General features: G+C 43.0%; 1 protein-coding gene across 1 annotated transcript; it reads left to right on the top strand.

The window, feature by feature from the left end:
- Positions 1-23,852: 23,852 nt before the first annotated feature.
- Rgmb (repulsive guidance molecule BMP co-receptor b) lies at positions 23,853-46,235 on the top strand. The gene is made up of 3 exons (XM_045132486.1): positions 23,853-24,018; positions 29,766-30,274; positions 42,940-46,235. Exons 1-3 carry the CDS (start codon positions 23,868-23,870, stop codon positions 43,606-43,608), a joined length of 1,329 nt encoding a protein of 442 aa, XP_044988421.1. The 5' UTR covers positions 23,853-23,867; the 3' UTR covers positions 43,609-46,235.
- The last annotated feature ends 25,854 nt before the right edge of the window (positions 46,236-72,089 follow it).

Genomic DNA, 72,089 nt, shown 5'->3' with positions numbered 1-72,089 from the left:
TCCCCAGTCCCAGAATGCATAATTGGGATAGATATACTTAGGAGTTGGCAGAACCCCCACATTGGTTCTTTGACTTGTGAAGTGAGGGCATTTTTGGTTGCAAAGGCCAAATGGGAGCCACTGAGGCTCTCACCACCAGGGAAAATAGTGAATCAAAAACAGTATCGCATCCCTGGGGGGATTTCACAAATTAGTGCCACTATAAGGGACAAGAAGGATGCAGGGGTGGTGGTTCCCACATCTACCTTTAGCTCTCCTATTTGGCCTGTTCAGAAGACAGATGGATCCTGGAGAGTGACAGTGGATTATCGGAAACTTAATCAGGTGGTGACTCCAATTGCAGCTGCTGTACCAGAAGTGGTTTCTTTACTCGAGCAGATTAACATATCTCCTGATACCTATTATGCAGCTATTGATCTTGCAAATGCTTTCCATTCCTGTCCATAAGGACTACCAGAAACAATTTGCCTTCAGCTGATAAGGTCAACAGTACACCTTTACTGTTTTACCTCAAGATTATATTAACTCTCCAGCCCTGTGTCATAGCTTTGTTTGCAGGGATCATGATCGCCTGTCCCTTCCACAGAGTGTCAAGTTGGTCCATTATATTGATGACATAATGCTGATTGGATCAAATGAGCAGGAGGTGGCAACCACTCTGGAGTTTCTGGTACAGCATATGTGCATCATGGGATAGGAAATAAATTCATTCAAAATTCAAGGACTCCACCTCAGTTAAATTTCTAGTTCAGTGGTGTGGGACATGAAGGGATATTCCTTCTAAAGTGAAGGATAAGTTGTTGCACCTGGCCCCTTCTACCACTAAGAAAGAAGCACAACATCTAGTGGGCCTGTTTGGATTTTGGAGACAGCACTTTCCACATTTGGGTGTCTTACTCTGTCCCAGATATCAAATGACTTGGAAAGCTACTAGTTTTCAGTGGGTCCCAATACAAGAGAAGGCTCTTCAATAGGTACAGGCTGCTGTGCAGGCTGCTATGCCCCTTGGGCCATATGATCCAGCAGATCCGATAGTACTTGAGGTGTCAGTGGCAGATAGGGATGTTGTCTGGAGCCTTTGGCAGGCCCCCATAGGAGAATCACAGCAGAGGCCCTTGGGATTTTGGAGCAAGGCCCTGCCATCATCTGCAGACAATTATTCTCCATTTGAGAGACAGCTATTGGCCTGCTATTGGGCCTTAGTGGAAACTGAATGTTTAACAATGGACCATCAAGTTACCATGCAACCTGAGCTGCCCATTATGAGCTGGATGTTTTCTGACCTACTGGCCATAAACTCGAATGTGCACAGCAGCAGTCCATCATTAAGTGGAAGTGGTATATATGTGATCAGGCTCAAGCAGGCCCTAAAGGTAAGTTATGTGAGGAAGTTGTCCAAATGCCTATGGTTGCTACTCCTGTTACAATGCCTTCTGTTCTCAAGCATACACCTATGGCATCACAGGTGTGCCTTATGATCAATTGACTAAGGAGGAGAGGACAAGGGCATGGTTTACAGATGGCTCAGCACATTAAGTGGGCACCTCCCAGAAGTGTACAGCTGCAGTATTACAGCCTCTTTCTGGGACAACCCTGAAGGACTGTGGTGAAGGGAAGTCTTCACAGTGGGCCGAACTTAGGTCAGTGCACATGGTTGTGCATTTTTCTTGGAAAGGAAAATGGCCAGATGTGCGGTTATACACTGACTTATGGACTGTGGCCAATGGTTGGGCTTGAAGGTTCAGGACTTGGAAGGAGCACAAATGGAAGATTGGTGAGAAGAGCATTGGAGGAAAGTGTATGTGGATAGAAATCTCTGATTGGGCAAAGGATATAAAGATACTGTGTTCCATGTTAATGCTCATCAGAAGGTGATCTCATCAAAGGTTGACTTTAATAATCAAGTAGATAAGCTGACTCGTTCTGTGGATAGTGGTCAAGGTCTTTCCTCAGCCAACCCTGTCATTGCCCAATGGGCCCATGAACAAAGTGGCCATGGTGGCAGAGATGCAGGCTAGGCATGGGCCCAACAACATGGATTTCCACTAAGGCTGACTTGGCTATAGCTACTGCTGAGTGCCAAATTTGCCAGCAGTATAGACCAACTCTGAGCCCCCGATATGGCAGTATTCCTCAGGGTGACCAGCCAGCAATCCAGTGGCAGGTTGACTACACTGGACCACTTCCAACATGGAAAGGGCAGTGTTTTGTCCTTACTGAAATAGACACTTATTCTGGATATGCACTTGCCTTTCCTGCACATAGTGCTTCTGCCAAAACTACCATCCATGGGCTTACAGAATGCTTTATCCACCATCATGGCATTCCACACAGCATTGTTTCTGACCAAGGAACTCACTTCACTGCCAAGGAAGTACAGCAGTGGGCTCATGATCATGGAATTCACTGATCTTACCATGTGCCCGACTATCCTGAAGCAGCTGGCTTGATAGAATGGTGGAATGGCCTTTTAAAGAAACAGCTACAGCACCAACTAGGTGGCAATAGTTGGAGGGGTGGAGGAGGGTCCTCCAGCATGCTGTATATGCTCTGAATCAGTGTCCTATATATGGTACTGTTTCTCCTATATCCCGGATTCATGGGTCCAGGAATCAAGGGGTGGAAATGGGAATGGTCCCACTTACCATGACCCCAAGTGACCCATTAGCTAAATTTTTGCTACCTGTTCCTGCAACCTTACACTGTGCTGGCCTTTGAGGTTTGATTCCAGAGGGGGTAGTGCTTTTGCCAGGAGTCATGAAGAACATTCCATTAAACTGGAAGCTGAGACTTACCCCTGGGCACTTTTGGCTCCTAATGCCCTTGAGTGAACAGGTTGGGAAAGGAGTTACAGTGTTAGCAGGGGTGATTGATCCAGATTACCAGGGGGAAATTAGATTGCTCCTCCACAATGGAGGCAAGGAAAAGTATGTGTAGAGTGCAGGAGATCCTTTAGGATATCTCTTAGTGTTACCATGCCCTGTTATCAAAGTCAATGGATGACTGCAACAACTCAATAGAGGTAGTATGATAAATGGCCTAGATCCTTCAGGAATGAAGGTATGGGTCACCCCTCCAGGGAAAGAACCAAGACCTGCTGAGGTGTTTGCTGAAGGTGGAAGAAATACAGAATGGGTGGTAGAAAAAGGCAGTCACAAATACCAGCTAAGGCCATGTGACCAGTTACAGAAATGAGAACTGTTCTGTCCTACCTTGATACAGAGTGTTTGTACATATCTACACCAATGTTAAGATTATATCACTAGCTAACTGTTGTTGAATTTATATTTGACTTATTATAAAGCATGCCTCAAGGAACCTTGCTTTGTGTTGGTGGAGAGATTTTGAGGATCCAGTTGTACATGGGATAGTTATACCATGTTAGGCAGAATTCTGAGCTTGTTACTGTTTTCATTTGGAAATTAAGTATGATGTAAGGAGATATGGTTTGATGTCAAGTTGACAAGGAGTAGACATGTGATAGTTAAGGTGATGTCAACTTGATCTGTTTAGTAATCCACAGAAATCCCTTTCGGGTGGGTCTCTGAGGTTGCTTCCAAGAAGGATCAACTAAAGGAGAAAGTCCTCCCCCCAGAGTGAGCCCTTTTCCCAGAGCAGGTGGTCCCTCTCAGAAGGGGACTTCATATAAGGAAACTCTCAGTGAAAAGAGACCCCTCCTTCTTTCCACTTGGCTGCCAGAGCTGCTTGCTGCCTTCCAGAGTGGATTGAAGACCAGCATCAACAGAAGACCCATGTGGATCGAAACCCAGCAGCTCCTCCGATAGCCTCCAGGCCTTCCAGCGCCATCTGCTGTGCTGGATCGGGACTGCTGAGGCATCTGGCCAGGTGGACTGAGCAGCTATCTGGTTCCTTTATTCTTGGACCTGTAACTGCTATTGGACCACTGTAAACTAATCCAATAAACTCCCTTTTTAAAATAATTCATTCTATTAGTTCTGTTATCTAGAGAACCTTGACTAATACAGATCCTAAAGACTCTACCTACCAACTATTAAAGTTGATAAATACAGCAATGTAACAGGATACAAAATAAACACACAGAAACCAGTAGTCTTCCTATATGATAAGTACAAACAGGCTGAGGATTAAATCAGAGAATCATTCCCATTCACAGTTGCATCAAAAAATAAATAAATAAATAAAGTACCTTGGAATAAACCTAACCAAGGAAGTGAACAATCTCTACAATGAAAACTTTAAAACACTCAAATGAGAAATTGAAGAAGACACTAGGAAATGGAAAGACATCCCTTGTTCTTGGATTGAAAGAATCAATGTCATGAAAATGGCAATCGCACCAAAAGAAATTTAGACATTTAATGCAATCCACATCAAAATTCCAATGCCATTCTTATGGAAATAGAAAAAACAATCAAATATATATATATATTAGATATGCAGCTATACAACTCACAAAGGTCTAATTTCTAGAATCTGCAAAGAACTCAAAAATCTCAACTATAAAAAGTCAACCCACTCACCAAATGGGGCAGAGAACTGAACAAGAAGTTCTCAGAGGAAGAAATACAAATGGCAAACACACACTTAAGAAAATGTTCAACAATGCAAATTAAAACAACCAGGAGATTCCACCTTACCTCAGTAAGGATAGTAAGCATTAAAAAATCAAATTAAATAAATACTGGTGAGGATTCAGAGAAACCAGAACTTTTATTCACTGTTGGTGGGAAATGTAAGATGGTACAACCACTATGGAAAGCAATATGGATACTCCTAAAAAGGTTGACTATAGAGTTACCAACAGACCCAGTTATTCCCTTACTGGACACTTACCCTAAAAGCTCCACACCTCAGTTCAAAGAGATTTGTTCAACTATGGTTATAGTTGCTAAGAACTGGAATCAACCCACATGTCCATCATTAGATGAATGGATAACCAAGATGTGGCATATTATACACAGCAGTAAGGAAAAATCACACAATGAAATTTGAAGGAAAATGGTCGAACTTGGGTCATCATTCTCAGCAAAGTCACCCAATCACAGAAAGACAACAGTTGCATAGGCTCACTTATCTGTTGCTCCTAACCTGAATCTGCCTGAGAGGCTGACATACCTTATGGGCAACTCAAGGACTGGACAATAGGAAGGGTATGGTGGGAGGGGAGGAAAGGGTGAAGAAGGGAGGGGCCCACAAAACTGGACCCAAATGGAAATGGTACCATAAGATGCTATATCCTGAAAGACAGACTAAAAGTTTAAATCTTCAGGTTCTTAGAGGGAACACCTTAATCAAAGGGCCTTGGAGAGGGTATGAAGAGGGTGAAGACTAACCTTAATCTTCTCCTGTTTCTCTCTCTCTCTCTCTTTCTCTCTCTCTCTCTCTCTCCCTCTCTCTCTCTCTCCCTCCCCCTTTTCTTTCTTTCTCTTTTATATTACCTATATTTTTCTTCCTTCTTTTCCCTTGGTGCTGGCCTGGGACTCCCAGTACCAGGATGCAGTTAACATCCACAATGAGCTGTTGACCAGAGAGTCCTACAGAGTTTATAAAAATAAGATAGATTTCTGTCAGAACACTTGATTACCCACCAAAGGTTAATGGTAAGACCCTACTACCAAAGATACCATATGCTGCTGGTATGGAACATGGAGAGACCTGGCTGGAATCTGGAAGAGAATCAGTCCCCACACAGTTAGTTTGTGTAGTGCTAGACATGAGCTACTGGGGAAAAATGGCCAACATCTCTCCAAGCAACTAGTATTCTAAGCTACCCAGTAGCAAACAACCTGACGTGATGTTCACCTAAGTGCAATAGTGGCACACAGCCATGGTGGGTAACCAACTGCTCTTGAATTGGCTAATGGATCCACTCAGTGGAACAGAACCAATAGTTGGAACTGGGAAACAAGTCAGAACCATATCCAAAAAAAAAAAGTTCACTCTTCAATATCAAGCTCCCACCAATCTTGGGCTACAAGAGGGCCTACACCTATTAAATTCTCTATAAAATAATCATGGTTATCCCATTTATCTGGTGCTGACTTCATTTTCCACTGGAGAATCTGCTTCTCTTTTTCAGATGGATGCAGATCCTGAGGAGAGTTTCAACCCATTGCACCTCACCAGGGCCCCAGCTGAAACCATAGAGTAATTGGGGAAATGAGCAAGAGGGCTGCTTTCTTAGTGAACCCAGTACCAGCACAAAGGTAAAGTAGATAGACACAGAGAACATTCAACTCCTACCAAACCAGATATCTAGTGACACAGAGGCTCCCAAGACCTCATCACTGAAGTAGACCTAAAGCAAACCTGCATGACTCATGGAAATTCACAGAAGAGGGAGTGGAAAGGTTGTTAGAACCACAAGTTGAGACATTATGCACAGAGACATTGCCTCTTCCCCATAATGTATGGCTACCACCACAATGCATGACCCACAATCCCCAAGGAGGAGCATCCCTGTGGAAGGCGGAGGACAGGGAGGAGGCTAACAATGGTACCAACATGGCTGCTTACACATTGAGTATGTGCATAACTAATAAAGAAAAGAAATAGGCTATGGAACTAAACAGAGAGTTCTCAAAAGAAGAAATACAAATGGCATATAAACATCTAAAAAGAAAATATTATATATCCTTAGACATCAGGAAAATGCAGATTAAAACTACATTGAGACTCCATCTCACTCCTGTCAAAATGGCTACCATCATGAAAACAAATGACCATAAATGCTGGTGATGATGCAGAAAAAGAGGAACCCTTCTACACTGTTGGTTGGAATACAATCTGGTCCAGCCATTGTGGAAATCAGTGTGCAGGTTACTGAGACAGATAAAAATAGATTTCCCATAATGATCATTTAATGAGATCCAGTAGTTTGTATGCAAATCTTTTTATTGACAGCTTCATAATTATGGACAATAAACCATTATAATTCCCCCACCCCTATTTTCCCACTCACAAATCCACCCTCCATCCCCCTTTCAATATGTCTCTCTTTTATTTTAATGCCATCATCTTTTCCTCCTATTATGAAGCTCTTGTAAAGGTATTACAAGAGTAATTATAAGGTATTACAGGCATTACAAGGTTATAGATATCCAAGCCATTTTGTGTCTGGAAATTGCATTGTAAATAGTCCTACCTTTCCTTTGGCTCTTACATTTTTTCTGCCACCTCTTGCACAATGGACCTGGAGTCTTAGAAGTTGTGATAGAGATGTTTCAGTGTTGAACACTTCTCTGTCACTTCTTCTCAACACTATGGTGACTTTTGAGTGATCACTGCCATTTGAAAAGAAAAGCTTCTTTAACCAAAAGTGAGAGTAGCATTAGTTGGGTGGGCATAATATATACATTTATCCAGACAATAGCAGTATTTATTCACCTAGGGCTCATGACCTCTCCTGTGGCAGGCTTTTGACTAAGTTTTCAGTACTAGGCAAGTATGCCCTCCTGTTCAGTCTCCAGTCCAATTAGAGAGCAGTTCATTTCCCCTGTAACAGACATGCTACCATTGCACCAGGTGGCACACTTGGCCTGACTGGACAATCTTAAGGCTTGCAATGTCCACTGCTGATTTCCACTGTTGATGACTTCTCTGCCCCATGGGGGTGCATGTAGTGTAGTTTTCCCCAGCTTTCTATCATCTGGTCTATAGGGAGGAGGTTTTCAGATTAGTTCTGGTGTGATTTCTCAGTTACCTGCAGCCCAAGCATGTGGAGTCTTCAGCAATCGTGTTTTATCATCTAATTCTGGTGGGAAAGCAAGAGCCTTGGCAGTGTCCTGTAATGTTTTGAGGCCATCATAGACCTCCCTGGCCAACAACTCCCTGGAAGATATCCCATCCTTAGTACTGAATTTTTTTCTAGTAACAATCTATGGCTTCTGGGTGTGCCATTATCCCAAGAAGTAGGTTTCCATATGGCTTATTCACAACATATTAACTTTGATTAAACCTCCTCCCTCCCTTCCTTTACTCAATCCCTTCCCCTGTCCTCACTTAGGCCATTTCATCCCCAGTAATCTGTTGTTCTACTTACATATATACAATATTCTCCCCTTAAGTCCTTCCCTCTCCTTCCTCCCCTAATAGACCCTTCCTAGCTCACTGGCCTCTGCTATTGACTTTTACTTTCACTCACATGCAAATCTAAACATTTGTAGCTAGAATCTACATATGAGGGAGAATGTGCAACATTTGGCTTTCTGGGCCTGGGTTACTTCATTTAGTATAATCCTTTCCAGATCAACCCATTTCCCTGCATATTTCATAATTCCATTTTTTCTTTACCACTGAATAGAACTCCATTGTATAAATATGGTTTGATTTTTGACATAAGGTCTCACTATGTAACTCAGATTAGCATCAAATTTGTGGTCCTCCTATCTCTGCCTCCCCAGTGCTGGACTCACAGCTGTATGTTACTGCAAATTAGTTTGCTTATTCTTTTTTGGTGGGGGGTCTCACTGGTCCCAAGGCTGACATAGATAGAAATCACTCTGTATTCCCAGGCTGTCTACAAATTTACAATGATACTCCTACCTCTGCCTTTTGAGGGCTGGGACAAAAGGTGTGAGCCACCACACCCAGTTACCCACCACCAAAATAAATATTCAAAAGAGCCTTGTTTTTGTGGTTCATGGTAGTGTGCCCAGGACTTAGAAGGTTGGCATTCTCATCAGTGGGTGTTAAAAAGAAAAACTTTGCAGGCTGGAGGGATGGTTTAGCAGTTAAGGCACTTGCTTACAAAGCTAAAGGACCCAGGTTCGATTCCCCAGGACCCACATAAGACAGATGCACAAGAGTTGCATGTGTCTGAAGTTTGTTTGCAGTGGTTGGAGGCCCTGGTGAGCCCATTCTCTCTCTGTCTCCTGTCTTTCTCTGCTTGCAAATAAAATAAAATAAAATAAAATAAAATAAAATAAGTAGCTTTCTTAAAAAAGGAAAAAATAAATAAAAACTTGCTTGCTAGGTATGGTGGCACATGCCTTTAATCCCAGCACTTGGTAGGATTGTTGTGAATTCAAGGATAGCCTGAGACTGCATAGTGAATTCCAGGTCAGCCTGCACTAGAGCTACATGAGCTGCTGAGGGAAAATGGCCAACAATGCCATGAGAGAACACTGCTATATGAAAATAACCAACCTGACAAGATATATACACTTTTGCAATAGTGGCACACAGCCTAGTTTGGTAACCAGTGGCTTTTTGTTTGGCTAAAAGATCTGCTCAGTGGAAAGGAACCCATAACTGGAACTAGGAACCAAGTCAGAACCCTATGGAGACCAAGATAATGGACTCCAGGGAGAAGTTCTCACTAGCCTTTGGACAAAAGTGAGGCTACACCCATCAAAATCTATCTAAATTAATAATGCTTATCCCCTTTAACCTACCCTAATCTCACTCTATTGAAGAATCGGTTTTTGTTTCTCAGAAAGCAATGAGAACCAAGGACAACCATAACCAACCAAGAAGACAAAAATAGATAACTGACTCCCTAACAGGAGATGAACTACCCTTCAAACAGCAGCCAGGGCCCAAGTGAACCCACAGAGGAACTGGTGAGATGAGCAAGTGTGCTGCTTCCATGGTAAGCCTAATAACCTGGGCCAAGGTGATGCAGACATATACTGAGGATACTCAAAATGCACCAAAGGGCTAGAGAGATGGCTTAGAGGTTAAGGTGCTTGCCTCTGAAGCCTAAGGGTCCGGGTTCGATTCTCCAGGACCTATGTAAACCAGATGTACAATGTGGCACATGTGTATGGAGTTCATTTGCAGTGGCTGGACCCCTGACATGCCCATTCTCTCTGTCCACCTCTCTCTCTCCAATAAGCAATTTTTTTTTTAATTTACACAAAAGCAGTAGTTGAGAAACTGCTGAGAGCTCAACACTAAACTAGAATTAAAGCACACCCACCAAGGCTCAAGGAAGTTTGCAGAAGATAGGGTGGAAGGAATGTGATAGCCACAGGGCAGGAAGGAATATCCAGAGACATGCCCCCCCCCCCCCCACACACACACACAATGACAGACTGCTGCTCTCACAACTCCTAACCCACAACTCCATGGTGAATACCAGCCATCCCACAAAGGAGGGCCCTCAGGGGAGTGAGGGCAGGGAGAAAAGAAATGAAGGTACCAACATATGATGTGTCCATATAAAGTTTCTCCTCAATAATATAATAAATAAATGAACAAACAAATAAATAAAATTTAAAACAACAAAAACAAACAAACAAACAAAAGCCCTTGCTTGACAGCCTTCGTAATCCATGGCTGTGTTCTAGCATTTCAGAGGTAGAGGCAGAAGAATTGTCACAAGTCTAAGGCAACTTTGGGCTATATAGTGAGTTCTAGACAAGCTTGTCTATAGGGTAAGATCTTTCCTAAAAAAAAAAAAAAAAAAAAAAAAAAAAAAAACGAAAGAAAGAAAGAAAAAAAAAAGCCTAATGAAAGAAAGATGTAAAGGAGTTCTCTTTAAGCAGGACCCCATGTGTCAGGTTCTTTCTTTCATGGGGAGCAAGCTCTAAGGCTGTGGACTGCTTACCAGGAGGCAGAAGGACATGAATCTTCTTGGCCAACCCCACTCCCCACAAGGGGCAAGAGAGAGGGAACGTTGATTATTTCACTTAGATGCCAGCACCAGTCATGCATTCCTCGCATTCTTCACTGATGGACAAGTCCAGCTGGGACAGCTGAGGAGCACATTAACAAGTGAATAGCAAGAGCCCAGATCTCTGAGAATCCCTCAGTACTTCCAAGCAATCTTTTTTTGGGGCAAACACCACTCCTAGTTTCAGCCAGATTTCTTTGTGAACTTCTTTTTTATTTATTGTTTGTCTGTTTGTTTCAAGGCAGGGTCTCACTCTCGCCCAGGCTGACCTGGAACTCACTCCATAGATCCAGGGTGACTTCGAACTCACAACAATCCTCCTACTTCCTTTGTAAACTGCTTTTGAGCTTGGACTATTTTCATCCCTGGGTTCATTTGGAAACGTGAATCTAAATTTACTTCTGGTATAAGTACTACCTGAGACTTCTAAATGGCTTAGACAATTTAAGATGATGAAACATGAGGGATGCCTGGCATGGTGGTGTACACTTTTAATCCCAGCACTCGGGAGGCAGAGGTAGGAGGATCACCATGAGTTCAAGGCCACCTTGAGACTACATAGTGAATTCCAGGTCAGCCTGCCAAAAAAATAAACAAAGAAAGAAAGGTAGATGTGGGATAAAAGAATACTCATAGGGGCTGGAGAGATGGCTTAGCGGTTAAGCGCTTGCCAGTGAAGCCTGTGGACCCCGGTTCGAGGCTCGATTCCCCAGGACCCACGTTAGCCAGATGCACAAGGGGGCGCACGCATCTGGAGTTCATTTGCTGTGGCTAGAAGCCCTGGCGCACCCATTCTCTCCCTCTCTCCCTCTCTCTCTCTCTCTCTCTCTCTCTCTGCCTGCCTTTCTCTCTCTCTCTCAAATAAATAAATAAAAATAAACAAAAAAAGAATACTTGTAGTTTTGTATTTGTAATACTTCAGCATTGATCTATTTGATCATTGATTAAATTTATTATTTATTTATCAAGTTGCCTTAAAATGCATGACCTTCAAATTTTTGGTAGTGTTGGTAAGGTATAGCACTTTTTTCTATTAGGATATACCCAATGCATCCCCCCTCCCATTTTAAATGGGTAGTGTAGAGTGTAAGGATAGAGGTTATAAAATTTTCCATTTGTCTTAGGTCTCATGATAACTTTAATTATTATAATATATTCCATTTTATCTTTTTTTGTTTTTTGTTTTGTTTTTCAAGGTAGAGTATCACTCTATCCTAGGCTGACATGGAATTCACTATGTATTCTCAGGGTGGCCTCGAACTCATGGCAATCCTCCTACCTCAGCCTCCTGAGTGCTGGGACTGAAGGCGTGCACCAACCACATCTGGCTACCTTTTGTCATGTTTTTATATGTTCTTGCCACTGTGATATAGGTGACTTAGGTGATAGAAATTGTGTCTCTACAAGAAGCTACATATTATGCTGATGAGCCTAAATTGTTTCACCAATATATACCATTCCCATTATTTACCTCTCCAAAGCTTTACCAGCTTCTTGAAATTTTTTATAGGAAAAAAAAAGAAGTAAGTGTGTGAATATTTTTTGAAATGATTTTTTTTCTTAAGACTTATAAGACCTAAAAAAATTCTCTGTGTGTGATTCTAATTATAGAGTACAACTATAGTCTATAAATACAATACAATATGGAAACCACCAGCTTCTGATGTCTCATGTTCTACTATGTTACACTGTGCTGATGGCCAAAAGATACATAGAAACAGTTTGTCCATAACAAATGGACAAAAATGCCTTTTCTTAGGCTGGAGAGATAGTTTAGCAGTTAAGGCACTTGCCTGCAAAGCCAAGAGACCCAGGTTTGATTCCCCAGGACCCATGTAAGCCAGATGCATAAGGTGCCACATGTGTCTGGAGTTCGTTTGCAATGGTTGGAGGCCCTGTTATGCCCATTCTCTCCCTATCTGCCTCTCTCTCTCTGAAATAAATAAATAAATATCTTTTATTTCTCAAGTACTTAAGGAAACTATTGTCAATCTTCTTTTTTACATAAATAGTTCATTATGAATATTGACTTTACTAATATTCACTCACTCACCTATTTTATTTTGTACCTCTGTAGGGACACATTAGAATTACGATATTTATCTTGATAATAAGGCTTGTATAATTAATAGAATGTAAAGATTTTTATCATTTTTATTTATTATTCATTCATTGCTTTATTGTTGTGTTGAGATTTGAACCTTGGGCCCCATGCATGCAAGGTACCTGTGCTACTGTTGAGCTATATCCCCAACCCCTCTTTCACTTTTTTTTTTAATTTTTTTTTTTGTTTATTTTATTTATTTATTTATTTATTTATTTATTTATTTGAGAGCGACAGAGAGAGAAAGAAGCAGATAGAGATAGAGAGAGCAAGAATGGGTGTGCCAGGGCCTCCAGCCACTGCAAACGAACTCCAGATGCGTGCGCCCCCTTGTGCATCTGGCTAACGTGGGTCCTGGGGAACCGAGCCTCGAACCGGGGTCCTTAGGCTTCACAGGCAAGCGCTTAACTGCTAAGCCATCTCTCCAGCCCCTCTTTCACTTTTATTTGTTCATTATCTCTGAGTTTTTAGGTTTCATGTGTTTACAATTTACCAGAATTCCTTACCTTAATCATTATATACATTCAACCTAACTATCTCCAGTCTTTATACAAAGGAACAAATTCTCACCACTTTAAATGTAGAAGTAAGCCTTATATTCTTTTTTTTCTCGCTCTGGCCCAGGCTGACCTGGAATTCACTATGTAGTCTCAGGCTGGCCTCAAACTCACGGCAATCCTCCTACCCCTGCCTCCCAAATGCTGGGATTAAAGGCATGCGCCACCACACCCGGCAAAGCCTTATATTCTTTATTCATCATCTTTTCATTCAATTGAGTCATTAATGCTATAAAACAAAAAGAAATTTGATAAAATTCAATAAGGTTTAACAAAGTAAAATACATTTATTATAACCTACTACAACTGGCATTTTCTTTATCTTATCTTCTGTTCCTTACTAATCATATTATCAGCCCTACTACTGGTGCAAGATTTGGGGGTTCAGGAAGGGCTTATGAACTCCCAACTTTTGGGTCCTTGTCTATTTTACCAAAGAATTGAAAAAAAAAACAGACTGAGAAGGATAAATTATGAATTATTGAATCCAGTGAAAACTTATGAATTATGAGATTTATTTAGGGGAAAAATCAGGATCCAGAGAGGAGGCTAGCTGAAAGACTTAGGCCAGAAAGAGCTCTTCTTGTCCAGCTGGTGGAGAGAATTTCCATCATAGAGAAATCTGGTGACAGGGGAGAGTCCATAACACACACACACACACACACACACACACACACACGCACGCACGCACGCACGCACACACAGAGGAGGCAAAATGTAAGAGCCCAGGCCTACAGACTTAGAAGAAGTGCGAGCACACACACACATGTGGGAAGCAAGGTGCAGGATAGAGCTTGGCGTCCACACACACGGAAGACAAAACCTGAGAATCTGGACCAAGGACGTAGAAGAGTCATAGGCACACACCCATGGAAGCAGAGCAGAAGGACACCAGCCCTTCATGAGCACATAGAGGAAAGCTATGGGATTAGGTGGTGAAGGACTTGAGGCTTAAGAAAAGATAACAGCCTGAGAATGCACCAAAGTGGGAACCAGGAGATTTAGATGCCTGGAAAATGAGTAGTCACAAGAGTTAATACACATACGGTAAATCCAGAGTTCAGAGGAAAATCATACATTCAACAAAGTGAAAAAGGCATCTGGAAACAGAATAAATGTGAGGAACGAACAGAAAAGAACCCAGCAAGGTAGCAAGAGTCCTCTCCCTGCCCTCTCCTTCCCCCCCACCCTCACTGCCACCCCAGCCAGGCAGGAGAAGGGAGACATACACCACTATTCGCATAAAGAAACACTGGTCTGTCAGGATGGACTTTGTCTTCAGACCCAGGTACCTCAGTGCAAGACCTGGTTGGTTCCTGGACTCAGGGGCTGACCGAGTGGCTAGCCCACCTAAAAAGCATGCTAGATTGAGGAAGCAGTGGGAGGTGCTCTAGTCCTTGTGCATGAGACTGGACCAGCCAGGAGTACATCTGCCAAGGCACTTTCTCTCTTTGGGCCTCTCTTCTTGACGGACTTGTATAAAAATAAGCTGTTTGTCACTGGAGGGGTGGCTTGGTAGTTAAGGCACTTGCCTGCAAAGCCAAAGGACCCAGGTTTGATTCCCCAAGTCCCATGTAAGCCTGATGCACAAGGTGGCACATGTGTCTGGAGTTTGTTTGCAGTGGCTGAAGGCCCAGGTGCACCCCATCTCTCTCTCTGTCTGCCTTCCTCTTTATTGCAAATGAATAAATGTCTATTTTTAAAAAGCTATTTGATTCTTGCTTCTCCTTCACTGCTACTGCTTGGAGCAGTATAATTTACTAACAATGATTATCAAATGTGAATAAATAAATTGGGGTTGGAAAAATTACTCAACGGTTAAAGGTACCTGTTTGCAAAGCCTGCTGGCCCAAATCTGATTCCCCAGCATTCTCATAAAGCCAGATGCACAAAGTAGCAAGGGGCCCTAGTACACCCATTCTCCAATTCTCTCTCTGCTTCTCCCTGTTTGCAAATAAATCAAAAAATATTTTTAAATAATGAATTATTAGGTTGAGCATCAATTGAAAATGTTTTAAAGAAATTCAACAAAACATACAACTAAGAAAAGCACGAAAGATTAAAAAGTAGATGTATCTTGGTCATGGAGAAGATGCCTATAATTTGCAAAAGGGAAAATGTAGAAACATAAAATAAGCAGCTATGACCATAGCTAGTAGAGAAATGCATGTATGCATTAGTTGAATTGTTAAAATCTCAACATCTGCCAGCTTTAATAGGGCAGTCACAAAATGGTGCATGTACACATTGTTTTAGAAAATTTTTTAACCATCAGTAGAGCTTTGAAAAGCAAATTTCACTGAGAAATGACTGCTTGCCGCTTTCTACTCTCATCTTTGATTTATTTGGGTTGGAGTGGTATAAGGGGGGAAAAGATGAGAATGAACTGGGGGGGGAGGGAAGATTGTATAACATTAAGTAAGGTTTTTAACATTGGGGGGAAAAAGTCAGGCCATTTCGTTAATGATACATTCAAGTTCCAATTAGACATATAACTATTTGACTCTGAATCGGAACTGGGAAAGCCCAAGTTGACACAAATAAAAAGAATACAGTATTGTACACCATGGCGACTGTGGCTAATGACAATGTCATAGTTTTTTTTTTTTTTTCAATTTATTTATTTGAGAGTGACAGACACAGAGAGAAAGACAGATAGAGGGAGAGAGAGAGAATGGGTGCGCCAGGGCTTCCAGCCTCTGCAAACGAACTCCAGACGCGTGCGCCCCCTTGTGCATCTGGCTAACGTGGGACCTGGGGAACCTAGCCTCCAACTGGGGTCCTTAGGCTTCACAGGCAAGCGCTTAACCGCTAAGCCATCTCTCCAGCCCAATGTCATAGTTTTGAAAATCACTAACATCAGATGGCAAGTGATCTGACCAAAAAAAAAAAAAAAAAACAGCTAAGTACATTGGATAATGCACATGTTACCTTACTCATGCCACAATGAATATATTTCAAAACGCTCTGTTGCCATGACAAATATATGCAACTGGGGCTGGAGAGATGGCTCAGAGATTAAGGTGCTTGCCTGCAAAACCTAATGACCTGGGTTCGATTCCCTAGTACTCATGAAAACCTGATGTGCAAAGCGGTGCATGCATCTGGACTTTGTAACAGCTGGATGCCCTGTCACACACACATTCTCATTCTCTCTTCTCTCTCTGCTTGAAAATACATAAATAAAAAATATATGCAGCTGTTATTAACCATTTAAAATTTTAAATGAGGCTGGAGAGATGGCTTAGCAGTTAAGGTGCTTGCTGCAAAACCAAAGGACCCATGTTCAATTTCCTAGGACCCATGTAAGCCAGATGCACAAGGTGGCACATGTCAGGAGTTTGTTTACAACAGCCAGAGGCCTTTGCATGCCCTCTCTCTCTCTCTCTCTCTCGCTCACTCTCGCTCTCAAATAAATAAATTAAATTAAAATGTTACTATCTAAAAAACTTTAAATGAAAGCAACAGAATTGTAAGAGCTTCATTTTTTTCATGACTTGTATTTTAAGAAAATTTTATTTCCTAATGAAAACTCAAACACAAAGAAATGAAGATGAAAACAGTGCTTTGATTTGATCAGTACATATTGCATATATGTACTGAAATATCACACTTAACTCATAAGTATGTATAGTTATTTTTAATATTTAATTATTTAAGAAAGAGGGGGAAAGAGGCAAAGAAAGACAGAGACAATAGGTGCACCAGAGCCTCTAGCCACTGCAAATGAACTCCAGATGCATGTGCCAGCATGTGCATCTGGCTTATGTGGGTTCTGGAGACTTGAACCTGGGTGGGTCCTTAGGCTTCGCAGGCAAGTGCCTTATCCACTAAGCCATCTCTCCAGCTCTGTATCGTTTTATTTATTTTTTGTTGTCTTTTTTTTTTTTTTGATTTTTTGAGGTAGGGTCCCACTCTAGCCCAGGCTGACCTGGAAGTCACTATGTAGTCTCAGGGTGGCCTCGAACTCACGGCGATCCTCCTACCTCTGCCTCCCAAGTACTGGGATTAAAGGTGCGCGCCACCACGCCCAGCTCTGTATCGTGTTTTTTTTTTATTTTAATCAAAGATTTTTGAAATATTAAAGATAAAAATGTCAACTACCCTGATTGGATCACGAAACATTGCATATATACATCAAGTTATAATGTTCAACTCCATAAATTTGAGCAATTAAAGGAAATGGTCTTTAGTGGATAACTTTAAGTGTGTATTGCTAATGAAAGCTAGGCAATTTTGAAATCTTATTCTTAAAATTGGCGAAGATATTTATAGTGTAGCATTAACATTACATAATGTAACTGCATCCTTTTATGTATTAGTTTCACAGAAAATTCTACAAAAAAAAAGGTACAAAATCTACAGGGGAACTCAGGCTCGAGGTTCCAAAGTGCATAGTGAACTGAAACTCCTGGACACTAAGAGACGAAGTAGAAATTACGTGATGATTTGATGAAATCATTTGCATAATGATTGACAAAGCTGGCATCCAGGTTGCTCTGACCAATATTTACTGGAAGTGAGTGGGCAGAAACTGGGACTGTGGCAGCTCATACCTGTGCTTACGAACGGTCCAAAGATAGCTTTGCAGGCGAGTGAAGGGCTGGGGCTGCATTAGAAAAACATCTTCTGGGCTGGCTCTCTGGGCTTGCTTTGAACTCTTTTTCATCATTATTTTATGCCTCAGCTTGTCTTTGTGTTAGTGGAAGGGAAAGGAAAAACACAAGAGACTAGCCTCTCGTTTCTAAATCAAAGCTCTGCTTTGCTGATTGCTGAAGTGGCTTTTCAAAGGCAAAGCAAGTAGGGACATTAAAATTCCTTGTTCCTGCGGACGAAGAGCTGAGGGGTTTTTGAATTTTGTTTTTCTTTTGAATTCTAAGTAGCAAAAACAGCACGTTTCCATGTACCTTGCACTTACCTTGAAAATGTTCTCAGTAATTTTTTTTTTTTTTCAGTCTGATTGGCATTTGGTGAAGTCAAAGACAGATGAAAAATACAAAAAGCCTAACCCGAAGAAGGCACGAAGAGGGGTTTATTGTGACAGAATTTCATTCCCAGGAGAGGCCGGGTCATGAACCTTCTGCCTCCTTTATAATAGTGAACCCAAGGCTCAAAGATGTTAATTCAGTCCCTGGAATCCCGCCCTCTTTACTCGCCCCATGCTGCCTCTAGCGTCGCTGGGAGGAACTTCGCGGAAGGGTTAGGCGAGAAGGGAAAGGCTGGGAAGGTAACCGATAAGACGCTTGACTGCACGTTTGCCTTGACTAGGAGAAGCAGGCAGCAGCTTGCTTGTTCCGGAGCCCGAGCGCGCCGCGAAACTCCAGTCTGTCGTTCTAAGATCAGTGGGGCCCGTAACGTGACCCCAACCCGCACCCCACTTCCACAGTGATGGAAGAGATTTCCCTCCTGGAAGGCTTCCCGGTCACGTTCTCTGTACCACGCTCCTTGACCTGACTTCTGACTTTGTTTCTGTCCTTGCTCTCGTCATTATTCCCATATCTTTATGCTGGGTTTTTGGTTTGTTTTGTTTTTTTTTTTTTAATTTAAAACCAGGAAGTTCAAGTCACACTGCCACCTCTGGGAGGCAGGAACCGAGGACCATTGCCATCAGCTGCCCCGCATGTAGTCAGTCGCTTTAGCCCGTCAAAGGTCGTTTGTGGATAGGGCGGGGGTGCCCTCGGGGGCGCGGAGAGGCTGAGGGAGGAAGAGGGCGCGGAGAGCCGCGCGGGTGCGGGCGCGGGCGCGGGCGCGGGCGCGGGCGCGGGGGGCGGTGCGGGGCGCGGGGCGCCCGACGGCTGCCCGTCACCCGCCCGCAGCGCCGTGACAAAAGCCGCGCCGCGGGCCGGGCGGGCTTGGCTGTGCAGAGGGTGGCGCTGGCGGCGTGAAAGGCGTCTTTGTGCCAGCCCAGGTGTGGGACGAGGAGAAGTGGAAAGCTGAGCTGGGACGTGGACGGCATGGCAGCGGGGAGGGGCGTGCCACACTGCGATTTACTACCTTCAGGGTAGCGCCCTCGGGGCGGCGGGAGGACTGGGGTTGCCGGGGAGTTGGAGAGTTCGGGGCCCCGAGCTCCAGAAAGCAGGATTGCGGGAAGTTGGAGGGGAGCACGGGGGCATCTGGGCGGCAGAGAGAGCCCGCGCGGGCCGGAAGGGTGCCGCCGGGGCCCCAGGCGGGCATCTGGAGCGCGCCCGGGGCGGAGACACCGGCCGCCCCCCGCCCGCCCGCCGTCCACCTGGGGGAGCGGCCGCGGCCTGGCTCCTGCGCCCCGGCAGCCGGGCCGGCCGCGTGGCTTGCGGCTTATTTTCCCAGCTGGCGAGCGTCGCACAGCAGACAAGGGAATGCCTGTGGTGAGTTGTTTATTTTGTTGAAGTTTGCGGTGGGCCGGGAGGACGTGGGGGGCGAGGGGCAGGCAGGGGCCCGGACTGTTTGGTTTAAGTCTCCTTCCACCTGTGTGGTATAAATCTGCCACCCCCCCCCCACACTCCAATCTACCTACCCCTAGGGGGAGGCGGGGGCCAGGGTGACAAAGCCAGCCCTGGGGCTCCGAAAGGCTCCTTTGGCCACTGTCACACGTCTGGGACCACATAGAATTCTCCGCGCCTGAACCCACTAGATGTTAGCTAACGCTACCCACTACGCCCTCCGCCTCCACCCAGGCTCCGAACGGGCAGTCAGCGCCCACGACCCAGGGACAAGTGGTCATTGAAATTCCTCCCGCACAGTCCTTCCTTGCTCCAGGAGGACGGTGGAGCTGAGGTTTTGATGGGAAGGGGGTCCAGGACATGAGAGGCAACTTTTTCTGGAGGTTTCGGGGTGCATCCCCGCTTAGCTGGAGTTTCCTGGATTGGTGGCTTGGTTAGGTCCTGGGGGAGCCCGGAGGAAGCCCTAGGGCGGATGTTAGTCTCGGGCACGGCTGCGTTTGCCTGGAAGAGAAGCCTTAAATACATTAGTGATCTGGTAAAGCTTTTAGGGCCTTCTTGGGAGTGAATGGCTGGCTAATGAGAGGTTAATTTTGTTTCGAAGGAAAGGCTGCGCTGGTTTCCTGAGATAAATGGACAGGAAGCGCATTGCCTGGGCGCGCTGGCCAGCGGCTCCCCAGATGCTTTTTGCACCTGCCGCTCGCAGCCGCGCCGGGGTCCGCGGGGATCGCGGGGCGCGTGGGGTCCGCGCGGGGCGGGGGTAGACCCAAGCTTGCGCGCTCCTGGGGCTCAGCGCTCACACCGAGCTCGGGGACTCTTCTCTCATACCCAGGTCCTGCGTGTTCCGGAGCTCGGGGGCCCCCTGATCCCGCCGAGGCTCTTCCAGGAGCGGAAGGGTTAAGAATGATGTAAGTACGAAGCACGAGCTGCTGCTGGCCACTGGGCTGCTGGACCCGGGGCGACTTCGGCGTCCACCTCCCCCCCCCCCCCCCACACACACACACACCACCACGCTTTGCGAACACAGTGAGCCGGGGAGCTGGAGGGTGTCCCCCTGCTCCAGGATGGGTGGCACAAATCGCCAGCCAGGCGTTCCTGCCTTCTAGGTCCTGGGCAAATCTGTTAAGCAGAGGTCCTCGTGTTAGATTTCTGGAAACGGAGATAAAGTAACTGTGAGAAGTATGTATGAGTTCAGGAAATGAAACCGCATCTTGTTTAGAATCCATTAATGTTCCTGGCATGTGTTTTAACTCTATCCGCTTGCACGTCCGTGTCGTGGTATGCTTTTGTTCTGGGCTCATCTTTCATTCTCGAAAACAAAGAGGAAGGGAGAAATTGCGTGCAAGCGGTAAGACAGGGTGGATTTGTGGGTTCAACTTGTCAGCACCTTCTGATTTTTTTTTCTGATTAAAAAGTAAAACTTTTTATAAGTAATAGATTTTGTTTGTGTCCCTGCTCCCTCCCCAGGTTCTTGGCCTTTTTTGTTGTTGTTTATTTGGTTTTGTTTTTTTTTTAATACTTTGTAGAGTCCAAAATCCTACTTAAACTTACGGCACACACGCTTGAAGAGTAGCTGCGCTGTAAAAAACCGGTCGGCGCGTTCTTGATTTCCAAGCCGATTCCAGATCTTGCTAACAGTCCAGATTCACCCGGGAGGGTGTCAACTGACCTAATGTCTTGAAAATAGCAACAGCCTTGTGGTTTAATTGTGAAAATTAGCATTTTCCTCTAGCGGCTGAACACTCATGTGGCAATAAAAAGTGAATTGTTAGGCTTATAAATCTTGAGCGTGTCAAATTTTACAACAGAAGAGCAATAAAGCACCTTAGAGATGAAGTTTTTTTGCCTTGGAATAAGAGTTCTGTTTCACACCAGGATTGTCAGTGACTCGATGATGCCCTCTACTGACCAAAATACCTAGAGAGCCCTGTACTTAAGGAACCCATGCTGGAGGAGGGAGTCACCAGCAGAAAGACCCAACCGAACTGAATTTATAGATCTTTAAATTTTTTGTTATATGTTTTAAGTAAGGTCAAAAAATGAGGTGGTCTTCTAATAATCTGAACCTCAAGAGAAAATTCTATGTTTTACTGTTAGTCTCTGTTAGCTAAACCCTTAAAAACTCATAAAATTACTTTTTAAAAGACTTTCACTAGCATTGTATGAACTGTATTTCATGAATTATAAGCAATAATTTCAAGATGAGATATTTTTGCTCTAATAGTACTTAGTACACAACACCATGAAAAAAATGCCAGATACTTTTCACCCCTCCCCCCACCAAAAGTCATTTCTCCAGGCAACTCTGAGGCTGTTATTAAGCATATTAAAGATAGACACTAGGCTTGGGTTATATCGTGGGTAGTGAAAGGTGTGTTTACCGCTTGAGTCATCATAGTATGCCATAAGTAATGAAAAATTACAGTAAAAACAGATAGGTGTCCTTCATTAGGGACCTGGTGGTTTGAGCAATTCACAATGTGCCTAATGAGTAAGCTGGTGAGACCGAAGATTTTCCTCTCAATTATCTTGGTCCATTGATTAGCACATTGTAACATGTGGGATATTAACGTGTCTGTGGTTGATACAAAATTCCTAATTAGAGATTCTGAGTAATGTAGCGGGTAGGATTGCAAACTGTAATTTGGATGTGCAGTAAGTGGATTTAGAATGTCAGTCTTGGAACGGTTGTGGAGCAGCAGAGGCTGAGTAAGTTAAGTGTAAGTGGCTTCCAGCCCTGAGGCCATGCTTGAGGAGATACCACTTCACACCTACTGATAACAAATTGGCGCCTACCATCAATTCTGCAACCACTTTCCCTAGTCTCTACTTAGTAGCCCTTTTCCTTGGGGACAACTTCCCCTCTCAATTTTGTAGAAAAACTCAAGTAGAAAACTGACCTGGCATTGGATTAATCTAATAGTATGAAAAATCTGGAAAAAGCCACTGAGCAACAAGAAATCGTGCCATAATCGCAGTGCATAAAAACTCACCACTCTCATTAATGTAATTACACTGTAACCGAACACGTTGAAGTTCGCCCAATCTCAGATCCCAGCTCGCCGCGGAGGCACGGAAAAAGTCAAAGGAACACCATCAGAGCCTCTTGCAGCTGCCAGGGAGTTCCCCCCCCACCCCAACCCTCACCACCTCCCGGGGCTCGCTTGCACCTTCTCAGTCCATCCATCTGCTCGGGACCCAGGGTGTCACTTGAGTATCTAACGCCGGTGCTGGCTTAACCAAGTCTCCAACCCGCTTGTCAATGGGGTCCGAGGAGGTGATTGGCTGAGGGGTGACCTGCTGCACAGCTGGGGGAGGTGGGAGAGCGCCGGGCTCCTCCAAGTGAGGCTGACGCTGGCCTAGGCTGGACTGGGGCAGGATTAAAAGCTAGGAGAGAGCTGACTGTGGACTCATTAATTCAAGGAGGGGTTAAAGGCCAGTCCCTTCGAAACGCGGACAGGGTGAGAGATGCGGTCGTCGGTTCCTATTGGATGCAAGGGAACTGTAACTGGCGGAAGGGGGTGGAGGAGAGAAAGCCGGGAGGAGGCCGGGCCTAAGCGACCCGCGGCCCGAGGGCGGCCAGGAGGGAGGACGCGGAACTGGAGTTACGCCGCGCAGGAGAGAGGCGGGAGGAGACGCGGGGGCGGGAGCCGCGCTTGCAGCCAATGGAGAGGGGAGGAGGGGCGGGGGCCGTCTCTGATTGGCTAGTCCACGGAAGGGCGGGGCGGCAGTGCCGGACTGAGATTGATCGACCTCCCAGGCCGCCGAGCGAGGACGCCGGAGCGGTCGGACTCAGCGTCGCGGGGCCGGTGCCACCCGGTGCATAGCGCCCAGGGCCGCCGAGCCCACGCTGCCCGGCGCCGGGACGCCCGCGCGCTCGGGGTGGGTCGCGGGCCGTGCTCACCGTCTTTTGTGTCTTCTCTCCCGCTCCTCTCCTCCCCGCCCGCCCGTCTTCTCCGGCCGCCGCGATGTCTCCGCGCCCCGTTGCCGCCGCCGCCGACTCCCTCCGCCCGCGGCGCGCCGCTCCGTGCGGCGGTGGCGGCGGCCCGTCTGCGACCCTGGCCTGAAGGAGGAAGAAGAGGAAGCGAGGCGCGTCCCCCGGCCCATGCCGCAGCCACGGGCCCGGACCCGCCACGGCGCCCGCGCCGCCGCCCTCGCCGGAGCCCTCGAGACCCGCTGCATGGACGGGCATGGGCGTGAGAGCAGCACCTTCCTGCGCCGCCGCCGCCTCCGCCGCCGCCGCCGGGGCTGAGCCGAGCCGCCGCCCCGCGCTGTGCCTGCCGCCGCCGCCGCCGCTGCTGCCGCTGCTGCTGCTGCTGGGCCTCGGGCTGCTCCGGGCAGGTAGGGCGCGGGGCCGGGGCGGGGGAGCGGGGCCCGGCCGCGGCTTTGTTCCCCGGGGTGGCCGGGGCGCGGCGGCCTTGGAGGCCTCGGAGCGCGCGGCCCGGACCCGCCGCCGTACGACGCCCGGGGCGGCGGATCCACGTCCCCGCCGCCGCCGCCGCCGCCTACCGGGGTTCGCGGGCAGCGCGCGGGACCCACGTTCCCGAGGCTCGGCCGCTTCCCGCCCGGGTGTGGGCTGCGGGCCGGGCTCGGATCAGGTTTCCACGGGCGGCGTCTCTGCAGCCCCCCCCCCCCCGCACGCACACACACACACACACACACACACACACACGCACGCACACACACACACTCGGAGCGAGGTTTGCCCCCGAGTTTGCAGACCTGGCGGGGAATCTCGGAGTGGCTGGAACTTCTTGGGACGGGGATGGCTTCTGGGTTCCCTCCGCCCGCTGGGCCTGCTGGAGCTGCGCCCCAGGCCCGGGTGGGTGGGTGTTTTCGGTTCGGAGCTCGGTTGACAGTTACGTGCTGCGTGCGGGCCTGAGGAATGTGCTCTCCGCAGGGAAGTAAACCTGAACCTGAGCCCAAGAACCACCCACCAGAGGCCTGTTTTTGCTTTTCAAAAGCGTTTGACTGAAACCCAGGACGCTCTTTACAAATAAGCACCACTTCTTTTTAGAAGTTTGCCTAAACAAAGAACCTACCTTTTGTGCCAAAATTGGGGAATAGTCTTTCAAGCTTCAGAAGCAGAACACTACTGGATAAGTTTTCTTTTCCTGCAAGGCCTTTCTGTGTTTATGAGCAACCCCTACACTCCGATTTGGAGAACCTGAACTTTAATGCCACCCAACTGTGCGCGGAAATTTTTCGCTTACTAAATCATACCAGCCGTGCTAAAAATCAGGGAAGTCTTTCAAGTGAGGGGGGGAAAAAAAGGCATTTAAGGAGACAACTTAATTTACTTTGCGTAACTTTGCATTGTGACGTAGCAGCTGTATTTTAAGTCACTTGAAGCAGACTGAAGTGTTAATAAGTGTAAGAGCAAGCTTTAGAGGAATTTAGGCCTTAAATCAGTAGTTTTAGAACCCTAGAAAACATTTGCATGGAGTTCCATGAAAAAAATTAATGTGCCAATATATACTCAGAAGTATTTTGCTGAAAAATATATATAGGGTGCACTGTGTATATGAGCGGAGGTTGTCAATAGAAAGTTTTAAAAAATGTGTCCATTAGGTCACATTGTAGTTTTCATGAAATGGGAGTTGGCTAGCTAGGTTGCACTGTCTTCCTCTTGGCTGCCCCTGTTTCCCATTGGGTCCTGTGACAGGATTGGATGCACATATTGGTTCATGAAGATTTCTTTGCTGGCCTATGAAAGGCATAAGAAACGGATCTAGTTTTAAAACAGTGAGGTGCTTCTTGTATAAGAATCTTGACAGGGAAGCTTCTCAGTAAAGTCACTATTAGATTCTATCTATTCCGCGTGCTTGTGAGGCTCCAATTCTCTGCTAGCTAACTTGCTGGAGTGGAGTAATGAATGTGGTTACAGAAAAGACAGCTCCTTTTGAGACCTCTCCTCCTGAAGAGAGCAGCTATTGAAGTGCAGGGATTGATTGTTCACAGGACCAGAGAGCCTAGCAAGTGCTCTTTGCAGATGGACTGCCATATGCTTTATGTCTGGGTCCATATCGTATGGCCCAGGACCCCATATGGCTCTACAGTCCGTTCAGTTCAGCAGCAGCAGATCTCTTTTCTTTTTATTATAAACGGGATTGGGCTGCAGATGCACACAGCCCTGGAGTTAAGGAAACTGTCCCGCATGGTTGAGTCCTTTATGTTTGATTCATTACAAAGTGATGAAATGAAATTTTTGGGCCCACAAATTCTTTCCCACTTTCTGCAGGTTGCATGGGAATACAGTCATGCCAATTGTAGGTGCTCTGACCAGAAGAATAGAGACGTCTTTAAGTGCATCTTTGAATTCTGCCCTTGGGAGGTGGTTTTTGTTTATTTACACGTGTGTTTTAAGTTTTATTTTAAGAAAACCTGCAGTTCTTGAATGAAGCTGAAGCAGATTAGTTACATGCTTACTCATACACTTCATGGCCTCCTTGGCTACATCCTTGAGATGGTTTCTGCTCTGCATTGTCTTGGCATTCTGACAGGAGGCTTGCTTTACTGCCCCTAACAGGCAAAGTGTCCGTAGTCATTATAAATTCATGAAGCCTGGATATTTCTGGGTGTATGCTACAAATTAGTCATTATATAGGAGCCTGTGATGGAGCTGAAAATGCTGATCCCAAAGCATTTTTTTCCTCTGGTTAGACCTCCTCCTCACAATCATCTCTATAGCTGACTACTGTTAGGAACCTTATCCAAAGCAAAAGAAGTATTTTGTGTGCAATTTCTGAAGCCTTCAGTACCTGCCTGCCTGCCTGCCCTGAGGAAGGGAAAGGTTGAGTGGGTGTTGAGGAGGAGACACATGCTGCTTTTTCCTTCTGACAGATGCATGTGATGTGCATTTCCATGCTGTTCTTACTTTTGATATTTTATGACTATTTGAAATAATTATAAGTAAACGTATGCTCGAATAGATTTTATAGACCATAAAAAGAACAAATAGGCACTACAAGTTTAGCGGAAAGTTCTGGTGCTGTCCCTTCCAGTGTTGCTGAGTGATCTTGGCCCTGTTTCTGCTTCTGGTTTTATGCTATGAGTCTGATTGAAACTGAAGAGTTGTTGTGGGTTGGTTGTTTCAGCTATCAGTTATTACCGTTAAGAGTCAGGAATTTAAGGGAGAAGTACTACAATAGAAGGAATCCAAGGTTGGAGAAAGTGACTGTGTCCATCCTGATACGAAGTGTGTGCAGCCCCATCAGGGGAAGGCAAGGCCTTTAGTGTACCCCACTGCTTTGGTAAAATGGCTTTGAAGGCCTTTTGAGGTTGTTTTGAGGTGTGAGGTTGTTTAGTTGGTTGTTTTATTGATTTGTTTTTCAGTAAAAATAGTTGAAAATAACCTAATCTGTTTTGGAGGAAAGAATTCTATAAATACTGGAGCTGCTTTGGACAGAACAAGCCTAAGATGGACCAAACATGTGACAATGATTTTGGTTTTTTTTTTTTTTTAATGTGATGTAGTGACTGCTAGAAATCCATACCTCCAAAATATTAAAATGATTTTAATCTCTTATTCAGATGAAAGTGAATGTGAAGGCTAGACTATGGGTCTTTGAAATTTCAGAACGATGACAGATTTGTCACCAGATGTTGTTACTGCCCACATTTTTCTCCCAACTAAAACTAGGAATAAAAATTACTGGCTTCAGTTAAATTTTAAAAGCAATATTAAAACATCTTTCTAAGACATCATTGGGATTAATATCTGATGTCCCAAGTCTTTGTATAATCCTAAAGTTTATTTTATCTACACATTGACATAATTGTATATTTGAGAATAAGCTACTGATTTTAGTCAAGCATGGTGGTAAAATTACTCAGCTGTAATTAACCTGAAATCCCACATTCAGGAGACTGGTGTAGAAGAGTTCCAAGGTTCAGGCCAGCCTGTGAGACCTTGTCTCAAAAAAATTATAGGGCTGGAGAGATGGTTTAGCAGTTAAGGCACTTGCCTGCAAAGCCAAAGGTTCAGTTCCCCAGGACCCATGTAAGCCAAATGCACAAGATGGCACATGTGTCTAAAGTTGTTTGCAGTGGTTAGAGGCCCTGGCACGCCCATTCTCTCGCCATACCTACCTCCTCTATCTGCCTCTGTCTTTCTCAAATAAACTTAAATAATAATAATAATAATTCAGTCACCTTGATTTCCCCTCTCCCATCTAAAATAAAGATTGTAAGGAACCATATGCCTGAAAAGATGGAAAAGTTCATATTATAACAACCTGCTCATTTTTCAGAAAACTAATAAGTTATGAAGAAATTAAGAGACTTCCTCCATAGAGTAAAGACTAATAAGGAATTTTTAGTAACAAATACAGGCTATAGTTCATTTCTATAAAATTTGATATGGATGAAGTATTTCTCTTCAGTAATCTGTTCTCACTTTATGGAACAGAGTATTAAATTGATTGGCATGCATGACTGACCTAATGTTGGCAGTTCCTATGCTGTTTTTCCCCCTCTCTTGTGCTTCGAAAGGTTTTATTAGTTTCTATATGAGAGGCAAGCAGCAAAAAATAATATGGAAATTGATTATTTTTAATATTAGGTAGTCGTGTGTGTTCTCTTGACTTTGTTTTGGTTTTCTTTAAATTTGTTAGGTTTGTGTGACCTGTTGGCTTAAGGGAGAAAGCAAGGTTGATATGAACTCTAGGGGTTTTCTGCTTTGTATCCTCTGGGTGGGATCACTTGTACACGGAGCCCAATTGCTATTGCTACTTTTTAGTGTTTGTTCTTAGGACTTGCTGAATAGCTGGGATCCCAGTGTGACAGACAAATGTTGAAAGAGAAGTGCAGTTTGGTCAAGTGAACCACTTTATTTTTAACAGACCATTTACATTTTGTAGAAACAAGAAATTTTGACAGTTGATATACCTTGTTGATAACGTGCCTCAGAAAAGGTAGAATAATTTAGTGTGGGATTCCTTTTCTTCATAGCCTTACCCTGTAGCATTACAGAAATCAGGTTTTTAAAAAAGGGTGGGCTGGAGCGATGGCTTAGCAGTTAAGGCGTTTGCCTACAAAGCCAAAGGATCCTGGTTCAATTCTCCAGGACCCACATAAGCCAGATGCACAAGGGGGGGGGTCGCATGCATCTGAAGTTCATTTGCAGTGGCTGGAGGCCCTGGTGTGCACACCCCCCTGCCTTTTTTTTCTCTCAAATAAATAAATAAATATTTTTAAATGTGTTAATTAATGGTTCTATAAGTTAGAATTTTACCTTTTCCTCAGGTGTGGAGGCTTTCATCATGATTTGTGCATAGCTTAGGCCTGAGAGTGTTTTCCAAAGCAAATTAGTCATGCAGTTTTTTTGAAAGAAAAACAAAAGCTGGGGAAATGATGGCTCAGTGGTTAGAGGTACTTGCTTGCATAATCCTATAGGTCAGGGTTCAATTCTTCAGCCACCCATGTAAAGTCAGATGAGCATTCACTTACAGTGGCAAGAGACCCTGATTTGTACACATACATGGACACAAGTTAAGTAAATAATTTTTTAAAAAATGAAAATATTATATACTCGGCTTTACTTTGGAGTAGAAGAATCTTTGTCAATGCCTTCTTAAAATATTTATTTTTATTATGAGCAGAGAGAGTATGAGTGTGTCAGGACTTCTTGATGCTATAAATGAACTCCACATGCATTTGCACTTTGTGGATCTGGCTTTTTGTGGGTGCCGGGGAACTGAACCCCAGGTAGGCAGGTTTTGCAAGCAAGTGCATGTAACCATTGAAGCATCTTCCCAGCTCTCAAAAATCTTCAAACAGCTAAGTTGCTAAAATATTTCTGTTACTATTCTTTATAATTTTAACCTCAGAATACTAACTCAGACTCATGTTCACTCATTAAGGCCCATGTTTTGAAATTTTCAGTTAACAACACATACTTTCTTTTTGTCCCAGTGGCATAATTTGAGAGACATGGGAGCACAATACAACTCTATTTCTGAAGGCTTCTTAAAATAGATTGTATATGAGCTGGAACAGGCTGTTCCCAGAGGAGAGTGCCATTTTCTCCTGTAGCTTGGGAAGTGAGCCGCATTTACACAAGTTTGGTCTTATCTTCTTTCCCATAGGTGACTGCCAACAGCCGGCCCAGTGTCGCATCCAGAAATGTACCACAGACTTTGTGTCCCTCACTTCGCACCTGAACTCTGCCATTGACGGCTTTGACTCTGAGTTTTGCAAGGCGCTGCGTGCCTATGCTGGCTGCACCCAGCGAACTTCAAAAGCCTGCCGGGGCAATCTGGTTTACCACTCTGCTGTGTTAGGTATCAGTGACCTCATGAGCCAGAGGAACTGTTCCAAGGATGGACCCACATCCTCCACCAACCCGGAAGTGACCCATGACCCTTGTAACTATCACAGCCATGCAGGAGCCAGAGAACACGGGGAAGGGGAGCAGAACCCTCCCAGTTACCTTTTCTGTGGCTTGTTTGGAGATCCTCACCTTAGAACTTTCAAGGATCACTTCCAGACGTGCAAAGTAGAAGGGGCCTGGCCACTCATAGATAATAATTATCTTTCAGTTCAAGTGACGAATGTGCCCGTGGTCCCCGGATCCAGTGCTACTGCTACAAATAAGGCAAGTGAACTTCTTTTTGTTTCTTCTACTCATAATTTCACCTACTTGATTCTACAGACGGCTTTTGAACTGTCGTGGAAAGAGCTTCGTTTAGAGGAACCATGCCTTCTTGGACCACTGTTAACAGAGTTTGGTAAAGGATTAAATTAAAATTATTTAGTAAGGAATTTTCTCTGGAATGCAAACTCTGGGACTAAATTTAAATAGGCAATGATACGAAGAATAAAAAGTCAACAGTGAAATTGAGTTCTCCAGGGAGAAAAGGCAGGACTGTTTCATGAGAAAAATATCTGCTTTTTTTTTTTTTTTTTTTCAGTGATGTGAGTACATGAGTGTGTGACTATCTAGTACTGAGGCAGCTGATGGGAATAAAGAGAGCTGTGAAGCCTGAGGCTATGACCCATCAGGAAGCATATTTTATTGGAGATTTAGAAGCTACAGTAAACATAATGGCTGTAAGCCAGGTTTCCTGGTGGCAAACTCACAATGGTGTTCCAGTTGCTAACCTCTTGGTGACCAAGGAAGTTAAAAATTGGATATTGCAAAGCAATGATATACAACTCCTTGTGGCCTCATTACAGTTACTCTGCCCACTGTCCCTTGCCTGAGATCCATGTTTGTTTATTGAAAAAAAAAAAAAAACAATTTATGAAGATCCTTGGCACCAACTGCAAGGCACATGTGTCTAAGTGCAGGTAGGGAGAGGGTTTCCAGTTGCCAGTCAGCTAATTCAATCATTAGTGAATAAATCAAAAGGGGATTTTTTTTTTTCTCCCCAAAATAATGTCCTAAGTTAGCCACTTCTTCCACTATCTTTCCAGCCACAAACCACACACTGGCCATCTCATCTCGCTTTAATTTCCTGTATTTATTATATCTGTTGTTAAGTCGGCTTGAACTAAAATATAACTGACCAGGATTGGGCTTTTGAAATTCATAAGGCTGTCCTTTTGATTCTTGGACACCCTTGCTTGCTTCCAAATGTGTGTGGCACACTTTTAAATGAGTTCAAATTATTTTATTTGGAATTTTATGGAGGGGATTTTACAACACCTCAAGTTATCTGGAGACACCTAGGAGTGTCACAAATCTAAGAATAGAAGTCATTGCTCTGAACAAAGATTCTACTGGCCCAGACATATTAGAGGATCTCCAAATGTTTGTACTTCAACACCCACTGAAAGCTCAGGTTTGATTTTGCATTACCAAATTCTACATCTCAAAATACACTTTCCTTCCTCTGGTTTTTAATGTGTGTATAAATAATCTCTCCTACATAGGTATCATACTATATATTTGATATAAGCTGTGCTATAGAGACACATAATTGTGAAGCTGTAAGTTAGACTTTGACCAAAAACCCGTCATTGCTGCAGAACCTCAGGCACTCTAATCTGGGAATGGTCACCGGGCAACTGAATTCAGTATGGTAGTCCTTTAGTCACAGAGAAAGTTACCAGCAGTTGTTCAGATAATCAAGAAGCTGAAAGAGTCAGCTTCACAGTAACATGTCCACAGAGGACAGGACTCTTCTGTGCCTTGCATCTAGCCACGTGTCACTTTTGCTTGTTATTCCATTTGTCAAAATTCTATGTATTTTACATTATGGTAAAAATATTTACAGACAACTAGTAATCATGTATTAAAACATAAATAGAACAGTGTACCGTGGTGTATTTGAGAGTGTTAAATTTAGTTAGTGAATCATACTTTTAGCAAATAAATAAAAAGTACAATACTGTTTGATCCCTCTGCAAAGAACCAGTGGTTTTGCTGTTTCAAAAGGAGGAGAAAAAAGTGCTCCACTGACATGAATTCAAGAGGACAATGAGCACATGTGCATTTTTAATTGCATCATTAGAAAGTATTTTGCCACATCTGGTGGCCATCCTGCTCAGCAGCACTTTACTCTGGTTCCATGACCTCTAGTATTTGGTGGGGTTCTTTGTTTTGGGTTTTTTCCCCCTGTCCTTTCTTTCCATAGCTCTCTCCAAGGCCCTGTGAGCATCTGGAAGGTTAAGTATGATAGCCTGCTGCAAGGCTGGAATGCTGTGCTACCAAAATCAGCACAAGCCTAAAACCATGACCACACCCCCTTTCACCTACCAGGGCCTGAATAAAATCTTTAAAGACCCTCAGCATAAAATGATGGTAGCAAAAATAATGACAACATAAGACAAAATCTGTTTACAAAATAAACATTTTTCTTATTGTGTACTGCAGTAATTTTTTTAAAAGATACTTTAAAAACATTTTCTTCTGTGAGTCCCAGCCTTTTCATCACTGTGACAAATATCTGAGAAAACCAGTTTAAAGAAGGGGAGCTTTATGTTGAGATTTTACTCCTGGCTTGACTATATCTATAGCTTTGAGCCTCGTGTGAGGCAGAATATCGTTGAGTGGTGAAATGACAGCAGCAGATAACCTCATGGTGGCCAGAAAGAAGAGAGCAGCGTGGGAAGAAGGGGATAGGGAGGTGAAGGTTGAGGACAAGGTATAAGAAGGCATGCCCCCAGTGTCCCGCCTCCCCCAAAAAGGCCCTGGCTTGTGCTACTCTGCCTTCCCCAAATGCTGCCATAGTATGAATCCTTCAGGGGATCCTTCTGCTTATTAAGTCAGCCTTCCTGATCCACCAGCCAGTGGCCATCCCTTGAACACATGTACTTTTTGGGTTACATTTGATTTTCTAACCATAATAGCTCTATGGAGAACCTGTGTGCATACTTAGACCAGTATTGAGTAACCCTGCTTATGTGGTCAAATGTGTTAATGACCCATGTGCTCAGTATCACTGTGTATAAAGACTACCTGATGCTACTATGGAAGGTGGCCAGCTAGCTATGGTTCTGGAAGACTCCTGTTTCAACATCCATCATTTCAGCACCTTCCCCTCTGAATAGAAGTGCTGGATCCTGTGGATGGTTTTCAGTGGGTTACTAGTAGAGCTGAGTTCTGAGAGACTGGCTTGAGCAAGCCATTTTCAAGTCTGTCGTAGAGAAATCTCTCTTCCAACAGTACCTCCTTCCCCATCACAAAAGGACAAGATGGGAGGGAGGATCTCAACAGAATGAAAGCTGAAGTCTCTCTGTAGTCAGTGGGATGTTTATTAGGTAAGCCTCTTTTTGTACACAATGAGCAGCAAGTTAAGGCTGACGGGCTGAGGGGCTTGCAGTGTGGTAGTGCTGTGTCTGCCCTTGTGTACTGCTTCCCCAGCCCCAGCAAAGGAAGGGCTTGTTTTCCAGGTGGCCGTGGTATGCACAAGTTAGCTTTCTGGGGCCTCTCTGTTTTGTGTTTATGCCCTCTGCCAGCCTGCTCCAGTTGGCCAGCTTGCCGGTGGGTGTGTGATTGAAGGGGAAGCCAGGGCAGGTTTTTCATCTCTCCACCCTGGGGCTGCACGGGTTTCTGGCACACCTACACACCTCACCTCGGCTGAGATACACATCAGCCCTGGGCCATCTTCCCCACCTCTAGCTGCAAGAGGCAGCTACAGGCATGCAGGTACTAAGGGAGAGTAAAACGATAGGGCCGGCTCAGAACAGGCATAGTAGGCAACACTGGGAGAAGAGCAGATTCTGTTGGGGGAGGAGGTAACCCGCCCCCCCCCCACCCCAGGCTCCAGAGAAACACATGAGGAGCTCTCCTGTGTCTTCCATCCTCCAGAGGAACCAGGCCATGTTTGTGCAGATGGCTTCTTCTCCTCCCTTACTCATTTTGTGGGCTCTGTTTCTATGTTTAAATAAAGGTGCTCAAGGAGACCCTTTGTATGGCATGTTCGTAGAGGGCGATACTGAATAAATTCTCCCTTCCATGGAAGGATTCTGCAGGTCCCAGTAGCAAGTGTGAGAGTCACCGGAGCCATGGTGTAACTCCGTGGTAGAGTGCTTACCTAGCCTGGGTCTGGCTCCAGCTTAGATCCTCAGCCCTGCAAAACAATAAAAATTTTTCTTTTCTTTTTAAAAATGTGGCCTTATGTGTACTGAGGAATTGAACCCACAGTGGCAGGCTGTGCAGGCAAGAACCGGCAAGCCACCTCTCTAGCCCCCAAGGGCATTTTAAAGGTTTTCTTTTAACAAAATACTTATAATTTAAATACTTTTAAATCACACAGCTAAACAATAGCAGTGTTTTTAGTAATTATAAGTAATTTGAATATTTTTTGCTTTTTTTCCCTTTTGCCTTATTTTAGTCATATTCTTTCCCACCACTTGGACTTTGCTATATGATACTTCAGTTCACTGAAACAAAGTAGATTGGGGACTGGAGAGAGTGCTCAGCAGTTAAAGGTGCTTACCTGCACAGTGTGACTGCCTGGGTTTGATTCCTAAGTAACCATGTAAAGCCAGATGCACAAATGGCACATGTCACTGGAGTTCATTTGCATTGGCAGGAGGCCCCCATATGCCCATATTCATTCCATCTATCTATCTTCTGTCTGTCTATTTAACCATCTACTATATTTCTATGTCTTTCTATCTCTCTCAAGTAAATAAATAAAATATATATTTTTAAAAAACAGACTGGGAAAATTGGGGACCACTACAGGCCCTGATATAAATTTTATGAGACACATTCTCATTTCATCTCTTCATGGGAAAATGAATTTTCCCAGTCCTGTTTGTCTTTGGGGTGGGAGTGTGCCCTTTGTGCTTGGTCAAACCAGATGACTGTTGGTTAAGTAAAGTGGACACTAAGGTAAAATGTATGTATGTATTTGCTATGTCCTGCTATGGCCTCCTGTTTCTAAGATCTGATAGGCACCCTGTGCCTGTCCTATGCACAGAAGGTTGCCATGCCCATGAGGGGCATTTTTAAGAACTTAGTTTTGTTTATTGTTTATTACTGGCTTTCTTAACCAGTATAGTGCAAAGCTTCCTATTACGATAAAATACCAGTCTTATTTACGCTCCTGGAGTGTGATCTTTAGGTTACTTCTCTTTTCTGATGGCCCTTATTATATATTTTTGTACAACATATAGGCATGTAAATCAGTGGTCTGGATCATTCTCTGTTGGTTACAAAATCAGAGCCAGACATGCCTGCACTGCAGAGACTTTCAACTGTCATGTTAAGTATATCTCTGGATCAAGGTTTGGAAATCTGTCCTCTATTGACCTCAAGCCTAGTACAGTTTTTTGTTTTGTTTTGTTTTGTTTTGAGCCAAGTTTTTACAACACATTAAGTTTTTAGTAACTGGAGACATCAGTGATTACTTTTTATCAACTAAGAAAGATAGCTATTACTGCCTCCAATTGGCAGATTTGTGTTTTGAATGTGTGTGCTGCTCCTGCGTATGGTCGTATGGGCTTGGTGGGGGGCTTGATGTTCTTTATTTGAGAATAAAGAACACTTTCCAGACATCACAAAGTGCCTTCCAGAGACAGTTTATGTAACCCTTAGGTGGCTTTTGTTTTTTGTAATGATTACATATATAACATAGGTTACTCTTGGCCTTTCTTTGAGATTTGTTCCAGCATTCATAAGGTGATTCAAAGGACTGTACTCTGCAATTTGACACAGATATCAAAAATGACAAGGAGAGTGGGCACAAGAGATGAGCTGCTGAGAAACCTGTCCCATGCCTTCACCCAAGGCACAGCCTCTCCCTGCCTTGGGCCTTTCATAGCACACAGTCTTGCACTCCTGGGATTTGGCAGCGTTTTGCTTTATGCCTCCCAAATTCTAGGTGGCCCCTTACCTGCATGTGTGTCCATAGTCACCAGTCTTCTGTCAGTGTCCCAACTCATCGCTAAAACCCATAAACTCCACTTAGGCACTTTTGTTTTTCCTGTTTCAGAAACAACTGAGACGTTCTTGTTTGTCCTATCCTCCTCCTCCTAGCATAGCTGGTATTGGTACTGGATATTATAAAGGTCTTAGGCTAAGGAGCTGCTCAATTTTTGCCTCATGTGGTTTTAGTAAAGTGGCTGGAGGTAAAGAAGAAAAAGGAAAAATTCCACATGCATGTGGGGAAAGAAAGCAGAGGAAGGAGAAATCATTCATTGGGTGATCACCATGTATGTATGAAAGATTATTTGGTAAGATGAATGAGCTTGCCTATTCTTTTTTTTTCAATATATTTTTTTTTTATTAACTTCCATGATTATGAAAAAATACCCCATGGTAATAACCCCGCTTACCCCTTTGAAACTCCATTCTCCATTGTACCTAGTTATTCTTGACGCTACACTTCAAATAAGGTTTTCTTTTATACTCTCCATATGCATCAGCTCACTCTGGTTCAGGAATCTTTTGCCATCGTTCTCATCTCCCTAATTTTGCCACTCCTACTATCCCAAATGTGGTTTGAAAGGAGGAGACTTTCAAAATCCCCAGTTTGTAAGTGAAATTAACCCCTAGGTCTGGAATAACCAGGCAGGATTCCATGAGGGTGTGGTGGGCCTCTGCCTCTTTAAAACAAACCCTTACTCCATAGTTTAAACCAGAGGCAGGAAGCCAAGTCTGATACACAGCTGAGAGTTAGAACTTGTTTTTCTGTCACGATTCCAAATGTGTGTCTCTCTGCCCTGCTAGATTTTCTTTGAGTCAACATTTGGAGGGAAGAAGAAGGGGGCAAGAAGGAAGCATTGGATAGTTGGTGCTTTTTTTTGGGGGGGGGGGCTTTACTTAATGCTATCCAAACAGCTTCTGCCTGTGTGGAATGTGGCATATATGCGTTACCCACAGTGTTGAACAATGAAAAATGCTTCCTTACCCATTCTGTCTTATTTGTTTTGACTGCAGTAGAACTTGCTCTTCCACTGTTGAGTTTTGTGTTCTTGTGGGTGGGGTAACTTAAGGACTTACCTACCGCTAGACTCCTCAGTCAGTGGTAAGTAGCCAACACACCTAAGATAGATATTTTAACTGATCAGCCTTACAGTAAGTACATAGCGCTGCTGGGTCTAGATGGAACCCATATGAACATGGTTCTGTGGAAGGAGAGTTCTATATGCTCTACTTAGCTGCTTATATCCAGAGTTGGAGTGAAAAAAAAAAAATGGCCGACTCTCAATGGATTCTTTTCAAACATAGTAGGTATACTGGAAATGGAACTGGTGTAATAGCATTTAAACACGAACTTCTCATCTGCTGTGCATGTGCTCCTGAAACAAAGGTCAGAGTTCAGTCTTCCCATTTATGGTATGCATGTGCAGGCCCTTATACTTGGAGGCACTGGTCTCCTCTCCCTGCCCAGATAGAAGCATATTGTTGCGTAGCTGCTTGAAACACAGTCACTTCTTTTGACCACCTTTTTCCTATGTTCTCAAGGGTCAATTTTTCTTTCTTGACATTGTCAGAACTTGAACCTAGAAGAGACAAGATTTTTGTGTATTTTTGTGTATTTTGTGTATTTTTGTGAAGAATTTGAAGTCCATTGAATTTTGCTTCCCAATGCTGAGAAGTGATTAAAGGGCCTGTAATTTCCTATTTTCTATCAGTCTAGGAACAACAGTGCCTTAGCCTTTGCCCACATTCCCACCCAGACAGGACCTGTGCCCTTCCCCTGACTTTCATCAAGAGGAGAATGCCTAAAGACAAGAACTGCCGGGGCAGATTCTGGCCAGCTGAGAGGCACTGCCTATAGCCTAGGCTCCCACCTTTTGAGACTGTCCACACGTGCTTATCTTCACATCTAGACAGCATGGTGAGCTGGGCCTCCTCACAGTGCAAGTCGCATCACAAGCTGAGGGGGAGAGTCCTTTTGGAGGGCCTGGAATAGTACAAGCCTGGAGGCCTTTCCTCTTCATGCTCAGCCTAATGTTACTGGTGCATAGAAGGAAGTTGGCTAGTTTCCCTGTCTCCACTTATTTACGTTCCCCACCTTCTTTGCTTTAACTGTATAGAAATGGCTCTGTGAAAGTCTGCATCTGCATGTCTGTCCCTTCCATGTGTCACCCCAGAGTCAGCTTACTTCCATTCTGGTGCTCTTTCCAGCCACCACACTTGCCAGGTCCCTGGACCACCCTAGCAGCCTTCAGTCGTGGGTGTCCTTCCCCTCTGGTTTGGCTTCTTTCTTCCCCATCTGCTGCCAAGTGCCCCTTCAGCAGCCAAGGAAGCCCCTGTTCCTGCATGTACTTATTACCTAGGGCAACACTGGAGACTGAGTGTGATCCATTCCACTGCTCTGCATGCTGGGAGTGCTGAGTGTGGAGCTTGTGGAAAGACTTGAGAGCAGAGAAGTGTGCATATTTGATACCTGTTTTAAAGGCAGTATATTTCTTGGTCTCATCACATCCCTATAAGGAGTCTAGGGTAAGGTTTTTAAATGTGCTTCTCACCCTGTAAGCACATGTACTGTCTTACTGTTAGCATCTTATCCTAGCCCAACATAATTATCTGACAACTTGTACTCTTGTGAATATTAAGCTGTGTGTAGATACTTGATGTCACTGAAGAGGAGTGTAGTTACTTTCCAGCAGTTCACAGCTTCCTAACAGATTGCCTTTCTAATGGTTTTAGGAAAATTGTCAGTGACATCATAAGTTTCCATCTCTACATTTTTTCTTCAATATGCTACACATAAAAGCCTTTGTGGGTTTTACATGAACTTGTTCAAACAGAACATTTAGTGAATGTGTGTGAGATATGAGATTTCTCTGTGCTTCACCAATAGGACAGAGATGGAGTTCTTCCCATTTTTATGTAACTGAAGTTTCGGGCCCTCTGTCTGTACAGAGCAGCACAACCCCAGCTAAGGCCATGCTATGGTCTGGTTTCATCAGACGTAGAGTGGGCAGGATCAGGGAGATGTCCAGGGAAGGTGCATTCAAGCATCTCTTCTTGACTTGGGAGCCTAGAGCTGGGCTTGGTGACACATAGCTGTAATCCCAGCATTTGGAGGGCAGAAGTAGGAAAATCATGCATGAGTTTGAAGCCAGCCTGGTCTACATAGTGAGTTCCTGGCCAGCCAAAGCAAAATTTACTTCCATGTGCATTAAGTAGAATTTTAACTAGATACATAATCAAGCTGATTTTTGTGACTATTTCAGTTTCTTATGTTAAGACAAAATGTGTGAGTTCTTCTGTATAAATGTTCAGTTCTACTTGAGGATTCCAGAAATTCTTCACACTTGGAGTGCCAAGTAGCCTGATTAAACACTGATAAATGTTTCTTCTACAATATAACAGGTGCAAATATTTTAAGTACACAACACAGCCTTCAGAAAATTCTACTGCTGCAAAGCTGTATGCAGCACTTGGTAGACACAAAGGCTATTGTACCTTGGGAAGAACTTTGGCTCCTGGTGAAGGAAGTGTCTGGCTTTTCCTCACTGGACTAGTTTGTTTTCATTCAATGTATTTTCCTTTTTGTTGGTAGAAAGAAGAGGCAGGTACTACTTAATTTTGATATTTTATGACAAACCTTCTTAACTTCTTGTTGCCTTTTTCTGTGTGGAAAGGTTGATATGTAGTTGCTATCTTTCTCTTCCTAACAGACCCAATAGACCTTGTGGGTGGTAAAGAGCCAGGAGTGAGACATTAAAAATGAATGAGGAACGCTAGAGTAGTTGGTCTAAGGTGGGGGTGAGAGGCCCTAGATGGGCGAGGTTTAACAAAAGACATTGATGTTCTAAATGCACAGAAATGCCATCTATCAATAATAAATGGTGTTGCATGGAACAGATGTGCCAGAGTGAGTTATTACAGCATGTGGATCAGTTCATGGGGGAAGCATGCAGCATAGCTGGCATTTTTAAGCTTTTTTTTTTTTTTAATGCTGTGTGAAAGCTTTTGAATATCCTTCCTATGCTCTGAAGGATGCTGTATGGAATTTTTTTTAAGTTTGAAATTTCAAAATGTTTCAATTAAATTTTGTATATTTTTGAAGCATGAATTATTAACAATGAATAAGTTTCTTTTTCTGAAGAGGAAGACAATCTGAAAATGAATTTCTTGCTCTTTATGGCTGAGTGTTTGCTTTTTAAGAGCTTGTGTTTTGTAATGTTCTGAGGAATGAAATAGCATTACAAAACTCAAGACATATGAAACTGTTACCAGAGGTTTTTTTTGTTTTGTTTTGTTTTTCCTGCATTACACTGGTTAGATGTCTGGGTGCATTGATTACATATCTTGGTTCAGAACACACTGAAAGTCTAGAACCTCATTCCTGCTTTGGGTGGATTCATCACCTCAGCATGTTGATTCCATAGGTAAGTCTGTACAGGTGCCTGAGAGAGAGACATCACCCGTTAGGGGGAAAAAAAAATCACTGTAATTTTCTCAGAGGAAAACACTATTACCAAATTGGAAAGACAGACTGGATTTATTTTTTATTTATTTGAGAGAGACTGGGCACTCCAGGGCCTTTGGCCACTGTAAGCAAAGTCCAGACTCATGTACCACCATGCACATCTGGCTTATATTATGGTTTCCTGGGGGGAAGGGGGTAGAACGTAGGTCCTTAGGCTTCACAGGCAAGCACCTTAACCACTGAGCAATCTCTCCAGCCCTGGAATATTTTTATAGGTATAGGTTCTGGAGAAGTCAGGCTTTTTTTTGTGATCTGGATAACTAGCCTTGGTGTCACAGACATGGAAATGATGGCAGTATGTAAGGTGTTTAAGATGACTCCTCAATTTCTAACTTGGAATCGTTGTATTTAATGAAAAGGACATCTGGAACTATTGTGTTCATCTTAATATTGACCCCTGCATGCCTGTCCTGTTCATAGTTTGGAATTGGATGTCTCTGTGCTATTGCCCCAACAGAAGGAAAGTCCTCTCTGCTCTTCTTAATGTGACACAAAGCATATAGTTGTCCCTGCCAGTGGCAAGTTACTTTAAACTTGGAGTTCGTTAGGCTAGAAAGATACACAGCTCAGTTGTAGGAGTCTGCTCAATCTTTGAATGTTACAGTTGAAAATGATGGTAGTGATTATATTGAAAGGTCTACTACCTTTTTAGCCCTCTGTATTGTTAACCTGTAAATTTTCAGGTGCAAAATTTACTTGAACTAAACATTCAGCTCCTAGCAGTTCCAGCAATTCCTCAAAAAGGCATTTGTCAAACTGACTTTAGAGGCAGCAAATAAATCTGTTTTATAGTCCCATTAGATACCTAGCTCAGAACCCCCAGTCAACTGTGGAAGGCCTCTGGTGGACACACAGCAGTTTTCCCGAAATCATCTCTGGTACACCTCCATTGGGTTGTTAAGAAGGTGTTGAAATGTGAGAAGGCTGGTAGTGAAATCAGATTGTGGCTGGAGTAATTCAGAGGAGAGAAAGCCCAGCATTTTCACAACACATTGTCTGGCTTTTAGTCGCAGCTGCAAACAACGGATATGAATTTAACCAGTTACTGCAGTGCAGCTGGTTCAGATCTGCTTTGTAACCGGCTGAAGTAAAATGAAATGGCTGGAAAATTCCAGTCAAGTAACACCAGTGGGAACATGTGGAATTAAAACAGTGTGAGCAAATGCTGGCTGACTTGGGAAAAACTTCAGACATAAACTTGAGGGTGGTAGTGAGGACTTGGAGGGGCATTTCTGGCCTTTTTAACAAGAGTCTATTGTTTTGATTAGTTCCCTTGCAGGAGCTAGAAATGTTCTCTCCATCAGAGTGACTTGCAAAGTGTTTGGCTTGTCTCCTTCCTTCTTGACTAAAGTCACCTGATCCTTTTTTTTTCTTTCTTTTTTTAAGAAGGAAGAAACAACTCAGTGATTAACAGTAACACCATTCTCAAATGGAGTCTTTTTCTTTGCAGTTTTCCCACCTTATGTGACGCAGAAGCCCTGTCCTTTGCTCGTTATTTGTCTTCTCCCATTGCCTACTGTAGTTGGCTGCAAAGATCAGGGGAAGGGCCAGGGTTCCTTTTTTTTTCTTTTCTTTTCTTTTATATTTATTTCCTTTATAGTTGTTCTAATTAAAAGATTCTGCAGGGAAGAACATGGACTTACTGAAGAGGAGCTTTCATTGTCAGTGGCCTTTTCTTCCTCTTCCTGAACCGTGTGCTTCATTTGGAAAATCTAGAAGCTGCCGGAGGAAAGATCTGAGGAGTGAAAGGCCCCTGATGCTGTTTGGGGAAAACATTTGCTGTAACTAGGTTTGGGGCATATTGTCTTTGCCAGTGCTTAGGAGCTACACTTGCCAAATGATTCCCTGTCACAAGGATTAGCCAGTGATGTGAAACATTTGATTAAGGGACTTAGAGAAATCTCTTCTGACACACATGATTGGTAGCTGTTGCTGGCTTGTCCCCCACAAAAACAAAACAAAACAAAAAAAAGAAAACCTCCTTCATCTCTCAGTATTCTCAGTATTTATATTACATTTCAAGTGATGAGTCATTGGGTTTGGAGATAGTCCAATGAAGGATCTTTTTAGAAAGCAAAGTTCTATAAGATATATTATTAATTAGGCCCCTGAGGGCTTCTATATAACGTAGAAAGGAACCTTTTTCCCACTCAGTCATCTTTGAAAGGAGAAAACATTGACTACTCCCCAATCATAACACTTCTCTCTGTTTTAGGAAAGTGACCCAGTGTTGATTGTGATTCTAAATACATAGGCCTCTGTTAATTTCAACCATGTATGTTTGTGAAGCCAAGTTTGTGAGTGGAGTTTGGGGATTGTGCTCAAAAAGGTGGGCAGCCTTTGCTGCAGGAAGGTCACTGTTCTGACCCCTTCCCACACATTAAGTTAAACTTGTGCATATTCCACCCCACAGATCACTATCATCTTCAAAGCGCACCACGAGTGTACAGAACAGAAAGTGTACCAAGCTGTGACAGATGACCTGCCAGCTGCCTTTGTGGATGGCACCACTAGTGGTGGGGACGGTGATGTCAAGAGCCTACGAATCATAGAGAGGGAGACTGGCCGCTACGTGGAAATGCATGCTCGCTACATAGGCACTACAGTGTTCGTGCGACAGCTGGGTCGCTACCTGACCCTAGCTATCCGAATGCCTGAAGACCTGGCCATGGCCTATGAAGAGAGCCAGGACCTGCAGCTTTGTGTGAACGGCTGCCCGCTGAGTGAACGCATCGATGATGGACAAGGCCAGGTGTCTGCCATCCTGGGTCACAGTCTGCCTCGCACCTCCTCTGTACAGGCCTGGCCCGGCTACACACTGGAGACTGCCAGCACTCAGTGCCACGAGAAAATGCCAGTGAAAGACATATATTTCCAGTCTTGTGTCTTTGACCTGCTCACCACTGGTGATGCCAACTTTACTGCTGCAGCACACAGTGCCTTGGAGGATGTGGAGGCACTGCACCCCAGGAAGGAACGCTGGCACATCTTCCCTAGTCGTGGCAATGGGGCTCTCCGCGGAGGCAGCTGTCTGTCCCTCAGTCTCGGACTCACATGCTTGATCCTTATTGTGGTTTTGTAGGAGTTGTCTTTTGTTTCTTTGTTTTATTTTTTTGTCTATAACAAAATTTTAAAATATATATTGTCATAATATATTGAGTGAAAGAGTATATATGTATATACCATGTATATGACAGGATGTTTGTCCGGGGACACCACCAGATTGTACATACTGTGTTCAGCTGTTTCACATATGTTGGATGTAGTGTTCTTTGATTGTATCAATTTTGTTTTGCAGTTTTGTGAAATGTTTTATAATGTCCCTGCCTAGGGACCTGTTAGAAAGCACTTTATTTTTTATATATTAAATATTTATGTGTGTACCTGGTTAATATGTATAGTGCATATCCACAGATCCCATACACAGCATTCCCTTTGAAAGTGACCGGTTGTTTGTAGCTACTCTGGCTGTTCCCTCCTGCACTCCTGTCGCTACTGATTCTCCACGGTGCACAGCTGTCACTGGCCACTTCCTGGTGGAGCTGCCTCCTTTGCTTTGAAGTGTGTTCTACCCCATCTGCCCTCCCCCAACCTGAAAGGATACTCACCGCCTCCTCTCTAGAGTACGTCTTACTCCTAAACGCTGATCTCACACAGAGCCTAGTTCCAACAGCTAGCTATCACTTTGAGAACCTGGGGAAACGATTTCTACAGTTCTTACTACTATGTTCTAATTGTGACATTTGAGCACATGCGATGTTAGGCTGGCCCTTCTGAAGCTACTGTTTCCATAAGTAGAAAGTGGCTAGTGATGAGCATTTCAAAGATCAACACCAGGCTTCTTGCTATCCCTCAGCAGCACAGAATTCTCCACATCCTTTGCCTGTTTAAATTGCAGTTTTAACCTTTTAACTCTATTCTTTAGTCAACATGAAATCATATTTAGTAGTTACCATGCCTTGCAGTTTCTCATGTTCTTTTCCCTTGCTGTTTGGGCCCCCAAACATGGCCCCCTGTGTCCACCATATTATCTCCTCAACTGCGCCTTAGGAATCCAAAGACAGGCTGTGTTAACGTTACTCTGATATGGAGGCCCAGATCCCATCACAAAGTCCTCCATTCTTCCTCACCCTCACTCCTTGAGTTTCCTCACAGACCTTGGCTTATCTGTCTGCTTAATGAGTTGGAGTAGGGCCTCAAAAACTTGTCTTTGTTAGCATGTACTTAACATGCTTGCTAGTTAGTCCTGACATTCTCCTTAATTAAGCATTGTGCTCCCCAGGTTGGTGGTGGTTTTTTTCCCCCCCAGTTTTTCCTCTCAGCACCTATAGTTGAATATTAAACATTTGTTCTGTCACTTAGTGAAATCCCTATAAAGTAAAGTGATCTTGCTCTTCTTGCAATTGCAAAATGAAAATAAAAGGCAGCAAGAGTAACAAAGTTAACTCCTGAGTAGGTTTATATTTAAGTGTAAATGTTTGATTCTAAGAGGTGGTAAAATTTGTATTTTAGTATTTCAAATTTACATAGATGTAAACTGCAGATATTAAGTAACATAATGATTTAGGCCAAGATACGCCTGTGTTGGCCAAGTGACATCTTTTGCCATACCCTATTGCCCAGTGGCATTGACCTAGGCCCAGGCTAGCAGCAAAAGAGAAAACTTTGTGAAGTTCTGTTTCTTAGTGAAAGACTACATCATCTATCACAGGGTGGGATTGTAAATAGCCCAGAGGCTGCAAACATCTGCCTTCTGGTGTGTGAGAATAATCTTATCTTGGGAATATGAGAGTCCCCTGCTTCTTTCCCTTAGAGGTTCGACTCTGAAGAGTTGGAACATAGCCCTCCAAAAGACAGTTCCTTCAAGTCCTTTTAAGGAAGCTGGACTAGAACTGGTCAACTCAGCTCTGAACCATGGCTGCTTTTGTTCACCTACCAAACCATGTGCCGAGTTCAGAAGCCGTTGTTGACTAATAACTTGTAATTGAGTAGAACAGCAGAGGGAAAACATTGAGGATATTTTTAAGCACTATTTTTGTGAAGATAGATAGTATGAAGGGTAAAGTCAAGCAATAGAAGTTTTTAGCAGCTGGGTTTAGTGTGTATGAGATTGGTGTACTTTTCCACTTTCTAGGACGAACAAAACAAAACAACCCACCTCCACCAGTAGTTGGAAAGGAAATGTAATGCTCTTACCAAATCATTTAGCTGGGGAGATGCTTTGGGAGTATCTTGCATCACTGTCATGGTAGTGCATTGAGACAGTGTTCCTGAACAACCTTTGCAGTCCCCGCAGATCACTTTTAGAAATAAAGCATTTCTCTAAACAAGAGCCAGGTTTGATTTGGGGGGAGAGGGAGAGCTTACTATAGAGAATGCTGCTTGCACATGTCAGGAAGTCCTTAAGTCCTACATGACCAGGCTGTAGCTGTTCACAGGTCTCCTCGGGAAGCTTAAAACTTGGGGTGGGGGACACTGGTTTTCACAGATGCTCCACGTGGGCTGTCTTTAAAAAAAGACTCAAAACAAAACTTTTTTTTCTTTTGGGTCTTCATTATGCTTGGAAACCCCCACAGTGTGTCGAGTCTTTGCAAAGAAACCTTTATATGTGGTTCATAGGTATATGAATAAGTATCTGTGTAAAACAGTGAGTTGCAGTGTATAAATACTTTAAATTATTATGCTAGAAAAATAAAAAGTTAAATACGATGCTGAGGAGTGTTTGTTCTGTGATTGTAGTGACACCTGCTGGAAGGGCTGAGAACTGCTGGAGAAGTAAAGAAGGGAGTTCCAGAATGCCTAGTTCCCCACAGGTTGAACTACTTGCCCACTCTTTACTATTGAATTTTTCCCAAATAAACTTCATACAACTGCAAATAAGGCAGCACCTATGATATTGGCCTGCTGGTATTGTCCTGAAGGTCTGTCTCATAACATTCTGCTCCCTTGAAGACAGGTAACACACACTCTGGTTCTTTGGAAGGCAGACTGATTTCCTTACTCCTGGTGGGAGGGTTAAGAACAGGGCTTTCTCTTGAAGAACTTACAAGATGTGAGCTCCTGGGTGTTCTGCAAGAAAATTTCACACGATTAAGAGTCTCATGCTCTACCATCTGAGCTTGCCAGCGATTATAAGTTGGTCTTTGTTCAAAATGCATATCAAAGGGTAGAAGTTTGGAAAGGAACCAAACTAAAAGTGCAGGAAAGCACTGTTGTTACTAGAAGAATACTACTATAAGTACAAAGGAGATGGCAAGGGGGTTCTTTAAAAGTTAACTATTGCCATTGCTGTTTCCACACAGCAGTTCACAGAAAGAGAAATTGCAGGAATTGATACACAGCAGGGGCCAGGAAGACAGTTGCCTAATACTCAGTGCACATCTGTGTCAAATGAACACAATTGATGCAGTGAAGTCTGTGCAGGTCCAAAGTAATTCTTTAGTCACGCTCTGACCTCTTACTTTAAGGAGACTTAATGGACAACTCCAAAAACCTAAAGCAAAGGTTTTATTTTTCTGTTTTAACTTTTATTGATAATTTCTACACATACAAACAATATGCCATGATCATTATACTGTCACCCTGCCAAATTGTCCCTTCACTGAATCCCTTCTTTCCAACTAGTCTTTCTTCTATTTTGATACCATTTTTTTTTTCTCCTATTATGCATGTCTTGTGTAGATAGCATTAACCACTGTAAGGTCATGAGTACCATGGCCACTTTATGTCTAGAAGATAGTATTGTAAATTCCCTCCCCTTCCTTTGGTTCTTACATTCTTTTCACCACCTCTTCCCAAATGGTCTCTGAGCCTTAGAGAGTGGAATAGAGATGCCTCACTTGGTGCTGAACACTCCACTGTCACTTCTCAGCACTTTGATGAGGTTTGACTCCCTCTAGTGGTCACCACCATCTGAAAAGAGAAGCTTCTGTAGTCAAAAGTGAGAGTATCTCTAGTATCTGAGGATAAACATCAATGTTTAGAAGGCAGTTCAATGGCCATAATATATGCATTTAGCCAGACAACAGTAGTGATTCCTTCCCTAAGCCTTCTGACCTCCCCAGTGAAAGGCCTTTGATTTAGTACCAGGTAGTGGAGCTGGCCACAAATCCAATCAGAGAGCAGCTGGTTTCCCCCATAACAGACATAGCACCATTACACCAGTTGATACATTTGGCCTGGCTGGTCAGCCATGTAACTTGCAGGGTCCCCTGCTGGTTAACATTGTTGATAACTTTTCTTCCCCAACAGGCTGCATAGGTCTTTTCAACATCACAACAGCATCAACAGGGAGGCGGTTTCCAGTTCAGTTCCAGCTTGATTTCTTAGTTGAGCAATAGGATCTTACCCTCTAGTACTATTGGGAAACCAAGAGCTTTGGCATTAGCCTTTAATGTTTTGGGTGCAAGAGAGGCCTCCCTGGAGGGAAGGGAGCTTTCTATCTTTTTCTACAAGTGATGACATAAAAGCAAGGTGGCATAAAAATCCTGGTAATTGGGCCAGACGTGGTGGTGCATGCCTTTAATCCTAGCACTTGCGAGGCAGCAGTAAGAGGATCACTGTGAGTTCAAGGCCACCCAGAAACTACACAGTGAATTCCAGGTCAGCCTGGGTTAGAGTGAGACCCTACCTCAAAAAAACCAAAAATAACTAAATAAATAAAAATTAAAAATACTGGTAATTTCCCCAATGTATTTATGTTTTATAAAATATGTGTGTGTTGGCATTGTTTTATGTCAGGAATCGGCTAGCAGAGCAGTCTTGGATTGTTACTGTCCATTCTCTCAGCAAAGGAACTTTTGTTGCAAACCAGACTTTTTTTTTTTTTTTTTAGTTTTTCAAGGTAGGGTCTCACTCTGGTCCAGGCTGACCTGGAATTAACTCTGTCATCTCAGGGTGGCCTTGAACTCATGGCAATCCTCCTACCTCTGCCTCCCGAGTGCTGGGATTAAAGGCGTGTGCCACCACGCCCGGCCAAACCAGACTTTTTCCTTGTTCCCAAAACCAAATGTCTATTTCCATGTGAACCAAGAAACATCCTCCTAGAAAGAATGTAATCAAAAGGAAGCTAATCAGAGAAAACTCAATTCCTACCAAATCAGAGAGCCAAAGCCTCAGAGACCCCCAACACCTCAGCACTGAAGCAGACCAAAAATGAACCCAACATAGCTCAGGAAAATTTTGTGGAAGAGGAGGCGGAAAGAATGTCAGAGCCACATGTTGGGTCATGATATGCAGAGACATTTATCATACCAATAACTGGGGGCTAACTCCACAATGCACGACCCATATACATCAACAAGGAGGGGCCATTGGGGAGGGGGTAGGTCACGGATGAGCCTAATAATGGTACCACACTGCCTGTATTTGCTGAATAGACAACTAATAAAAAATTTTTTTAAAAAAAAGGAAGCTAATGTTGGTTCTTCACCAGACTATTCCTGATTCTACCCCTCTTATGTATCTCTTCTAAAGGAGCATTATTATTTAGATGTGGGGTAGGTTTTTTTTTCAAGAGTTTCACACAGTCAAGTTAGGAGTCCAGTTCATTCTACTTCACTGCAAATCAGGGCCAGGGACTGCTTGAGCCTCTCCACCTTCTTGTCTGTGATGACCAAGACACAATGAACATGCTGCAATGAACATGGAACTTCATATTAGTTTCATTTGTATCGATCTTGACAGATTTGGCACCCTTTGCTTGACTGTGTGTAGAGAATCCTCGATTTTTCAAGGCATGGAGATGAGACACGCTCACAGGCTATGTGACCACCCCCAGAAGCTCATAGAAAGCAGCAAGAGCTACACTAGATGTGAGATTTTTCCCACTCTGAATTTACTATTCTTCTCTCAACAGCCCTGTAATAAGGAGATATTTGACGCTATCAACTCAATAATAGAGTAATATGCTGCCCCTTAGCCCAAAATGTGATATCATGTTTGGAATGGTGATATCTTTGTGTCTCATCTGTGAATGGAAGATCTACAGGCACTGCTGTGTCCCTGGCCAGACCACACTCATTCACAGAATGATGTTCAGGTCAACTGAGCAAGCCTATTCTGTCAACTAGAATGTATCAACAGGACAGTGTTTCTAATGGACAGTTCTTTGTGGGTGATGTTTCAGTTAATAATGAAAATTATGACTCCAGAATTTTAAAAGTCATTATTCTGCTACCAAATTGAATATACAAGATGAAACCATAGATAATCAGCTAAGTACAATCATACCTGCTATAAACAAGCATCGTTTAAAACTAAGAACATCTCAATCTCAGTAACACCACTGAGGGAAGTTAAGCTGTTTGCAAACCCACAGGACATCCAGCCAGTCCTGGCGGCACACACAGGTAGGAAATTGCTGATGGGGTGGTAGCAGGAAGATCAGGAGTTCAAGACTACTCAAAAGACATTCAAAGCATTTTAGAAAGGTAAGGAGAGAGTTAAAGGGACAAAATGTTTGTTTCCTAGTGAATTCTTCTCTTGAGCTGCTAAAAGACAGTGTTACTAATATGCCCTCCTTGGTCAGCAGTGCCATGACGAATGAGCAGAGAAGTATTGGTGAGGAAAGGGTCTAAGGTCTGTGTCTCCTTATGAATACTATTTTCCTCCTTGGGAAGGAAAAGTAACACCGGAATTAATCGGGACAGCACAAAGTGCAGGATCCTTAGCATCCTAATAAGCTGGAAATGTGGGTGACGTTCGGAATTCAGGAAAGAGGTTGACTTCCACTGGGGAAGTTGGAGAGTGGCAACATACAGAAAGGACAGTTCACAGGTCAAAATGACGACGGAAAGTGCACATGGGTTGTGTTTTTAGCCACAGAGACCGTTATTAAGGGATCCTTTGTATGCCAAGTTGTTACATATTGCATTTTAGGGGATCAGCATGCCATCATGGTTAAGATTATGAGCTGTGGAATTGCACAGTTTTGGGTTTGTATCTACTTCCTTTACTCATTGTGCATCTTTGGACATTCTGAACCACATCTGAACTTCAGTTTCCTCATATTTATAATGAGATGCTTAATAGTGCTATTCCTCAAACATTCAAATGGGAGGGATAAATTTGCTACTTTACCCAATTTTCTTAGCATAGTGCCAAATACCAACCCATGACTGCTAAACAATATATCTGAGATAGATAGTTTCTTTCTTCACCTTGGGAAACTGGAAACTCCCTAAGCTATTATTGGAACTACATTTGTATTTAACCACTGTGAACATTCTAGAATCTAGGGCTGGACCAAAGTTCTGCAGATAGTTTGAACACATCTTCAAACTCTATATCATAACTTCTAGGAAAGCACTCAACACAAAATCAAAACAAGATAAATTATTTCCCTCCTGCTTCTGTCCTCATTGCAATTGCCCCCAGAACCACAGCATAAACTCATTAAGGCCCTACTAAGACAGTATCCCTAGTGTGTAAGCAACCATTAGCTCTTGACAGATCTTTGGGGACTGAGAGTGGTCTGAAGACAAGAAGAAAACTGAAGGAATCATGCCACTACTGAAATTATTGCTAAGTATCATTAATCATATATTATACACCTCTGTGATCAGGGTCCAGGTTGGGGAGAATGTGGAACTAGGTGAGGACATTCTGACACGTTTTCATAGATTGAATTGCATATAGATGTAGATAGTGTGATTACAGGATATCCCATGCTCACAGCAGAAATGCAGCTCTTACCCATAGACACCTTCTAATTATTCATGCTAGGTCAGTGATGGCATTCTCATCTGCTCAGAATTGTGTGAAATGGAAAACAGAAGAGGCCACCTACAGAAGATTAACAGATTTAGACTCACCTTTCCTTCTGATCCTAAGGCCACTTTTAAATGTGAGAGGAAAGGACTTAAAATAAATTTTACACACACATGCTCAATAAAAACACATGCATAAAGTAAGGACTAAGGATATGCCTCAATGTTAGAGTGCCTACTAGTATGTACAAGACTCTGGGTTCAACCCTTAGTACTCATAAAATCAGTACTGGTGGTACATGCCTGTAATTTCAGCACTAGGAAAGTAGCTGCAGGAGGATCAGAAATTCAAGGTCATCTTTGGCCACACAGCACATTCAAGGTGAACCTAGCCTGAGCTATGTGAGATCTTGTCTCACAAAAAAGAAAGAAACAAACAAACTAACAAAGGAAGGGAGGAAAAAGTCCAAAAATAACAGAGGTAGGAAAGAAAAAGTTGAAATGTGATGTGAGAATGAGGAGACATTACTGACAAAACTGTGTACTCAGTAATGAATACACTAAAAAGAGATGTAAAACTGCAGACAATGCTTGAGGTGTTCCAGTTAAAGCAGTGACATAGAGGATCCAGGTATCTTCTTTATCTTTTTGTTCTTTAAAATTCATTGTATATCTCTTGGGTACTAGAAAACATGATATCGCCAAGTTTCTTTGGTTTCAACAAGCCCAATATGAACTGTCTCCAGCATAGGGGCAGAAAAGAAAGGCTTGCTGCAAAATTACCAGGGTGTCTTATAGAACCCAGGGGTAAGAACACAGAGTCCACATGGCTGGAAACCAAGTCTGAGAAGCTGCTGGGTGTTACCTCTGCTTCTGACTCTGCAAGCCCTTCCTGCTGACACTCTGCAGTTCATTTCCCTGCCTTGGAACAAGGCCACTTCAAAGAGTGCTCATATCTACTTACAAAGTTTGCAAGCCCAGGGTAAAGTCCCTCTGGCTCAGCATATGTCACATAAAGTTATAACAAAAAAAAGGGCAGTAGACAGAGCTGGAGAGATGGCTTAGCAGTTAAGACAATTGCCTGCAAAGCCAAATGATCCCGGTTCGATTCACCAGGAACCACATAAGCCAGCATCTGGAGTTTATTTGCAGTGGCTAGATGCCCTGACATGGCCATTCTCTCTCCCTCTCTCAATTAAATAAATTAAAATAAAAGGACAGTAGACATTTATTTCCCTAGTTTCATCTGAAATAGTGGAGAAAGTTGTCATAGAAAAGTAAATATTTTTCCTATAGTCTTACTTATCAAAGACTTGTTTGGTTATTATAAAAATGAACTTGCCAGCTGTAGTGGCACATGCCTTTAATCCCAGCATTCAGGAGGCAGAAGTAGAGGATCACCATGAGTTCAAGGCCACCTGAGACTACATAGTGAATTCCAGGTCAGCTTGGACTAGAGTGAAACCCTTCCTCAAAAAAACAAAACAAACAAACAAATAAAAAGCTGTATCATCTCTTTCTGAATCAGTAGGGTCAAAAACTAAATACTAGTTTGCCTTTCTTCTGTGTAGCCCTGTGCACGTACCTGTGTATATGTGTAATGTTGATAAAATAAGACTCCACATTACTAATTTCTTCATAGGAATGTGCTGAAACTTGTCCATCAGAGCCACATTCTTTGGCAATCACAGTATAAGATTGTGAATTCGACTTATATTGCTCACTGCACCTGATTAGGGGTTTTAATCAGTGAGAAAATTGGATTGAAACTAGCACAGAAGTAGGAGGATCACAGATGGGAAGAATCAGTCATTCACCACACATTTATGGAGTACATACTAAGCCCTCCTAGTTGAATAGTCTTATTTCCTTACCTAGAGAAATTTATAATTTAGGGGAAAGGAAGATTATTTTCAACTCTAAGTGCTCAATTCTGAAATGTTGGCAAATGTAATGGCATTGTCTATCCACACATTCAGTAGAGGAAAGTATCTGCTCATATATTCTGTGTACTGGCTCAGCCAGCTTGTGTCTCCTTGGGAATTCTCATACAGGAGTTGCCAGGGTGGCCATGATCTGTAGGCATGTGCCACCATGCCCTGCCTTTATTTAGTTTTGGATAGTCTCCCATATGCATGCATTTTGACCAGATTCAACCTCATTGCTCCCCCTTGTCTCTCTTCACATCTGCTAAATCTCATCCTCTTGCCAAACTAGTCTACCTCCTACTTTCATTCTTCTTCTTTTACCCACCCAATAAGTTAACTAGGATTGTTTGATGAGTGTGGGTGGGAGGGTTTTTTTTTTTTTTTTCAGAGTATTGTCAACTAACTAACTTGAAAGTGTCTACCTGAGAGTGTCTGTATAGTCCAAAAAGCTGGAGAGAGACCAGGAGGAGGGCAGTGTTAAGGAGTGAATAGTAGAACATATTCGATATGAAAGTAGAAGGGATATTAGGGGTGGAAAGGCTTAAGCAGAGATAAGGGGTAGAGGATGAGGGAGTTGAGTGAGTGGTGGGAATGGTCAACCCAAACTAAGAATATATGAAAAAGCAGTCAAGGCACTTGCCTGTAAAGCCTGCTGACCCATACTCATGTAGAGCCAGATGCACAAAGTAGTGCATACATCTGTAGTCCATTTGATGTGGCTGGAGGCTATGATATACCCATTCTCTCCACCGCCCACTTGCAAATAAATTTAAAAAGTATTGGGCTGAGAGATGGCTTAGCAGTTAAGCACTTGCCTGTGAAGCTTAAGGACCCTAGTCTGAGGCTTGATTCCCTAGGACCCGTGTTAGCCAGATACACAAGGGGGTGTATGCATCTGGAGTTCATTTGCAATGGCTGGAGGCCCTGGCATGCCCATTCTCATTCTCTCTCTCTCTCTCTCTCCCTCTCTCTCTCTCTCTCTCTATCCCTCTTTCTCTCTCTGTTGCTCTCAAAAAAGTAAATAAAAATAAACAAAAAATTTAAAAGTATTTTCAGGGCTGAGGAGATGGCTTAGCAGTTAGGAAATGTATTGGGTTGATCCAGGTGTCCCCTGTAAACTTAGGTGTTCTGAATTCCATGTCCCCAGCTGATAGGAAATTGGAAATTAAACCCTCCTGAAGGCAGTGTATTGTTGGGGGTGGGTTTATGGGTGTTGCTGCAAGTCAGGTTCACATTGCTGGTAGAAATCACCCAACAAAGAGCAGCTTCTGGGAAAAATAGATTTATTTTGGCTTACAGGATCAAAGGGAAGCTCCACAATGGCAGGGAAAACGATGACATGAGCAGAGGGTGTACATCACCCCCTGATCAACAGAAGGTGGACAATAGCAACAGGAGAGTGTGCCAAGCACTGGCAAGAGGAAACTGGCTTTAATACCCATAAGCCCACCCCCAGCAATACACCCCTCCAGGAGGCATTAATTCCCAAATATCCATCAGCTGGGAACCTAGCATTCAGAACACCTAAGTTTATGGGGGACACCTGAATCAAACCACCACATTCCACCTCTGACCCCCATAAACTGGTAACCATACATGATATAAAATGCAATGCATTCTTCTAACTTTAAAAGTCCCCATAGTTTTTATCAATCCCAATGATGTTCAAACATCTCCATAATCCAAGATCTTTTAACTGAGCCATAATACCAAAAAATAACCTGAAAAAACCCATAATAGCACAGAAAAAACATTCACACTGCAAAAGATGGCATTGGGCATAGCAAAGAAACATTCAACCAATACAAGATTTTTTTTTTTTTTATTTGAGAGTGACAGACACAGAGAGAAAGACAGATAGAGGGAGAGAGAGAGAATGGGCGTGCCAGGGCTTCCAGCCTCTGCAAACGAACTCCAGACGCGTGCGCCCCCTTGTGCATCTGGCTAACGTGGGACCTGGGGAACCAAGCCTTGAACCGGGGTCCTTAGGCTTCACAGGCAAGCGCTTAACCGCTAAGCCATCTCTCCAGCCCCAATTCAAGATTTTAAACAACCAGGGCAAACATCAAACTCTGTAGCTTCAAGTCCAACAACTGTAGCCAGTGACAAATCTCCAAGTCCAATAATTCTAACCAGCAACAAATCTCTGGCATTCCAATTAAACCCCTCCAGCTAGACTACTCACAATCCTGGAAAACTTCATTAGGCCGGCAGCTCATCTCATGGTTTTCCTGGCATCTCCACTGGGTCTCCACTGCAAGCCATGGTTCATCCTCATGGCCCCATGGGGTCTCCATGCAGGCAACCAGCAAACCTGCTTCACACTGCCCATGGCCATTTCCAAAAATACAAGATCGTGTTGCAAACTCAGTGATCCTCTCTTGCATTTCTTATACTCCACAATACCAGGTAGAGTGCAAATTTGTTAATCCAGGGGGGAAATAAAGCAGACTTTGAAGAACAGGACACTCCTTGAGCACTCAGTCCCCTTCAAAAGAGTCGACATTCTTCCTGTTGCCCCAGTGCAGGTCAGCTAGCCCAGTCTCAAAGGTTGTAATCTGTCAGTTGCAGCTGAATGGGCAGCAGTTCACCCAAAGATTTTTCTTTCTGTGCCATATCCATCTGCTCACATCAGCCTGTTTCTATGCAAAGCAACCCTGCACAACTTCTCCAGACAGGGGCATAAGAGTAAGCTTCGCACACAAACTGCTAGTCCAGTCCAGGCAAAGCCCTTCCTCACCTTCATAAGCCAAACCTCACAGTCCATAGTTCTTACTGCATTCAGGTCTTGCAGTTCAGACCAGAACAGTCCATCAAGCTGTACTTACAGCACTGTAAGGCATCCCTTAGGCCAAGGTTTCAAATCCTCCCACATTCCTCTTGAAAATCAGCTCCAAAAGGTCAAAACCACACAGCAGGTGTCTAGCAGCAATCCCACTCCTTGGTACCACTTTACTGTTGCAGTCAGGTTCACATTGGTAGAAATCACCCAACCAAGAGCAGCTTCTGGGAAAAAGAGATTTATTTTGGCTTACAGGCTCAAAAGGAAGCTCCACAATGGCAGGGAAAACAATGACATGAGCAGAGGGTGGACATCACCCCCTGACCAACATAAGCTAGACAATAGCAACAGGAGAGTGTGCCAAACACTGGCATGGGGAAACTGGCTATAACACACATAATCCCACCCCCAACAATACACTCCCTCCAGGAGGCATTAATTTCTGAAATATCCATCAGCTGGGAACCTAGAATTCAGAACACCTAAGTTTATGGGGGGGCACCTGAATCAACCCACCACAGGTGTGATAGCCAGCTTCCTCTTGGCACTGTTTGGCACACTCTCCTGTTGCTATTGTCCATCTGATATTGGCCAAGAGGTGATATTCACCCTCTGCCCATGCCATCTAAGTTTTCCCCAGCCATCATGGAGTCTGTAAGCCAAAACAAACTTTTGTACCCCACGAGCTGCTCTTGGTTGGGTGTTTTCTGCCAGCAATGCAAACCCGACTGCAATAGAGCGCTTGCCTGTGAAGCCTAAGGACTAATGTTTGACTCTCCTGGTCCCACGTAAGTCGGTAGCACAGTGACACAGTGTGCAAGGTCGCACATGCACACAGGGGCCACATGCACACAAGGTCGCACATGCACACAGGGGCCACATGCATATGGAGTTCAATTGCACTGGCTGGATGCCCTGGCATTCCAATTCTTTTTCTTTCTCTCTCTCTCTCTCATTTAAAAAAAAAAAAAAAAAGGCCAAAGCCAGGCGTGGTGGCGCACGCCTTTAATCCCAGCACTCGGGAGGCAGAGGTAGGAGGATCGCCGTGAGTTCAAGGCCACCCTGAGACTACAGAGTGAATTCCAGGTCAGCCTGGACCAGAGTGAGACCCTACCTCAAAAAAAACGAAAAAAAAAAAATGGCCAGTCTGTTGGCTTGCCTCAAATAAAAATAGTATTTTGGGGGCTGGAGAGATTGCTCAGTGGTTAAGGTGCTTGCCAGCAAAGCCTAAGGACCTGAGTTTGATTCCCCAGTACCCATGTAAAACCAAATGTATAAAGTGGTGCATGTATCTGGATTTCGTTTGCAGTGGCTATAAAGGCTAATGACTCTGGGTTCAATTCCCCAGTACTAATGTACAGCCAGATGCACAAAGTGGTGCATGTATCTGGACTTTGTTTACAATGGTTGGAGGCCTTGGCATACTCATTCTCTTTCTATCTGCCTCTTTCTCAAATGAATAAATAAATAAAATATTTAAACATATTTTTAAAGCCATAAGGAAAACTATTGCTTTGTCAGCTAATTACAAGTAAGATGCTTGCTTGCAAAGCCTAAGGATCCAGGTTCAATTCCCCAGAACCCATGTACCAGATGCACATGGTGGCTCATGAGGTTGAAGTTCATTTGCAACAGCTGGAGGCCCTGGCACACCCAATCTATCTCTATATATATCTGCCTCTTTTTCTCAAATACAAAAAAAAATGAAAACTTTTTTTAAGTAAATAATTTTTAAAAATACTTTTAAAGTATTCTCAGTGCACTCTGTGTTGGTAGAACAGAGGATAACTCTTTTATTCCCTTTCATTTTTTACAGACTATTCCATGTCCAGTGGGTAATCATTTTTTTTTTTTTTTTCCTGAGGTAGGGTCTCACTCTGGCCCAGGCTGACCTGGAATTAACTATGTAGTCCCAGGGTGGCCTTGAACTCACAGCGATCCTCCTACTTCTGCCCCCCGAGTTCTGGAATTAAGGGCATGCGCCACCATGCCCAGCAAAAATATATTTTTTAAAATTAATTCATTTATTCATCAGACAAAGAGGGAGAGAGAGCGAGAGAAAGGGAGAGAGAGAATGGGCACATCAGGGCTTCCAGACACTGCAAACGAACTCCAGGCACATGCGCCCCCTTGTGCATCTGGCTAACATGGGTCCTGGGGAATCCAGCCTGGGTCCTTTTCACTGGACAATCTTATTTGACTTCTTAAGCTTCACAGTGAGCCATTAAAACTAAAATGACCCATTATCCTTTTTCATGCCATCTTTTGTATCAGTTCCTAACTATTCCTAACTATCCACAGACTTAGCAATGTTTAGGTAAACAATTAAATTACTAAGTGAAAATTTGAGGCAACATGCCAAGTTTCAGAGAAGAAAGTGTTCTTTTCACCCCACCCAGGGAATATGAAAATGATAAGTAGAAGCGTTGCCTGATAGCCAATCTCTACTCCATGGGCAGGCAGGTGGTATTTCAGATATCTATCTAGGATGTTCCAGCTCTGGGTCTTCAATACAATACCTCAATTTCCTATTGGATGCCTCATTTCTTCAGTCTGGTTTATCAGGTCCCTCCTTACTTGATCTCTCATGGAACTGGTCTATTATGCAAAAGAGGACAAATTTCCCAGAAGCATTTCTGTAATCTGTTTCACCTAAGATGTTGTGGAAGAAAACTCTCACTTTGACATGTAAGCCAGCTTAATACTATTGCATTTGTCCCAAGATCAGTTATCTGGCAAGCTCTACTATCCAGAACACATCCAATAATAAGCACGAAGAGGCTAAGCTATGTGAACTGTAATTCTGACCTGTTTATTTTGTATTTTTGTTTATGTTTTGTTTTGTTTTTGAGATAAGGTCTATAGCTTAGGCTGACGTGAAACTCACTCTGTAGCACCAGACTGACTTTGAACTCACAATCATTCTCCTATCTCAACCTCCTGAGTGCTGAGACTAAAGGTGTGTGCTACCACACCCACTTTAATTATTTTTTAATTTATTTTTTAAATATTTTATTTAATTTTTATTAGTTATGCAGATACTCAGTATGTAAACAGCACATGTTGGTACCATCCTTTCCCTCATCCCTGCCCCCCTCCAAAGGGACCCTCCTTGTTGGGAACGTTGGTCATCTTCATAGGGATTGCACCCTCCTTAATTCTGACATGTTCAGTCAATCACCTTCTCATTCAATTAATTTCGTATTCTCCCAGAAGAAAAACGTCAAACTTAAAGAGAGAAGTACACTGGTAGAAGCAGAAATACTGGCAATAGCTGGGTGTGGTGTTGCATGACTTTAATCTCAGCACTCAGGAGACAGAGGTAGGAGGATCGCTGTGAGTTCAAGGCCACCTTGAGATGACCTAGTGAATTCTAGGTCAGTGTGGGCTTGAGTGAGACTCTACCTCAAAAAACCAAATAAATAAATAAAAATACTGGCAATGAGTATAATTAAACTTAATAATGGCCTTGAACTCAGAGAACTTCATGACACATATGAGAATAAAAGATATATCATGGGCTGGAGAGATGGCATAGCAGTTAAGTGCTTGCCTGTGAAGCCTAAGGACCCCAGTTTGAGGTTCAACTCCCGAGGATCCACGTTAGCCAGAGGCACAAGGAGGTGCACTCGTCTGGAGTTCATTTGTAGTGACTGGAAGCCCTGGCGTGCCCATTCTCTCTCTGTCTCTCTGCCTCTTTTTCTCTCTCTCTCTGTTGCTCTCAAATAAATAAATAAAAATAAACAAAAAAGTTATAAAGATATATCATAATCAAGAATCACTAGTCCTATATGCCTATAATTGCAGACTTTGAGAAGTGTATACAGGAGTTTAAGGCCACTTGAACTACATAGTGAGTTCAAGGCCAGCCTTGGCTATATGAGAGAGGAAAAGAGAGAGAGAGAACTTTATAAAATTCCATTTCAACATCCCCTGAGGCAGTCAGGCTTATTTCAGTGGAATAAAGGTCATCACAAATGATTAAACTATGTTTTGAATTTACTAGGTAAGGAGGCAGATGATGCATTGGCTCATTCTGTAAAACTTTTGAGTGAAAAAAAAATTGACTAAAACAAAGAATTGAGTTTTCACCATGTGCTAAACTCCACTATCATCCTCTGCCTTTTGTTTTTAATTTAACCGAGGCCTGAAAGATAAGATATTGGCTTATTCCTAATGACATTCTTCTAAACTAAGTTAGGTCCTAAAGATAGTGGATCACAATGCCTGGCCTTCTGAATGTCCCTTGTAGCACCAGATCACTGCCATTGCACTGTTTACGACATGGCTGAAGGAGTTAAAGTGACACTGGCCAATAAATGTAATTGCTTATGTTCACTACTAGAATAATAGCAATAATAATAGATACTAGAGGCAGGTGTGCATTTTCATCTTATCAACATAATCTCCTATATTTAAATTATATGCCTTGTACATCATATACCCGGTTATTCTTCCTGTTTTGTCTGTATAGCAAAAAGTTCAAAGCTAAGATTGTGATATACTTTAGTAACATGAATGGATTCATAGGAATTATTTTGTGTACTATATTTTTTTAACATTCATTTTGGCTTATTTTTTCCATCTATTTTACATTTATATTTGAGTCAGTGAGAAATTAGCAATCCTAATATCTCAGTTTGTTTTCTGATGCTGTAATGAAATGCCAGAGATTGCATAATTTAAAAGGTCTATTTTGCTTGTAGTTCTAGATAGTCCAGAGGTGGACTTATAGGAATTATATTACTCCCTTCACAATGGAGAAGCCCACATGACTCAATTATCTCAAAAGTCATACACCATTATACTGGGGACCAAGTCTCCAGCATGCAATTTTGGAGGGGAGAAAGCACAACACATATGTCTCTTAGTCTATATAAAACCTTTTCAGAAAATAATCAATCACATAATTATAAAATATTATCTGCAATTAATAACACTACTAGTAGTACTACTGGAAAATTCACTTATCTGGATAGCTTTATTTTCTAGTAGGGATAAGTACATCAGTGTGTAGGCATACATGTGTGTGTATGTATCAACTTAAATTCAAGTGACAAAGCTAAATGTGTGGTACATATCTGTAACCCTGGCTCTCACTGTGTAGACCAGACTGGCCTCAAATTCAAGACCTTTTTGCCTCAGCTTTCCAAGTACTGATATTGCAAGTCTGTACTACCATACCTAGTTAATTCAAGTAACTTAAGATACTTTAAGAAGTCCCATGACCTCTCCAAAAGCACTTTGGTGGGGACATGGGGAGATGGCTCAGTGGACAAAGCACTTAGCATGTTCAGTGTGAGGATCTGAGTTCAGACACTCAGGCTGTATATAAAGCCTGGAACATGTGTCTGTAATGCCAGTGCTCCTCTGGTCAGATGGGGAAAGGAGATTGAAGACTATGTGGAGGCTCTTGAGCCAGCTACCTGGTGAGCTCAATATAAACAATAGAATCTATCTCCAGCAAGTGGAAGGAAATGACAAACACCTGAATTTGTCTTCTGGCCTACACACACACACACACACATACACACATGCACTCATACACGCATGCAAAGCCACACACAAAAAGAAGTAATAGAGCCGGGTGTGGTGGCGCACGCCTTTAATCCCAGCACTCGGGAGGCAGAGGTAGGAGAATCGCTATGAGTTCAAGGCCACCCTGAGACTACAGAGTGAATTCCAGGTCAGCCTGGACCAGAGTGAGACCCTACCTCGAAAAACCAAAAAAAAAAAAAAAAAAAAAAAAAAAAGAAGTAATAAAATGAAATAAAATAAAGCTCTTAAAGAAAAAAAGCACCTGTGTGCTTAATAACTACAACAATGTGATAGGTCATAGTGTGTTTCTTCCTGGTCTTCTGCAGTATACTTGCCACATCTTTGTTTTCCTGAATTTTCTACAGTCATATACATGCTTGAGTAGCAATGTTCAATATAGCTTGTACCTGGTACAATATACTAACACTTAACTACCATGTGGGGAATGTCCTTGGTAGTTCATCTTACTGATTACGGTTAGCTGAATATATAATCCAAGCTTTCAAAGCTGTGAGACACCCAGGAACCTGCATGGAACATTTCCACAACAATTCAATGATTCTTTCAGGTTTGAAGTGCAGAATGATATCTTGAATTACTGAAAATCATGGTATATCTGGATTACTTTCCTGACTAACCTTGAATGAGTCCATGAGTTGTTTTCTTTCAAACTTCAGTGCTCTTTCCTCCTGGACTGATAGATCACCCTTGAGTTTGGCTCTGGAAAATTCAGATGCTGCATGTGACATCATCAACACAGAATAGCTTACTCTCACTTCCAGGTAAAAAGTGTCAAGAAAAAATACCACTTAATCACTTTAATTTTACTTAAATGGGAACAAAACAAGCCCAGAAAGCCAAATTCAAATGGCACTGAAAGAAACCCACATCTCCTAAAACCCCATGTACATAAGAGTAGGAAAGTGCCTTCCATCTACTGCATAAGCAAGCAATGTGCAAGGCAGGTGGAGGAGGTGCTGGTGAGAAAAAGTCATTTTTCCCCGCTGCCCTTCAACAAGGCTTAGGAGCTGAGGTACCAGGCACCAAAGAAGGCTCAGAGGATTCTGGTTATGGAATTAAGGGAAGTTGTATATAAAGCATTAAAACACCAGATCACTTGTTTAAGAAGAAAACAATGCAAGGCTGAAGAGATGGCTTACAAGGTAAGAGTTCTTACTGAGTAAGCATGAGGATCTAAGTTCAATCTTTAGTACTACATAAAAAGATAGGCATGAAAAAACTGTTAGAGCTGATAAACACTTTTAGCAACATAGCAGGATATAAAACAAATACTCAGATATCAGTAGCTTTCCTATATACTAACAACAAACATGTAGAGAATTGTGAGAATGTCAATCTTATCAAAAGCAATTTACACATTTGATGCAATCCCCATTAAAATTCCAATAGCATTCTTCACAGGAATAGAAAAAAAAATCCTAAAGTTCATTTGGAGGCACAAAATCCTTGAATAGCCAAAATGATTTTGAGCAACAAAAATAAGGCTAGAGGTATCACCATACCTGATTTTAAGCTATATTACAAAGCCATACTAACAAAAACAGCATGGCATTGGCACAAAGACAGACATGCAGATCAGTGGAACAGAACAGAGGACCCAGATGTTAATCCAGCCAGCTGCAGCCATCTGATTTTTGACAAAAATGCCAAAAATATTGATTGGAGAAAAGACAGCCTCTTCAACAAGTGGTGTTGGGAAAACTGTAAATCTATTATGTAGAAAGATGAAAATAGATCCTTGCCTTTCTGCATGCACAAGAATCAAATCCAAGTGGATCAGTGACCTTACTATCAAACCTGAAAATCTGAAATTGCTAGAGGAAAAGATAGGGTAAACCCTTCAACTTATTGGCATAAGTAATGACTTTCTGAATATAACCCCAATTGCTCAGAAAATAAAGCCACTAATCAACTACTGGGATCTCATGAAATTACAAAGTTTTATACAGCAAAGAACACTGTGAATAGAGCAAAAAGACAACCTACAGAATGGGAGAAAATCTGTACCAGCTACACATCTGACAGAGGATTAATATTCAGAATATACAAAGAACTCAAAAAACAGAACAATAAGAAATCAACCCAATCAAAAAGTGGGTTATGGAACTAAATAGAGAGTACTCACTAGAAGAAATACAGATGGTATATAAAAATCTAAAAAAGTGTTCTACATCCTTAGCCATCAGGGAAATGCAAATTAAAACTACCTTGAGATTCCATCTCTCTCTAGTCAGCTTGGCTACCATCAAGAAAACAAATGACAATATATGTTGGCGAGGATATAGAAAAAGGGGAACCCTTCTTCACTGTTGGTTGGAATGTAATCTGGTACAGCCATTGTGGAAATCTGTGTAGATTCTTACAACAGCTAAAAATAGATTTACCTTATGATCCAGCTATAGCAGTCTTAGGCATATATCCTAATGACTCTTCTCAGTACCTTAGAGATAATTGCACAACCATATTTATTGCTGCTCACAATAGCTAGGAAATGAAACCAGCCTAGATGTCAATCCACAGAAGAATGGATAATAAAGATGTGGTACATCTACACAAATGGAGTTCTATTCATCAGTGAAGAAAAATTAAATTATGGAATTTGCAGGGAAATGGATGGATCTGGAAAGGATTATACTAAGTGAGGTAACCCAGGCTCAAAAAGCCAAACGGCACATGTGCTCTCATATGTGGATCTTAGCTGCAAATGTGCAGACTTGTGTGTGATCTGGAACCAAAAACCAGCAGCAGAGGCCCATAAGCTAGAAAAAGGCTATAAGGGAGGGAGGAGAGGGAAGGTTTAAGGGGATGGTATTGTATATATGTAAGCAGAAGAACAGATTACAGGGAGGGGAGAGGCCTAAGTGAGGTCAATGGGAAGATATTGTATAAAAGAAAGGTGGGGAGTCAATCAAAATTCAAGATATTCTGAATAAGACATATGAAAATCTACTTTCTTAAATAATGGCACATCTAGAAGTCATATATTGTTACTAGAAAATTTGCAGTGTGAGCGATGGGATACCTTCCAGTGAGTTGTCAGCCAGGGTCATTGCTGCCTCCAAAACATTATAGGCTATTTCCAAGGTCTTTGGTTTCCCCTAAGAAAGAGATGGTAAGACCCTATTGCTGAAGACTTCACATGCCTGAGTGGCAAAGTCACTGAGAAATCAAGGTGGTGTTGAGCAGCAAACCTTCTCCCTGTAGCCCAACCAACTGAAAGCTGGAAGTAGATGTACTGTATGCAGTCTTATGGGAGACAGATGTCATCAGTGGTGAAAACAGTGGACATTGGAAACCTCAAGTTTGGCCAGATAGGCCAAATGACTAAATGAGTGCAATAGTAGCATGTCTGCTCTGGAGGAAACCAACTGCTATCTAATTAGACTGAAGGCCCACTCTATGGGAGGGAATATGTGCCTGGTACTGAAAACCTAATCAAAAGCCTATGGCAGGGGACGTCATGAGCCTTAGGGATATAAAGCCTGCTCTTGTATGGATAAATGCATATATTACTCTCACCAAATTGCCCTGAAAGCACTACACTTGATACACTTAATGTCCATACTCATATATTAATGTTACTCTCACTTCTGATTAGAGAAGCTTCTCTTTTCAGATGGTGATGACCACTAGGATGACCCAAAAGGCAACATAGTGCTGAGAAGAAGGGACAGAGGAGTGTCCAGCACTGAAACATCTCATACCCTCCAAGGCTCAGGGTGCATTGCAGAAGAGGTAGTGGATAGAACATAAGAGCCAAAGGAAGGGTACCACTCCTTACATACAACTGTCTGGCCTTGATATCCAAGACTTTGCAGTGCCTAGAAATACCTACACAAGACTGTCATAATAGAAGAAAAAGATGATGACATCAAATTAAAAGAGAGACTAATGGACAGAGGTAGGGATATGACAGAGAGCAGAGTTATGACTGGAAAAGGAGGGAAATACCATGGTTTGTTTTCTGTAAGCATAGAAGTTGTCAATAATTTATATATATATATATATATCTTCTGAATAAGACTTTGCCACTCAGGCATGTAGTTTTACCATCTCTTTCTTAAGGGAAACCAAGGACCTTGGCAATGGCCTATAATGTTTTGGAGGCAACAGTGACCTCCCTAGCTGACAACTCACTGGAAGGTATCCCACCCCTCGCACTGAAAATTTTCTAGTAACAATATATGACTTCTGGATGTGCCATTAATTAAAGTAGACTTTCATATGTCTTATTCAAAATATATATATAATAAATGTGTGTGTGTGTGTGTGTGTGTATGTTGGTGTGTGTGTGTGTATAAGCTAGGCATGGCCACAAATGCCAGAGCAAAGGGGAATGAAGACAGGATTGCTGGGGCTCCCTGATCAGCCAATCTCACTGAAAGACAGAGATTTCTAGGCTCAGTGAGTGACTCTGTCTCAAGGAAGACAAAAAAGTGAAAGAGGAGGACACCCATCATCAATTCTCTTCTGGTCTCCACATAGGGTGTGCTCATCTGTACACACATGCATACCCTGAAAGTGCACACACATGCACGCACAGCTTATGCCACACACACGCATGCACACACATACACACACCACTAAATCATCATTCTAGAGAAATAATTTATGGACACTGCAATTGAGAGAGACAAACAAAACTAATGGCTGAACTTTCTATTGCCTGGCAATGATGCTCACCTTTGAGTCAACAAGAACCACCATATGCATGAAGCCTGCACTAAGCCCTGTCTTGAACATGAGCAGAAAACCTAGGTTCCCCAGCCAATCTTGGCATACCACCACATAAATGAGATGAGCCCACCTCTCCTCACCCTATAATAGGAAGAGAGAATGCCAATGAAGGAATGCAAAGAGAATATTTTGAGAGAAAAAATATATTTCTTTTTGGTGGGCAGGAGTAATGGTGTGGAATGAGTAGGCCAGACCCTTGTTTCCTGGCTCCTCCCAGCTCCCTGGTCCTGGTTCGTGGGACTGACTGGGTGTAGGTGGGCTCAGCACAGAGTGGGTAAACCAAATGCCTGTTCCCGGGCTCCTCCCAGTGCCCTGGTCCTGGTACGTCCCATTGTGCCTTGCTTGTGGAGGCCAGGTCCCTGTGTCAGCTGTGGAATCAGGTCTTTTGCACTCGTATCCTGACTGGCCACTGGGAATCAATATCCCTGTTCACCTGTGTCAGAGAATGCACAGGCCAAAGGACAAAAACTTACTTCCTCCTCAATAAAATGAAGAGTCTCCCTAAAATGGGTAGACAACAACACAGAAAAGCCAGCAAAAGTCAGAAAACTGAGAGATCTCCACCAAGATTGCCTAGTCCTACAATGGAAGCTACAAATGAACTCATAGAGAAATCAACAAAAATGCATTCCCAAAATGAAAACACAACAGCACACTGACAAAAAAAAAAAAAAAAAAAATGCTGAACTGGAAGCAAACCATCAAAGAACCAATAATCATATCAATGAAATTGAACAGAATCATCTCCTAGAATGTTCACCTTTTGACAGAAGGCTTAATTTGATTGACGAAAACATTAGAACCCTCCATAGAGATATGAATAAATTGAAGGTGTTGCAGTCAGGTTCACATCACTGGTAGAAGTCACCCAACCAAGAGCAGCTTGTGGGAAAAAGAGGTTTATTTTGGCTTACAGGCTCTAGGGGAAGCTCCATAATGGCAGGGAAAAGGATGACATGAGCAGAGGGTGGACATCACTCCCTGGCCCACATAATGTGGACAACCCACTCCAAAGTGGGTCAGAGAAGTGAAAGGGAGTTTTCAGAGGAAGAATTACAAATGGCTAACAAACCCTTAAGAAATGTTCAATATCCCTAACCATTGGGGAAACACAAATTAAAACAACTATGAGATTCCACCTTACCCAAGAAAGGAAAGCAAACATTAAAAAATAAAGTGAACAGAGACATTTCCTCCTACCCATAACTGAGGGCTAACTCCCCAATGCATGACCCATATACCTCAACAAGGAGAGGCCAGGGAGAGGGAAGAAAAGCGTGGAGGTGAATAATGGTACCAACTTGACTGTATTCACTGAGTACAAAACTAACTAATAAAAAAATTAAATGAAAAGAAATGTTCACAAGGATGTAGAGAAAAAGGAATACTCATTCACTTCTGGTGGGAATGTAAGCTGGTACAACCACTATGTAAATCAATATGGAAACTCCTGAAAAGGATGAATATAGAGTTACCAAAAGACCTTGTTATTCCCTTACTGGGCATGTACCCTAAAAGCTCCACATCTCAATTCAGAGGTATTTGCTCAACCATGTTTATACCAGCTCAATTCATAATACCTATAAACTGGAATCAACTCAGAGGCCCATCATTAGATGAATGGAAAACCAAGATTTTTTATATCTACATGATAAAATAATACTCAGCAGTAAGAAAAAAAATGACACAATGAAATGTGTAGAAAAATGGTCAGACTTGAAACAGATCATTCTAAGTGAACTCACACAATCACAGAAAGACAATTGTCCCATGGTCTCACTCATGTGTGGTTCCTAACCTGGATCAGTCCCAGTTGCTGACATACCTGAATGGCATCTGGAGGCTTGAACATCAGGGATGGTAGGGCTTGGGGGAAGGGGGGAAGGGTGGGGGAAACACAAAATTGAACCCAAATTGAACTGGTACCATAGAATCCTATATCCTGGAAGTTAGACTAAAATGTGGAACCCTTGGGAGGATCTTAGGGGGCACACCTGAATCAAAGGCCCCTGGAGAGGGTGAGATGAAGCCTAACCTTAAATTTATCCTGTTTCTCTTTCTTCTCTATCTTTTTCTTTTTTCTTTTTCCCTTGGCACTGGCCTGTAATTCCCTGTACAGCCACAATGAGCTGTTGATCAGAGAGACCTACTAGATCTCCCAAGACAAACAAGACAGGCTCTGTCAGAGCACTTGATTACCCAGCAGAGGTTAATGGTAAGACCCTACTGCTAAAGACACCAAACACTATTGGCATAGACCATGGAAAGAACTGGTTGGAATCTGGAAGACAGCCCGTCCCCAGACAAATGGCCCATCTAGTGCTGGTAGGTGGTACATGAGCTACCAGGGGAAAATGATCAACATCTGTACAAGCAACTCAAAATCTAGGTGACTCAGAAGCAAACAATCTGACATGATGCTCACACAAGTGAAACAGTGGTACACAGCCATGGTGGGTAACTGACTGCTCTTGGATTGGCTAACAGACCCACTCAGTGGAAAGGAAACCATATCTGCAACTAGGAAAAAAGACAGAATCATATCCACATGATTCTGCTTTCCATTGTCAAACTCCCACTAATCTTGGCCTATGAGAGGTTCTATGCCCTTTAAATTCTCTCTACTGAGGAGATAAATGACCCAGCGCACTCCACCCCGGCCCCAGCTGAAACCACAGAGGAATTAGGGAAATGATCAAGAATGCTGATCTCTCAGTGAATCTGATATCAGCACAAGGGTGATGGAGATAGACACTGAGGACACTCAACATCTACCAAACTAGTGAACCAGAAGCTCCTAAGTGCCCTTCACTGAAGTAGACTTATAATGCACCCAACATGGCTCAGGGAATTTTGCAGAAGAGGGGGCAGAGAGATTGTTAGAGACACAAGTTGGGACATTTTGCACAGAGACATTGCCTTTCCCCCATAGCTGACTGCTGTCCCCATATTGTATGACCCACAATCCCCATAGGGTTGACCAGCATTCCCAACAAGGAAGTCCTCTTCAGAAAAGGGGTAAAGAGTAGGGAAAGAATAGTACCAACATGTGTTGTTTACATACTAAATATGCCCATATCTAATAAACATAAATTTAAAAAAATTTCTTCTTGAAGAAATTGGATTCTATTATTTTTAGTTCTGAATGCAAATGGTTTTCTTAGAAATTAAGCATATATGATAACAGGGCTGGAGATATGGCTTGGCAGTTAAGGAATTTGTCTGCAAAAAAACTAAGGACCCAGGTTCAATTCCCCAGTACCCACATAAACCAGATACACTAGGTGGCACATGTATCTGGAGTTCCTCTGCAGTGTCTGGAGGCCATAGTATGCCCATTCTTTCTCTGTCTGCCTCTCTATCTCAAATAAATAAATAAATCTAAATACATATAATATCAGAATATCATCAAAAAATAAACTAGGAAATTACAAGATTACAAAACAAAGTGAGACAGTGGTAAAGAACTGTTTTGTCTTTCAATTTTTGAGTGTGTTTATGAATATGTGGGTGTTTGCAGGTGTGAAAGTGTATTCATGTGAGTGTAAGTGTGAACGGGAACATGCAAGTAGAGGCCAGAGGTTGGCATCAAGTGTCTTCTTCACTCTTTACCTTATTTTATTTATTTATTTATTTATTTATTTATTTATTGCTGCTTTCTTTGTGTTTTTCAAGGTAGCATCTTAACTCTAGCCAGGGCTGACCTGGAACTCACTCTGTAGTCCCAGACTGGCTTCAAATTCACAACAATCCTCTTACCTCTACCTCCCAAGTGCTGGGATTAAAGGCGTGCACCATCACATCACTTCATCTTATTATTGCTATTTTTGAGAAAGGATCTCTCACTGAACCTGGATTAGCTAGCTAGCAAGCCCCTGGGATTCTCTTACCTCCACCTCACCCATGCTGGAATTAAGGGCACCCACTTCCCCTCCCACTTTTTACATAGGTATTTGGAGTCAGAACTCTGATTTTCATGTCTGCAAAGTAAGCACTTTACTTAATGAGCCAACTCCCTGGCTAGCTTGGATGTGAATATCAATGTAATAATTATAGAAAACTGAACTGCAATAACACAGGGAGGGAGAGATGCAAAACAGTATCACATACTTGAAAATGTGTGATAATTAATTTCAAAAGTTGTGCAAGAAAAAAAAAAGAAAGAAAGCTGTAGTATACTCTTTGGTCATTGGAGATAAATACTTGAGGGCTGGAGATATGGCTCTGGTTAAAGGTTCTTGTTTGCAAAGCCTGATGACCATCTAGATTTCCCAGAATCCACGTGGAGCCAGATGCACAAAGTGGCACATTCATCTGGAATTCCTTTGCTGCAGCAGTAGGCTCTGACACACCCATACTCACTCTCTTTTCTGTCTATCTCTGTCTCAAATAAATAAATAAAAATACACATGTTTGAGTGTATAGTATGGATGGGAGCATTGTATGAAAGTCACTATTTTAGTTAGCTTATTGTTGCTGGGATAAAACATGTGGTCAGAAGCAGCTTATGGGAGAAAAGGGTGTATTTCAGGCTTACAGTTTTGAGAAGAACCTTCATTATGGTGGAGAAAAGCATCCGGCTCACAATATCAAATATCCACAACAGAGAGAAGAGCAAGCTTGAGCTGGACTGGACTCAACCCCAAGGGCAGCCCTAGCAATACATCTCCTACATCAAGACTCCACCGCCCTCTTACCGCCACCACCAGCCAGGGACTGAGAAAGAAGCTTCCACAAAAAAAACATGAGATTGCCAGGTATGCATGATAGTGCTCAGTGGTGTCCCTGAACTCAGGAGGCAGAGGTAGGAGGATCACATGAGTGAGTTTGAGGCCACCCTAAGATTACATAGTAAATTCCAGGTCAGCCTGGGCTAGAGCAAAACCCTACCTTGGGGAAAAAAAAGTACTGAGTGTGGTCATTCACACTTGTAACCCCAGTCCTATAGGAAGCCAAGAATCACTAGAGCTTGCTGCCCAGCCAGTCTGACTGAACAGCAGCCCTGGGTTCAGAGAGAGACTCCATCTCAAGGAAGCAACCAGAACAGTAATAGAGAAAGACACAATGCTCTCTGTCCTTGCTGGGTGTATTGCTCACAGTATGCATATCTGCTTATACCCTGGTACACACTAAACATACACACACCACATATACTATACTACACAAATATGTCAGACAGAAAGCTTTATAATAATGATTTATATACATTTCATAAATTTTAAATGTAAGATTAAGTATCAGCTTTTCTAAAATTTCAATGGCTCTAATGATTTCTAAGGTTCTAGAGGTGAAACTAAATGGATTTAAAATTCTGGATACTGAGTGTGGTGGCACATGCCTTTAATCCCAGCACTTGGGAGGCTAAGGTAGGAGGATTGCTGAGTTCAAGGCCAGCCTGAGACTAATTCCAGATCAGCCTGAGCTAGAGCAAGACCCTACCTCAAAATAAATAAATAAATAAATAAAGCCATTCAGTATTGGGTTGGAGAAATGGTTTACTGGGTAAGGCATTTGCCTCTAAAGCCTAAGGACCCAGGTTTGATTCCCCAGCACCCAAGTAAGCCAGATGCACAAGGTAGTACATACATCTGGAGTTTGTTCACAGTGGTTAGAGGCTCTGATATGCCCATTCTCTCTCAATCTCAATCTCTCTCTCTCTCTCTCTTTCTCTCTATCTGCCTCTCTCTCTCTCTCCCTCTCTCTCTTGCAAATAAATAAAAATTTTAAAAATCTTATGTAAAAAGAACCTCTGGCTTAACACTCATCTAAACTGAAATGTTATCTCTTGGCTCATGGTGTCTTATGTCAGTAGTATACCATCACTTATACTTGTTACATTTGCATTTTT

Source organism: Jaculus jaculus, chromosome 13 (genome assembly GCF_020740685.1).
Source record: "Jaculus jaculus isolate mJacJac1 chromosome 13, mJacJac1.mat.Y.cur, whole genome shotgun sequence".
Classification (NCBI taxonomy): domain Eukaryota; kingdom Metazoa; phylum Chordata; class Mammalia; order Rodentia; family Dipodidae; genus Jaculus; species Jaculus jaculus.
Note: the sequence above shows the minus strand (reverse complement) of the source record. Positions and strands in the feature narration are given on the sequence as shown.

Coding starts and splice junctions, on each gene's coding strand:
- Rgmb (XM_045132486.1), top strand. CDS start 23,868: ATGGGCGTGAGAGCAGCACCTTCCTGCGCCGCCGCCGCCTCCGCCGCC. Junction 24,019..29,765: donor CCTCGGGCTGCTCCGGGCAG/GTAGGGCGCGGG, acceptor TCTTTCCCATAG/GTGACTGCCAACAGCCGGCC. Junction 30,275..42,939: donor GTGCTACTGCTACAAATAAG/GCAAGTGAACTT, acceptor TCCACCCCACAG/ATCACTATCATCTTCAAAGC.